The sequence below is a fragment of the Zalophus californianus genome, chromosome 13, assembly GCF_009762305.2.
Source record: "Zalophus californianus isolate mZalCal1 chromosome 13, mZalCal1.pri.v2, whole genome shotgun sequence".
Classification (NCBI taxonomy): domain Eukaryota; kingdom Metazoa; phylum Chordata; class Mammalia; order Carnivora; family Otariidae; genus Zalophus; species Zalophus californianus.
The window spans coordinates 40,003,418-40,075,506 of NC_045607.1; the positions used below are offsets into that span (position 1 = coordinate 40,003,418).

At 35.7% G+C, this 72,089-nt stretch overlaps 1 long non-coding RNA gene across 2 annotated transcripts; it reads right to left on the bottom strand.

The window, feature by feature from the left end:
- Nucleotides 1–6,579: 6,579 nt before the first annotated feature.
- Nucleotides 6,580–52,857, bottom strand: LOC113933989. 2 transcript variants are annotated; one of them, XR_003523555.1, is made up of 6 exons: nucleotides 52,768–52,857; nucleotides 51,587–51,713; nucleotides 10,233–10,352; nucleotides 9,042–9,124; nucleotides 8,030–8,116; nucleotides 6,580–6,711 (listed from the first exon to the last, which is right to left on the bottom strand). It is a non-coding gene; the product is annotated as an uncharacterized LOC113933989 (long non-coding RNA). The 2 variants fall into 2 exon arrangements; XR_003523554.1 differs by having other exon boundaries at nucleotides 52,687–52,814.
- Between the last annotated feature and the right edge of the window lie 19,232 nt (nucleotides 52,858–72,089).

The window sequence follows — 72,089 nt, forward strand, 5'->3', positions numbered from 1 at the left end:
ATGAAATATATCAGTTTTTTTATTTACTTTTACCAGAACATACTTAAAATATACTCATATAACAAAATATATATCACATTGTTCATAATATCTTTGTATCAGAGCCTTATGAAATACCTGTTTACTCTCTAATTTGATAGTAAAGAGCTAACTTTATAAAATATTTGAACAAAGATGGCATTCTTAACCCACCTCTGTGATTTTTTTTTGCTCTCTCAAGTTTCTTTCTTTTTAGTCTTACTGAGGTATAATTGACAAATAAAAGTATGTTTATTCTGTACAAGAGTAATAATTTGATATACATTGTGAAAGGATTGCCAGTTGAATTAATTAATACATACATCATCTCATGTATTTACCTTTTTAAAAATTTTGGTGAGAATACTTGTTATATTCTTAGTAGATTTCAGCGGAACAGTAGACTATTGTAAACTTTAGCCACCTTGTTATAGTTTAGATCCTCAGATCTTATTCATCTTGCAGTTAGAAATTTGTACACTTTCACCAGTTTCTCCCTATTTCTGCCAACTCCCCAGACCCTGGAAGTCACCATTCAATGCTCTATTTTTGTTTTTATTTTTAAAGATTCCACATATAAGTGATACTGCACAATACTTGTCTCTCTCTGGCTTATCTCACTTAGCACAAGGCACTCCAGATTCATCCATGTTGTTTCAAATGGCAGGATTTCCTTCCCTTTTTTAAATGAGTAATGTTCTATTATGTATATATACAGCATTTTCTTTCTACATTCATCTGTAAACAAAGATTTGTGTTGTTTCCATACCTCAGATAGTGTGAATAATGCTGCGATGAATATGGCAGTACAGATACACCTTTAAAATAATGGGGCACCTGGGTGGCTCAGTTGTTAAGCGTCTGCTTTCAGCTCTGGTCATGATCCCAGGGTCCTGGGATCCAGCCCCGCATTAGACTCCCGGCTCGGTGGGGGGCCTGCTTCTCCCTCTCCCGCTGCTTGTGTTCCTGCTCTCACTCTCTCTGTCAAATAAATAAATAAAATCTTAAAAAAAATAAAATAATGATTTTGTGTTCTTTGAATATAGATCCAGAAGTGGGAATGCTGGATCATATGGTAGTTCAATTTTAATTTTTTCAGGAACCACCATATTGTTTTCCATTGTGACTGTACCATATGATATTACTACAGACAGGGTACAAGGCTTCCCTTTTCCTTTTCATCATCACCAGGTATTGTTATGTTTTGTTTTGTTTTCTTTTGTTTTAAATGTTTATTATTGAAGTATAATTAACATACAATGTTATATTAGTTTCAGATGTACAACATTGTGGTTCAACAATTCTATATATTACTCAATGCTCACCACCAGTGTAGTCAACATCTGATCTTTTGCCTTTTTGATAATAGAAATCTTAACAGGTGTGAGGTGGTATCTTAATGTTTTGAATTGCATTTTCTTGATGATAGTGATGTTGAGCACATTTGCAAATACTTGTTAATCATTTGTGTTTCTTCTTTGGAAAAATGTTTATTTAGGTCCTTTGCCCAGTTTTAAAATTTATTGTTTGTTTACAAATGAATTCCTTGCATAATTTGCATATTAACTCCATATTAGGTTTATAATTTGCAAATATTTTCTCCCGTTACCTAGGTTGTCTTCCTATTTTGTTTATGATTTCTTTTGCTGTACAGAAGCTGTAGTTACATTTGTTTATTTTGCTTTTTTGCCTTTGATTTTGGTGTCAAATCCTAAAAATCATTGTCAAGACCAATGTTAAGGAGCTTCCCCCCTCTATATTCTTCTAGGATTTTTATTGTTCCAAGTGTCACATTCAAGTCTTTAATATACTTTAGGTTGATTTTTGTGTATGGTGCATGTTGTGTTTGGTGTCCAGTTTCATGCTTTTGCATGTGGATATCCAGCGATCCTAATACCATTTATTGAAAAAACTCTTTTTTTTCTCCATTTGATAGTCTTGGCTACTTTATGGTAAATTGACTGACCATGTACACATGGATTTAGTTCTTGATTTTCCATTCTGTTCCATTGATCTGTTGGTCTGCTTTTATGCCAATACCATACTGTTTTGATTAAAACTAAGCTTTAAAATATAGTTTGAAACTAAGAAGTTTCTTGTTCTGTTTGGAAAATATTTCTCTTTTCTTTCATTTTTCTTGACTCTCTGTATTGGTTTCTGCACATTAGATAAATCAGCCCCTTCTTCCAGTCTTGGCAGATTGGTCTCCTGGAGGAGATGAACCTTGTCAATCAGATTGGCCTGACCTCCTGGTTGTCTCTCAAACCTTTGTGACTGTACAAGCTTCTGTCTTTGAAGAACAAAAGTGGCTTCCAATAGTTAAAGGTATACTGACTCATCATAGATATAGGATGATTGGAAGCTGGACCCTCAGGCAGCAGCTGGGAAGGTATGCAGTCAATTCTTTTTCAGGGAGAACAGGAGATGGGCATTTTGTTTGCTACCTGTGCACTGTGCCCAGGTGTATAGCCCTGTAGGGCACACTTGTGCCCATTAAAAAACTGCTTTTTTATTTGCTATATTCATGAAATAGGTAACATCCTATGTTGTGTACTACTACAAGAAAGGGGCCCAAACTTTGATGAGTTTAAACAGACAATAGTGCATTTATGAACTCATCGAGAAACAATAATAACACATAACTGTGTACAGTATATAAGCAGATACCTCTTAGTGAGTAATAGATGTCTTGTTTATTTTCATCTAGTTTCTGATAAATCCTGAGCTTCTGATCTATTGCCAAGGCTGACAGGAAGAGGAAACCCATTTATCCATTTGTCCTACTTAGAGCCAGCACTTGCTTTATGAATACAGAAAATCTGTAGAAGGATACATGCCAACCCATCAACATCAGTTATTTCAAGAACATAGGATTGCTTTTTGTATATTTCCAATAAATAAATAAATAAATAAATAAATAAAACTTTGATCTTAAAAAAAGTTAGTAATTTCCCTAGGTGGCCACAGTCTGCTAGGAAGAGATGAAGAAAAACTTTTTCCCTTTGTTTCAGATTATTCTTTATATTACACAGAAAAACTACAGATTCTTTAATCTGCCCCCCACAAAATATATACATCTACATCAAACATATTCCTTCTCAATTTTTCTGGATCTAAAAACTAGACAAGAATCCTGAGCCTTGGACCCAATCATTCAGCTAACAGTTACGTAGCAAGAAAATGTTCTGCATAAGAATAATCAAACTGAAAATATTTATTAGACCTAGATAGATGTCCAGCAGGCCTTAATTTTGGAAAAAAATTAATTGAAGACTAATCAAAGCTCTTCTTATCCCACTCAAGAATCCAAAAATTGTCATATCATAAGGGGATTTTTCTTGCCGCCTGCCAAATTATATATCCACTATAATTTTTTTATCCACTATAATTTTTAATAATTTGTTCAGTATTTGTATATTTATTTGTTAATTCATTCTTCATTTTTCTAAATTTTGATTGAGTGCCTGATAAAGATTAAACATGGGCCCACATGTAAAGGATACAGATATGAGTAGATCTGCCTACTCTCATGCTTCCTGAGGCATGTAACCTAGAGAAAAAATAGGAAATTTTTATCATCCTTGTGGCATTGTGTTTCAGCAAATGCCTTTCGCACTTTTCTTTCCTTGTGATGCCTTTCCCTAGGGTTGACTGAGTTGACAACCAAGTTGAGTGATGCTGTGAGGTTACCACCGTGTTAGGCTAGGCTTCCCATTCTTCAAAAGGCCTTTTAGGGCTCTGTTAGGAGTTCTTTCACCACCTTCCTTTGTGCTGCCCTTTTCTGTACCATGCCCTCACCCCATCCACTGTCTGTCCCTATACTCAAAGGTAGAATGGGTAGGGTGAATACTGTTGAAGGAGTTGTCTGTTTTGAACAAGTTTCTGGTTCAGCAAATTGATATTTGGCAAACTGACTTTCTAAACATTGGTTTTCAGGGAACTTATTTTCAGGGAATTGATTTAAAGCCCAGCCAAATTAATAATTTTCTGGTGCTGATGATAGTTGTTGAGATAGGGAGCAATATCACAGCAAAAGGTCTCTAGTTTCTCTGCCCCTGGATAAACCCTTAGTTATAAGAGCTCTGAATTCACACAAAATTGGGGAGCAGAAAAGATGACCAGGGGTCAGTGGGCCAATAAACCCTGATTGCTTTACTAGTATTCTCTACCTCGCCATGATTTGATAGACAAAAAATTCTAGACTCAGTAATGTTAAAAGACAGATCCCAGAATGGCTGGTTGAGACAGTTTCTTTCCCCATAAGCACCTTCTGCCTTGTATGTCTATGGTTTTGCAAGGTTAACCAGAAGAAGATGGATATCAGGCTGTTAGATCTCAGTAATCTAACAACAAATTACTCAAAAATTGTCAAAAGATTTTCCAGAAACGCTAAAATACACGTGACGGATTTCACCTTAAAGGACAGATAGTTGTTATGTTACTGGGTCGCTCAGTTCTTGTTGCAAATGCACCAAAGCATTGGAGACCCAAGACCAGAACGGGGAGATGGAGTTTATTGAGTAGATAAGTATAGTACATTTTCAAAGGTGAAAGTGTACTGCCGGTATAAGAGTGGCAATGGCATAGGAAGCTCTAGTTTCTTCCTTTTAAGCCTGCTTTCTGCATATGGAAATTTGCTTTGATTGACATCTTTAATTGACAGGTGGTGGTTATACAACATCTTGGCTTCTGCGCATGTGCCTACCCATGATGCATTCTGTTATAATTGTATTTATTTGTGTATTATATATTTATGAGTGTCTAATGAACTTTCGTTGTGACCTTAAAGGTACTTAAGGGCAAGTTGCATCTTTGTATGTGTGCTTGGCGCTTAGAAGTCCCCTTGTGGCTTTTGAGCCAGCTCTGTGGCTAGGCCTTTCCTTGTGTTAGCCCTTAGAGGTGGCTCTGAAGGTGTGGCTGTTAACCCTGGGGGGAGGAGGGGGGGTTCTGAGGGTGTGGCCATCATCTGCGTTATCTCTCCTCCTTCATGCCTAACTAACTGCCTAACAGTGTCATCATGTCTCCACTGTAGTTAGATCATTGTGGATGATATGATGGTGGTGGTAGTGGTGGTGGTGATGCTTGGAATGTTATATGTCAGGCCCTTAACAGACTTGTTAGATTTTGGATTTGATTCCAATTCATGCTGTTGAAAAGCTCCTGTGCTCTACCACCACAGCAGATAGTCTTTTCAGCCATAAGAATCCTTTTTTAATTCCTTTATATAATAGCCAGATAGTTGTAGATTCTGTTTCTCTACCACTATTCCTAAGTACAAATATGAAACAGAAAAAATGAAAAAATAATGACATGTGATTATAAAAGATAAGTTTCTCTACTTTTAAGCAAAATAAATAGAAGTTGACTTCTGAAACATCACATAACAATTGGCTACCAAGTAGAGGAATCTACTAACTTATACAAGGTTCAGACAAGATTCAAAGCAATGAGACAGAATCTCTCCCTTGTCTCCCTAACATGCCCTACTCCCACCTCCCATGCAGAGGTGGGGAAACTTCTTGGGAAATCAACCTGGGTTTCTGGGTGCTACATGTGTCCTGACAGAAAGTGTTTAGAAACAAGGTCCCCTACAACTTACAAAGTTTCCAAAGAAGCCTGATTCCTCCAACTTTTAAAAGCCCCTGTATGAATTTGAGTCCATATTGCCTTTGGCTTCTCAATGGCACTAACTAGTTCAGAGTGGTAGTGGGAATATATTTGTTATTATAACAATAAGAGATCTCGAAGAATAACAGACACCACGGTCCCCATGGTCTTCAGTAAGTCTATTTTCTGCCCCCAAAGGGCAGTCTTGTAGGTCTCAACTAAAGAAAGCACAAACAAGGTAATGAAACAGGACCCAGGCTCTTTAAGATCTAGCTCTGGAAGCTACTTCCTTATCAAATGACGAGGGATGAGACAAAGCAGCATTGCCTCTTCTTGTGATCCTCATTCCCCATCACATTACATTTGCAGACATTCTGAATACAAACAATACCAGGGGAACTTATTAGTAATATATATTTAGAGGGGAAAGAAGAAATCAGGCTTTCGACACTTGATAGAGACTGTGAAGAGTCAATGGTCATATAAAGCCACAAGTCAATTGGTGATAAACAAATGCACGGTAGGTGTTTACATTCTGATAACCTCCGTCCCAACTGTATCCCACTTTCTCCCTATCCAAGGGTAGAACTCTTCTTTAATTCAAATAAAGTTGTAAGTAAGAGGGAGACAAGAAACCATTTCATTGCTTCATCTTAGAACATTTGGCTGAATTTTTCTGAAAAACTATCACAGAAGGAAAACAAAAGAGAGACAGGGATCATAATAATGTGTTACAAAGTGTAGGTTTTGGTTTAGAGTACATTTCCCTCTGTCTCAGGCCTCTGAGTGCCTTTATAATTTCCCATTCTGTTTGAACTTTTTTTCTGTTTACAAGAAGGCAAACCTCAAATAGCTCCAGCCATGTTAAGGGTATTCTCTTATTGACCAGAATGTGGTTCTCTGGACTGCTGATTGTGTAGTCAGTGCCTGGAGTGAGTCCGGGTCATACATAGACCTTCCAACTTCGTCTTTTTTGTTAAAGGGACAAGTTTTATTTATGTTCTGTTTTGTTTTTGAGAGATGTGCAAAATGACATATTGAGTGGTCTCAGACTTTAGGAGTATGCAGTAGATCTTCTATTTAAAGCTGTTTAGAAAGACATAGAATAAAATTTAAGGACATAGAAGTAATTAAAAATAAAAAGTCAAACTGTTAATACTTACAATTAAAAGTTGTGTTTTTTGAAAACTAACAGTAATAGAGTAAGAATTTTTAGGTAGCCATCTAGCTTTATAATTCATAAAAACTTAGAGAATATGAGGGCAAAAACCTCATTCAATACAACACAAAATTAAAACATGTTAAAAAATGTAAATTGTTCAAGACCTATGATGATTATAATAAAACTTTAATATAGGCTCAAAAGAGATCCCAAATAAATGGAAGTGTACTATGTTCTTATATGGGTAATTATTAAATGTAAATTCAATCCAAATGCATTTATAAAATTACAAAAATCCAAACATAATTCTAAAGTTTATAAATGATTATAATCTTATCTGGAAAAATTTTAAAAAGTGAAAATAGCCAGAATCACTCCAAAAAAGAAGAGTAAAAGAAATTTTTCTCATCAAAGTGTCAAATATGTTATAATATTATTTTAACTTAATAAACATGGTTCTGGCTCAAGAATAGTTCAAGTAACCAGTCAATTACATATAAGAATTTTCTATCTGGTAAATGTTGTATTTGAAACCAAAGGAAAAATATTATATAAATATATACATAATTTGTAATGCATGATGTTAATGATAAAGTGAATTAAAAAAAGCCCTCTGTATGTGAGGTACCTAAATGTGCTTTATAAATGATTACATTATCCAGTGAGGAAAATAAAAATAAAAGCAAACCAAACAAAAATCCAAGTGGACATTTATATCACCTATCAAATACTTTCTATCTCTTAGTTTCTATTATATACTTTAGGACTCTGTTAATAACTTAGATGTGATACTTTCTTCATGAAGCTTAGGATCTCTCTTGGGAGTCTGGCAAATATAACTAATTAAGCTTCATGAATAAATAAGCATGGGTGACAGAGTTACAACTGATGACTTGAAACACATTATGGATGTAATTTCTGTTCTCCATTTTATTCAACAAAGAATCTGGATGTATTATGTTAATAATTCTGTGTAATGAACTTACCATAGGTGAAGTGTGTTGTAAAACTTGTTTGTCCAGTAAGGATAATTATTGGTATCTTATAGTATATTCATTCTTATTAAATGACACAGGTATAAAAAAATGCCCATTAGAATACCTTGCAAGGTAGATGTAACAATTAGGCCATTATACCCCCATATTTAAGTTTGGCCAAACAGATAATATTATTACCATTTTTGTGTTCCTGATGTTATTCTTAATTTACAAAAGAGGAAAATGAGTCCTCAAGTTTACATACCTAGTGATGCACAATGCCAGAATCGTAGCTGGTTATTGTAAATGCCAGTCTAGTCTAGTAGTCTAGTACCCTTTTTACTTCAGTAACCTAAATAATTTAAAATGATAGAAGATTTCATCATTACTACAGATTTTAGCTTTACCTTGGTAATATGACATGCTTAAACATGCTTAACATACATCAGGCTCTTAAGTTAAAGGAAAACAGTTTCTTGTTTTTTTATTCTGTTTCTTAAAAAAAAAAAACAACTTAGGACTTTCATGGCTTTTGCTTCATTATTCTTTTGTTGGCATGTAGCCTTTGTTTAATTGTAATTCTCATCTATCTATTTCTTAGTGAAGTGATATAGCTTCCAACATTGTTATGATTTTAGAGTGCTCCTCCCTCTCTGGATATTTGTACTTTCATGTAAATGGAAAACAGCTTTCAATAAAATAAATGTGAATAACACCACACACACAGAGGAATATTGATCTGTTAGTCATTCATCAAAAACCAACATGTCTGGTCGATGACATTTTTGTTATAAGGTCCTTAATAATTTCTAACAAACACACAGAAATAATGTATAATAAAGAACCATGAAGATATATGATTTAATAGGTATTCATTCATTCATTAAACGCATGTACTGAACTCTTGTCGGACATTTTGCTTGAGGATGGGGAGACACAAAAAAACATATGAGAACCCTCTATTATGAAACTCACAAAGAACTGGAGCTCTAAATCTGCCAAGCTGTATTAAAATAACAAAATAGCCATATATCTTATACACATCATAAAAGAAAATTAGAAACAGCTAAATCTTAGTGGCTCTAGTTAAATAATGAAAAACTGTTAATTAGAAAATGATTAATCTCAGTTTGGTGTACATTGACATTAGTCTAGCTTGAATTACAAAATGTTAATCAGACTTTGAGGGATAAAGTCTTGCATTTGCCAAGAGAAAATTACATAGGTATTTTTAGGAGGTACCTAATTTATGCTTAGATACTGACAAACATTTATACCTTAAAGTCAGTTTATGCCATGATCTCCTTGCAGATTGGTGGGTAGGAACCAAGTACATACAGCACCTGATTCAGAGCTAAACCTAGAAGTAAATTGGTTTTCTAAATTACAATTTGATTGGGTTCAAAGTATAAGTTGGAAATATAATAAAACAAATCTAAAACATATTAATACAAGTTTTAAGTTAGGCTTTATGCAGTCAATAGTTGTTAAATTTATCATAGCATTAAACTACTTTTTCCCTTAATTAAACTGATTATTATATAGTCTTAGAACTTACTTTGTACTTTTAATTATTTATTTACAAGTTTACAAATGAAGCAGAATAAATATATTTGGATATAGCTTTCCTTTTCAGTGTTTATGATTTGGATTCCCAAAACACAAGATAATACTACTTTTACATGAATATAGTTATATCAATAAAAAAATGAACTGCCCATGTTACTGGAACTTAAAATAATAATTATAAACTTTTATTTTTGATAGATACTAATGTAGACAAATGAAATACTTAGAATTTTTTTAAAGGGAAATTGTTGATCAAATAATTTTCTCTTAAATTACTGATATGTCCTGTTTTACTTTGTTTTAATTTTGTATGGTTGCTATGCAATGTAGATACCTTCCACTACACACCAACATTTGATTTCCTTGTGCATTATAATATTTTAAAATATTTATGACCAAGTAGATTGATAGAGTTAACATTACTGTAATGGAGGAAAAGATACTAATATCATTTCATCAGTAATTATTTATTTCATTACTCATGATTCTTTGCTTCCCTTGTTGGAAAACCAAACTGACTTAAGCAATAATGGGATATTGCAGCCTTTGAAAACTTAAAACTTTATGTTCAGTTTGACATTTTCATTTGTGTTAAAGCAGAGGTTCAAATAACACCATCAATTGAATCTCTCTATCTCCTGCTTCATAATTCCTCAGAGTGGATTCATTGTCATGTGTGCCTCTCTATCCAATAGCCCTCAGCAACTCCAAATACACAATACTTTTACAGTTAGCTTTTGTGAAGGAAATAAAGATTTTCTGTCTCAGTGATTCCAACCAAATTCTTTTATTAAGTCTCTTATCTGACTTGGGTTAAGCAATTATACCTTAACCAATGAAAGTGGCAGAGGCTTATAAATCTCTGAATGTCTGTTATTGGCCAAGAAATGTCTACTTACTTTTGTTGCTGTGGGGTGGAGTCAATCTCATTCAAAACTCTTGAGTCACAAATGATATTAGGTTATAATTTCAGCTACATTTGATAAATAGATATTCAGCATTAATATATACTGCTCCACCTGTGTTAGGGAAAATATGAAATACTTCATAAATAAGAAAGAAATGAAGGTGTGATAGTGCCGTAAAAGAAAATTTAGACTACCAGGAGAAGAATGATGTCCATTTGACAGGCACAAAACGTCCATTAAACTAACCAATTTTCAATAGACCTAACCGTCTAAATGAATTTTATGGGTAGTAGGACTTTGCAGGGATAGGATAGTGGTGCCCCAGCTTCTCTAGCTTATTTGTGCCAACTCATTTTCTGGATTCAGAGTCCTTTTTCCACCTTTATAATTTTTAACTCAAATTTCTGTGATCATCATGTTTTGTGTCTTTCCCTCCAACTTCCTAATCCTAAATGTGAAAATTGCTGAAATTAGAAATGGAATCAATTATATATAAATGGATGTTAGAAGCACAGAAACAGGGGCAAAGACTGAGATTTTAATACTGTAGAGAGATAAAACAAGGAACTTGGGAGCAGGTCATTGCAAGAAGTACCAGCTGAGATATTGGGTGGTTGTGGGATAGAATAAAAAAACTGCTACCATTTCACAAATTTTCTCATAGTATTTTATGCTCTTTTCTTTATCACTTTTATAGTATTCATTATTAATCTGTCATATCAATATACAACCTTAAAGACATTTTGAAAAGCTCCTTCTTCCCCAACACCACCTTGAAGAAATAAGTTTTAGCATAGCAGAGAGACTAATTCTCTCCCTACTCTCAAGTGTTCTCCATAATAAACTGTCTGGAACTAAATTGTTCCTGTCCTTAAAGACCTAAAAAATGAAAAAAGAACACAATTTTTCTAGATCCCAGGTTATTTTTAGATTTGGTGCATATAAACTCTACCACAAAATAAAGTGAGTTAAATTCTCAAGCTCAACAAAACACCAGGATTATGTCCCATTGCTAGAATTAATAGCAAATGGTATGGACAGGTGATAATTATTCTGATAAATTTCTTGAGCGTTTGTATGCTCCTATTTGTAAAGGGCTATAGATACTTTGCCTTACTGATAATTTTCATGTTTAGCTATATCACAGCAATAGTCTTCATTAGAAGTACACAGATACAACTTCTCTTCCCAGTGAAGAAAGTATGTGTATATATTGGGAAGGGATTAAATGGAATTTTTATTTTTGTCATTTGAATAATCCCTCTATTTTCTTTCTTTTTTTTTTTCCCTGACAGCTAATGCACATACCAGGCAAAAGGTCTGTGTCTCTTAATATATTTAATTAATTCCATAGGATTAAATTGTCCAAATTATTTTCTCCAGAAATCAAGCCCTTAAAACAATAATCAAAAGTAAACGGGGCTTCTGTGTCAGTTAAACTTCAAGAGCTGATATTAAGTGTTTTCCATTTTTACTTGTTTCCATCACTCGCTCTGGACTGACCTACTAAATAAAGGGTAAAGGAAATTATCTAAGTAGCAGCTTAATTTAATGCCTCTTCTCCAAAGCCTCTTTACACTGATAATGGGGTTCTTCTGATCAAATAAAAGTCTCCGTTCAGTTCATGATGTCAACAAGACGAGGCAACATAGATGTTAACTACTCATACTTTAGACAAAATAAGTTAGGGAAATAAGAAGTACATATCCCTATGTGTTAGGCTGGGTTTGTCAGTTGCATACGTAATTCAGTTTTTGAGACAATGAAATAATTCAGACACTACCAAGTTGCTCCTGGAACATTTTCACAAAGAGTTTTTGAATTTGTGCAGTCAGTCCGTCTCTAAAGTCTCAGTTCACTTCACATCCATAACTCCCAAGAATGAAAAATATTCCATAAGCCTATTGGGTTCTTTCTCTGTTCCCTTTCTTTCAAATTTATCTTTTAACAAATTTCTAAATTTTTGCTAGTTTTGTGCATTGTATAGTAATTGATTTCCCTTTTGAATCTCTGCCCACCTCTTTTGTACCACAGAAGTAGGGCATTATTTCTAACCTGTATTTTTAACTGCGATATTTTATGTAGATACAGATATAGACGGAGTTCAGATACAGACCCATGCTGAACAATTTAACAGCTGTTTTAAATCAGCGGTGACAATACTAAATAAACTGAGGACTTCACACATTTTAAGCAATGCTATTAATACAATAGTATTTACATTAAATATGATTATATTATTTTTGGTAATTAGTTTCATAATAAATTCTACTTGAATGTAGAATTTAAGCACCTTTCTCTTAAGATTCAGTCACTGAATTGATTAATTTACAAACCTCTTAGGATAATTTTCATATTTCACTTACATAGTTTTCACCACACAATGTATTTGATGGCAATAAAGATGTTTCCTGTCACTGCCACCTTAAAATAATACATATAATACAGATAATAAAAATAAAAAATAAAAATAAGAATAACTTAGATTCTTCCAGTTTTTATTGTGAACACCTTGTGGAGGAGTTACAATGGTATGACTGTTAAAATTCACTTGGAGATGGCTTTTGTCATAAAATTTCCTAAGTGTCTGCCTTGTTTATTGTGACCATATTTAATTTATCAAAAGTGATGCTGTCAGAATTCAAGGGAGAATGAATCTCCTCAGGCTTAAACATATATATACATATGTATGACTACGATTGAGTGACCTGCAAATTTTATTACGTTTGCCTCCCTTTAAAGATAATATGAAATGTCTTAACTCCTTCTGTTCATTATAACATTGATGAAAGTAAGAGTGAACCTATTCATCACCATGGATTACACAGAATTTATTCTTGGCAGCCTTTCTCCACTGTGAGTTTCAGCTTGGGGTCATCACTTCTCCTACTGTCTTTCAAATAAGTAGTATGGCTCCCAACACTGTGTCTCCTCCAAAAATTAAATAACAACTTATGTTCACTCTTTGAGTTATTTATTTCTCCCATATCAAGGCATAGCAGGAAAAGAAAAATGAACTGGTCTTTGCAAAGGGTATCCATGGTCCAAATACTCTGCTGGTTCTTCCTAAACTTTTCATCATCTAATTGTTATCAGAAAATTTCCGTATAATTTCACCCATTTTCCTTAAGAGAGAAGATCATGGAGAATATCTGACTTCTTTTTTTTTTTTCTTTTCAGTTTAGTACTGTTTCCCTTTAACATTAAAAAGTAAGATTAATTTGGCAGCAAAAAAATCCCCCAAAAAACAAAACCAAAACCACTAGAAAAATATGCACTGTAAAGAAAAAAAAAAAAAAAAAACTGCTCTAGAAAGGTGATAACTCAGACACAGAGAGGAGCATACCCACACACACTGTGAGAGAAGTCTCCAAATGGCTGTGAACAGACAGCATGCTCCAGATGTTTTCTACATCTAAAACACCAGTAAATTAGTAATAATAATAGAATGATCTTTTGTAAAATGGTATATGGATCTATTGTACTAGTAGTAATAATTAAATTCTAGAACAAAGTCTAATAAGAGCTGAAGAGTATTAATTGCAGAACGTAAATCTGATTTCAAAGGCTCAAATACTTATCTTCAGTAACTCTAGAAAAGTATACCTTGTTCCTTCTTTTGTTAAACACTGTTTCAGGCATAGGGGAGAACATATTGATCCAGTTTCCAGAGTAACAGAGAAACTCAGCTGAGCTTGATAGACTTCTAAGATCATGTAGGGTGTTAAGTTAAGCTATGTAACTTATAGAACTTTTGTCTAAAATTTAGTCTATAAAATAATATTCTATTTCCACTTTAATCTTCTTTCAACTTTTAATGAAAAGGAACTTAACCAAGCCTAGATTCAAGATTATCTGAATTTCAATGTGTATTTTTACCACTTAATTTTAATTCTCTCCATATGAAAATGTATTTTACCAAAAGCACAATCATTATCTTCAGAGTGAATATTAATTGTGAATATATTTAGAATTATATCCAATATTAATTTTTGTTCTAATTTAAAAATCATCAATAATATATAATAGTATTCATAAAAACAATCTTGACAGTTACCATTTCTCCCAATCAGATAACATTTCATTTTAAATTCCTTTGACTGTTAGAGGGAACATTATTCCTGTGTAGCAGTCAGCTACAGAATCTGCTCTTGCTCTCTGTTTCCTGCTCCTGTCCTGACAAATTATTGATTTTCTCAGGGCTCAGTTTGGAAATCTGTTACTGATTGTTTCGGGAGCTCATTCCATAATCCTGTGTTGTTTGAGGATTTCTCATTCTGGCTTGTCTATAAATTCAAACTCATTAACTTTACGTCTTCCAAAATGTTTCAAAACTTTTAGACAGCTATTGACATCAGTATTAGGGCTCTCCAGAGAAAACAACAAATTGGTCCCTGATCATCATGGGAAGAAGGGCTTTTGCTACATAATGAGGACGGGAAAAAAAAATATGTTTAGCCCTCACTTAATCGAATGGGACATCTTATTGTTCTCCCATTTCCAGTTTTAACTGTAAATTGGCAAGTGGAGCAACTGTGACCTAATAAGGTCATGGTAATAATGGGCTTAGACCACTCAGCAATGATTTTTGCTTACCCCACTAAGAATAAAAACTAGGCCGTAGAAGTAATAGCTGAGTATGAGGGAAACCTAGACAAAGGAGAAAGATGCTATCAGGATCAACTGGAGCATCAGGGTATATAATTTATTACACTAACTCTTCTCATAATTTTCCCCACAATTATAACCAACCAGAACCTGTAGCTGCTGAGGCCAGATGGGTGAAATTAATATGGCAATAGGGAACTACATTCAAGTAATAATGTACAAATTTTACAACTAGTATAGATTTTGGTTTGGGGATTAGGGAGATTGAAACTGGAAAAACTACCTTATTTTATAAATATGGATGGCTTGAGGAGGGAGAATCTTGATCTTTCTTTCTAAGCTCTCAAATACGTTTAAAAATAAGTATAGATTATAGGGGACCCTGGGTGGCTCAGTCAGTAAAGCCTTTGACCCTTGGTTTTGGCTCAGGTCATGATCTCAGGGTCTTGAGATCAAACCCCACGTTGGGCTCCATGCTCAGTTCACAGTCTACTTGAGATTCTTTCCCCCTCCTTTCCCCTCCCCCTCTGCTCCTCCCCCCACTTGCACACGCTCTCTCTCTTTAAAATAAATAAATTAATAAAATCTTTTAAAAAATAAGTACAGATTTCAGAAAACGTGGATTTATCAATGAAATAGTTCTACAAAAATCAGGAAAAAAGTGTTAATTTAATCTATTTAATAACATTCAATCACATGTTTCAAAGGGCATTTATTTCCATATTATTGAATAGTCAAAAATAACTTTAATAAAGGGGATTAAGACAATATGGCATGAGAAATTATTTTTAGAATATGCCTGGTGAATTTCAAAGAAGAATACAACTGGTAAGATTAAACTTAAAAATTAATGCATTTAAGGACATGAATAAAATACATGGCTATTTCTTTAAGTGGAATAATCCAAATCTCTGGTTATCTAAATTATTAAGGTTATGTAGTACCTGAGACAACTGAAGAGAAGTTAAAAGCATTCCTTTTAGCCCAGTTAGAAATAGAGTGGGCTAAGAGGAATATTTTCCCTGTTATCATAAACCTATATTCTTTGCAAGTTTATAAGAGCTATAGTCAGGCAAAGAGAAACAGTCATTTAGAAGCAGTGGTAGTCATAAGTTACACATTTTTCTCACATTTTTTCAACAACATAATCTGATTTGAGGGCCTGTAAAGGGAAGGCTTGAGAGCATACTGACAGAGAGATTCTATCTTAATACTTTAAATTTAGCCTTTTCAGTCTCCCCAGATTTGGTCTTTTGACAGTCCAGATTTCAGTGTTCAAGAAGGTTTTTCATTTGGTTGGTTAATTGGTTTTTGTTTTGTTTTGTTTATATCAGTGAGCAGGAGGAGGTATAGCTACAAACGTGTTTTAGAAAATCTCTGGGAGTCAAGATAAGTGATTTTGTACTTCTTGGCACAGGAATGGGACTCAAACTTAGGAAGATACAGGAGGCTGCTGTTGTTATATGATTGCTATTTTGTACAATGTCCATCTTTGTTGCTCAAATGGAATTCTTTACTGACGCTATGAATAATGATTTTATTGGAAAAGAATATATCTCCTAGTGGCTATATATAATGGAACAATGGATAAACCACAATTCTACATTTCATTATCTTTCCTATAAGAACTCCAGGATGAGTTATTGAAATGAGAAGATAGAAGGTACGGGAATGCTTTGTTCTAGAAGGATATGATAAATGATTGATTGAATTAAGTGATAAGTAAATGATGTACCAAAGTATCATTAAAATATCGAGGGGCACTTGATGTGATGAGCACTGGGTGTTATATATAAGTGATAAATCACTAAATTCTACTCCTGAAACTAATATTACACTATATGTTAACTAACTAGAATTTAAATAAAAACTTGAAACATAAAGAAAAATGAAGTAAAAAAGATTAAGTTCTGGAATCTAATTTACTTTGGTCTGTCCCTCTGGAATAACCTAAGGCATTTTTTAAAAAATATCTGTGGGGTTGCACTAGTTTATTGAAACAGGTGTTTTAAGAGCAGCTTCTTAGAGGGAGACTCATCATTGCATAGAATTTCATCAAAAATGTTAGAAATAAAAGCATTTTATTAGAGTTAGTCAAAGTTCTTTATGGGTATGACATATTTTTTTTGCTTCAAATAAAGAAATTCTATCTTGATTTCTTCCCAAGTAGCAGAGAGTCACCATATCCCTCCTTACCCTGAAGAAGCTTTGAACAATTTGTTTCTAAAAATTTTCTTTATAAGAAAATGTCAGGAGCTCTTTCTGTTGAGGTGAAAAATAAATATATCCTGTGTAAGTAATTCAGTGATGGAAGCACCTGTAACAATGGAAACTTTTGAATTTTTCTCTTCAGTTATTAATAGCATATACAAACACTGAAATGCATCAACTATAAGAAAGATAATAATATCAGGTTTCTCTTCTTGTTAAGATTTGGAAATTCACCCTAGTCTTATATTTCCTACAGAAAGGCCCCATGCTTCCTCATGATGTACAACCTTCCTTGCTGCACTAAAGATTGACTAGAAGTGTGTTCTTGGCGATATTAGACTCATGGTTAAAAGGAAGAAAAAGTAGAATTCTATGTCCAAATAAGATGCCATTCAAATATAAAAACAAAGTAAAAGCATATGTACTCAAAAAGAAATAATTTTTTTCTCCAAATTGCCTTCCGTGTAAGAAGTGCAAAAATCATTTTATATGAAAATGTGAAGGATTGAACAGGAAAAGTATTATTGAAGGAAAAAATAGAACAAAATCAGAGTATATGATTTTTTTAAGAGACTAAAAGTGTCTTTGTCCTAATCTCTAAATTCATTCACTGATTTATTCATTTAACTAATTTATGTATTTTTTAAGTTTTTATTTAAATTCCCATTAGTTAACATACAGTGTAATATTAGTTTCAGATGTATAATATAGTGATTCAGCACTTCCATATAGCACCCAGTGCTCTTCACATCAAGTTCACTCCTTAATCCCCATCACCTATTTCCCCCATCCTGCACCCACCTCCCCCTGGTAACCATCAGTTTGTTCTCTATAGTTAAGAGTCTGTTCCTTGGTTTGCCATCCTCTCTTTTTTTACCCCTTTGTTCATTTTTTTTGGTTTTTGGTTTCTTAAATTCCACAGGTGAATGAAATCATACAGTATTTATGTTTCTCTCACTGACTTATTTCACTTAGCATAATACTCCCTAGCTCTGTCCTCATCATTGTAAATGGCAAGATTTCATTCTTTTTTATGGCTGAGTAATATTCCACTGTGGGGTGTGTGTGTGTGTGTGTGTGTGTGTGTGTGTGTGTGTGTGTGTGTGTGTACACACTTACTTCTTCCATAATTTGGCTATTGGAGATAATTTGTTATAAACATCTGGTTACCTATAACCCTTTGAATTAGTATTTTTGTATTCTTTGAGTAAATAGCTAGTAGTATAAGTGCTGAATCATAGGGTAGTTCTATTTTTAACTTTTTGAGGAAACTCCATACTGTTTACCACAGTGACTCTACTAGTTGGCATTCCCACCAACAGTGTAAGAGGGTTCCCCTTTCTCCACATCCTCACCAGCACCTGTTGCTTTTCATATTGTTAATTTTTGCCATTCTGACAGGTGTGAGGTGATACCTCATTGTCGTATTGATTTGTATTTCCCTATTGATTGGTGTTGTTGAGCATCTTTTTATGTGTCTGTTGGCCATCTGTATGTCTTTTTTGAAAAATGTCTCTTCACATCTTCTGCCCATTTTTGATTGGATTATTCATTTTTGGATATTTAGTTTTCTATGTTATTTATAGATTTTGGATACTAACCCTTTATCGGATGTCATTTGCAAATATCTTCTCCCATTCCATAGGCTGCCTTTCAGTTTTGTTCATGGTTTCCTTCACTGTGCAGAAACTTTTTATCTTGATGAAGTCCTAATAATTTATTTTTGCTTTTGTTTCCTTGCCTCGGGAAACATATCTAGTAAGAAATTGTTATGGTTGGTGTCAGAGAGGTCACACTGCCTGTGGTTCTCCTCTAGGATTTTTATGGTTTCCTGTCTCTCACATTTGGGTCTTTAATTCATTTTGAATTTATTTTTGTGTATGGTGTAAGAAAGTGGTCCAGTTTCTTCTTTTGCATGTTGCCAACCAGTTTTCCTAATACCATTTGTTGAAGAGACTGTCTTTTTCCCACTGGATATTCTTCCTGTTTTGTTGCAGATTAATTGACCATATAGCTGTGGGTTCATTTCTGGGTTTTCTATGCGGTTCCATTGATCTATGAGTCTATTTTTGTGCCAGTACCATACTGTCTTGATTACTACAGCTTTGTAATATAACTTGAAGTCTGGAATTGTGATGCCTCCAGCTTTGCTTTGCTTTTCTTCTTCAAGGTTGCTTTGGCTCTTTGGGGTATTTTGTGGCTCCATGCAAATTTTAGGATTGTTTGTTCTAGCTCTGTGAAAAATGTGGGTGGTATTTTCATAGGATTGCATTAAATGTGTAAATTACTTTAGATAGTGTGGACATTTTAACAATATTTGTTCTTCCAATCCATGAGCATGGAATATTTTTCCACTTCTATATGATTTAAAGGTTTATTAAAAGCTATAATCATTAAGAGAGTATAATAAGGTTTAAGCATTAAAAACTAGGTCAGTGGACCAGAAACAGATTGTTCACAGATGGACTGAAGTATGTAGCTATTTATTTGAACAAAGTACAAGTCAATTCAGTAAAGGAATAAAAGGGAAAATGACTAGAATGCAGGTTTAAAATGTGTGTATAGTCAATAAGCACATGAAAAAGTTGATAAAATGTATCATCAGGTAAATGCAATAAAAACAAAATAATAATTGGGGTGCCTTGGTGGCTCAGTGGGTTGCGTATGACTCTTGGTTTTGGCTCAGGTCATGATCTCAGAGTCTTGAGATCAGGCCTCAAGTTGGGCTCCCCACTCAGCATGGGGTCTGCTTGTCCCTCTCCCTCAGCTTCTTCCCCCACATTCACATCCCATCTCTCATAAATAAATAAAAAAATCTTTAAAACAAACAAACAACCAAAGGAAAAAAAAACCAAAATAACAATTGCTGGGTGGTAAGGTAGTTGTATTTTTAACTTTCTGAGGAACCTCTATCCTGTTTTCCAGAGTGGCGGGACCAGTTTGCATTCCCACCAGCAACTGCACTAATAGATATTTACCCAAAGGATACAAAAATACTGATTTGAAGAGGCACATTTACCCTGATGTTTATAGCAGCATTATCAATAATAGCCAAATTCTTAAAAGAGCCCAAAAGTCCATTGACCAATGAATGGATAAAGAAGATTAGTGTATATATATGTATATATATACACACACACAATGATATATGCCATCAGAAAAGAATGAAATCTTGCCAATTGCAATGATGTGGATGGACCTAGAGTGTATTATGCTAAATGAAATTTGTCAGAGAAAGACATATACCATATGATTTCACTCATATGTGGAATTTAAGAAACAAAACAGATGAATGTAAGGGAAAAGAAAGAAAAAAAAAGAGGGAGGCAAACCATAAGAGACTCTTAACAATACAGAACAAACTGAGGGTTGATGGAAGGAGGTGGATGGGGGATGGGCTAAATGGGTGATCAGGAGGGCACTTGTGATGAGCACTGGGTGTTATATGTAAGTGATGAATCACTAAATTCTATTCCTGAAACCCATATAACATTCATATGTTAACTAACTAGAATTTAAATAAAAACTTTAAAAAGTAATAAAAATACCAATCTTTTTAAAATAATTTTTTATTGTTATGTTAATCACCATACATTACATCATTAGTTTTTGATGTAGTGTTCCATGATTATTATTTGTGCACAACACCCAGTGCTCCACGCAGAATGTGCCCTCTTTAATGCCCGTCACCAGGCAAACCCATACCCCCACCCCCTCCCCTCTAGAAACCTCAGTTTGTTTTAAAGAGTCCATCGTCTCTAATGGTTCGTCTCCCCCTCTGACTTACTCCCCTTCATTCTTCCCCTCCTTCTATCTTCTTTTTTTCTTAACATATATTGCATTATTTGTTTCAGAAGTACAGATCTGTGATTCATCAGTCTTGTACAATTCACAGCGCTCACCATAGCACACCCTCCTCAACGCCTATCACCCAGCCACCCCATCCCTCCCACCCCCCACCACTCCAGCAATCCTCAGGTTGTTTCCTGAGATTAAGAATTCCTCATATCAGTGAGGTCATATGATACACGTCTTTCTCTGATTGACTTATTTCACTCAGAATAACACCCTCCACTTCCATCCACGTTGTTGCAAATGGCAAGATCTCATTCCTTTTGATGGGTGCATAATATTCCGTTGTGTATCTATACCACCTCTTCTTTATCCATTCATCTGTCGATGGATATCTTGGCCCTTTCCACAGTTTGGCTATTGTGGACATTGCTGCTATAAACATTGGGGTGCACGTACCCCTTCGGATACCTACATTTGTATCTTTGTGGTAAATACCCAGTAGTGCAATTGCTGGATCGTATGGTAGCTCTATTTTCAACTTTTTGAGGAACCTCCATGCTGTTTTCCAGAGCGGCTGCACCAGCTTGCATTCCCACCAACGGTGTAGGAGGGTTCCCCTTTCTCCTCATCCCCGCCAACATCTGTCAATTCCTGACTTGTCAATTTTAGCCATTCTGACTGGTATGAGGTGGTATCTCATTGAGGTTTTGATTTGGATTTCCTTGATGCCAAGCGATGTTGAGCACTTTTTCATGTGTCTGTTGGCCATTTGGATGTCTTCTTCGGAAAAATGTCTGTTCATGTCTTCTGCCCATTTCTTGATTGGATTATTTGTTCTTTGGGTGTTGAGTTTGTTAAGTTCTTCATAGATTTTGGATGCTAGCCCTTTATCTGATATGTCATTTGCAAATATTTTCTCCCATTCTGTCGGTTGTCTTTTGGTTTTGTGGACTGTTTCTTTTGCTGTGCAAAAGCTTTTTATCTTGATGAGGTCTGAATAGTTCATTTTGGCCCTTGCTTCCCTTTCCTTTGGCGATGTTCTAGGAAGAAGTTGCTGCGGCTGAGGTCGAAGAGGTTGCTGCCTGTGTTCTCCTTTAGGATGTTGATGGACTCCTGTCTCACGTTTAGGTCTTTCAACCATTTGGAGTCTATTTTTGTGTGTGGTGTAAGGAAATGGTCCAGTTTCATTCTTCTGCATGTGGCTGTCCAATTTTCCCAACACCGTTTGTTGAAGAGACTGTCTTTTTTCCATTGGACATTCTTTCCTGCTTTGTCAAAGATGAGTTGACCATAGAGTTGAGGGTCCATTTCTGGGCTCTCGATTCTGTTCCATTGATCTATGTGTCTGTTTTTGTGCCAGTACCATACTGTCTTGATGATGACAGCTTTGTAATAGAGCTGGAAGTCCGGAATTGTGACGCCCCCACCTTTGCTTTTCTTTTTCAACATTCCTCTGGCTATTCGGGGTCTCTTTTGGTTCCATACAAATTTGAGGATTATTTGTTCCATTTCTTTGAAAAAAGTGGATGGTATTTTGATGGGGATTGCATTGAATGTGTAGATTGCTCTAGGTAGCATTGACATCTTCACAATGTTGGTTCTTCCAATCCATGAGCATGGAACGTTTTTCCATTTCTTTGTGTCTTCTTCAATTTCTTTCATGAGTATTTTATAGTTTTCTGAGTACAGACCCTTTGCCTATTTGGTTAAATTTATTCCTAGGTATCTTATGGTTTTGGGTGCAATTGTAAATGGGATCGACTCCTTGATTTGTTTCTCTTCTGTCTTGTTGTTGGTATATAGGAATGCCACTGATTTCTGTGCATTGATTTTATATCCTGCTACTTTACTGAATTCCTGTATGAGTTCTAGCAGTTTTGGGGTGGAGTCTTTTGTGTTTTCCACATACAGTATCATGTCATCTGCGAAGAGTGAGAGTTTGACTTCCTCTTTGCTGATTTGGATGCATTTGATTTCTTTTTGTTGTCTAATTGCCGTGGCTAGGACTTCTAATACTATGTTGAATAGCAGTGGTGAGAGTGGACATCCCTGCTGCATTCCTGACCTTAGGGGAAAAGCTCTCAGCCTTTCCCCATTGAGAATGATATTCGCTGTAGGTTTCTCATAGATGGCTTTTATGATATTGAGGTAGGTACCCTCTATCCCTATACTCTGAAGAGTTTTGAACAAGAAAGGATGCTGTACTTTGTCAAATGCTTTTTCTGCATCTATTGAGAGGATCATAGGACTTTTGTTCTTTCTTTTGTTAATGTATTGTATCCCGTTGATTGATATGTGGATGTTGAACCAGCCTTGCAGCCCAGGGATAAATCCCACTTGGTCATGGTGAATAATCCTTTTAATGTACTGTTGGATCCTATTGGCTAGTATTTCGGTGAGAATTTTTGCATCCATGTTCATCAAGGATATTGGTCTGTAATTCTCCTTTTTGATGGGCGCTTTGTCTGGTTTTGGGATCAAGGTAATGGTGGCCTCATAAAATGAGTTCGGAAGTTTTCCTTCCATTTCTATTTTTTGGAACCGTTTCTGGAGAATAGGTATTAATTCTTCTTTAAATGTCTGATAGAATTCTCCTGGGAAGCCATCTGGCCCTGGGCTTTTGTTTGTTGGGAGATTTTTGATGACTGCTTCAATTTCCTTAGTGGTTATAGGTCTGTTCAGGTTTTCTATTTCTTCCTGGTTCAATTTTGGTAGTTGATACATCTCTAGGAATGCACCCATTTCTTCCAGGTTATCTAATTTGCTGGCATAGAGTTGCTCATAATATGTTCTTATAACTGTTTGTATTTCTTTGGTGTTGGTTGTGATCTCTCCTCTTTCATTCATGATTTTGTTGATTTGGGTCCTTTCTCTTTTCTTTTTGATAAGTCTGGCTAGGGGTTTATCAATCTTGTTAATTCTTTCAAAGAACCAGCTCCTAGTTTCGTTGATCTGTTCTACTGTTCTTTTGGTTTCTATTTCATTGATTTCTGCTCTGATCTTTATTATTTCTCTTCTTCTGCTGGGTTTAGGCTTTATTTGCTGTTTTTTCTCTAGCTCCTTTAGGTGTAGAGTTAGGTTGTGTATTTGAGACCTTCCTTGTTTCTTGAGAAAGGCTTGTATTGCCATATACTTTCCTCTCAGGACTGCCTTTGCTGTATCCCAAAGTTTTTGAACAGTTGTGTTTTCATTTTCATTGGTTCCCATGAATTTTTTTAAATTCTTCTTTAACTTCCTGGTTGACCCATTCATTCTTTAGTAGGATGCTCTTTAGCCTCCATGTATTTGAGTTCTTTCCGACTTTCCTCTTGGGACTGAGTTCTAGTTTCAAAGCACTGTGGTCTGAAAATATGCAGGGAATGATCCCAGTCTTTTGGTAGTGGTTGAGACCAGATTTGTGACCTAGGATGTGATCAATTCTGGAGAATGTTCCATGGGCACTAGAGAAGAATGTGTTTTCTATTGCTTTGGGATGGAATGTCCTGAATATATCTGTGAAGTCCATTTGGTCCAGTGTTTCATTTAAAGTCTTTATTTCCTTGTTGATCTTTTGCTTAGATGATATGTCCATTTCAGTTAGGGGGGTGTTAAAGTCCCCCACTATTATTGTATTGTTGTCAATGTGTTTCTTTGCTTTTGTTATTAATTGCCTGCTATAATTGGCTGCTCCCATGTTAGGGACATAGATATTTATAATTGTTAGATCTTCTTGTTGGATAGACCCTTTAAGTAGGATATAGTGTCCTTTTCATCTCTTATGACGGTCTTTGGTTTAAAATCTAATTTGTCTCATATAAGGATTGCCACCCCAGCTTTCTTTTGGTGTCCATTAGCATGGTAAATGGTTTTCCACCCCTTCACTTTCAATCTGGGGGTGTCTTTGGGTCTAAAATGAGTCTCTTGCAGACAGCATATTGATGGGTCTTGTTTTTTAATCCAATCTGATAGCCTGTGTCTTTTGATTGGGGCATTTAGCCCATTTACATTCAGGGTAACTATTGAAAGATATGAATCCTGCACGGTGACTGTTACTGTATATTGTCTGTGTTCCTTTCTGATCTATGTTACTTTTAGGCTCTCTCCTTGCTTAGAGGACCCCTTTCAATATTTCTTGTTGGGCTGGTTTCGTGTTTGCAAATTCCTTTTGTTTTTGTTTGTCCTGGAAGCTTTTTATCTCTCCTTCTATTTTCAATGACAGCCTAGCTGGATATAGTATCCTTGGCTGCATATTTTTCTCGTTTAGTGCTCTGAAGTTATCATGCCAGTCCTTCTGGTGTGCCAGGTCTCTGTGGATAGGTCTGTTGCCAATCTAATGTTTCTACCATTGTAGGTTACATATCTCTTCTCCCAATCTGTTTTCAGGATTTTCTCTTTGTCTCTGAGACTTATAAGTTTTGCTATTAGATGTCGGGGTGTTGACCTATTTTTATTGATTTTGAGAGGGGTTCTCTGTGCCTCCTGGATTTTGATGCTTGTTTCCTTCCCCACCTCAGGGAACTTCTCTGCTATTATTTGCTCCAATATACCTTCTGCCCCCCTCTCTCTTTCTTCCTTTTCTGGGATCCTAATTATTCTAATGTTGTTTCATCTTATCGTATCGCTTATCTCTCGAATTCTGCCCTCGTGATACTGTAGCTGTTTATCTCTCTTTTTCTCAGCCTCTTTATTTTCCATCATTTGGTCTTCTATATCGCTGATTCTCTCTTCTGTCTCTGTCTTATTTATCCTAGCAGTTAGTGCCCCCATTTTTGATTGCACCTCATTTATAGCCTTTTTGATTTCGACTTGGTTAGATTTTAGTTCTTTTATTTCTCCAGAAAGGGTTTCTCTAATAACTTCCACACTTTTTTCAAGACCAGCTAGTATCTTTAAAGTCATGGTTCTGAACTCTAGGTCCAATATCGTACTAATGTCCGTATTGAGTAGGTCCCTGGCAGACGGTACTACCTCTTGTTCTTTTTGTTGAGGTGATTTTTTTTTTGTCTTGTCATTTTGTCCAGAGGAGAAGAGATGAATGAGAGAACAGAATGCTAACAGGTTAACAAAGCAATTTGCAGGTCTCCAGCAAATATACTGTGTACAAATCAGAAAAGACCTGAAACCAGGGGACAAGAAAGGGAAAGAAAGAAGAAAGAGAAAAAAAAAAGGAAAAAGAAAAAGATAAAAACAAACAAAAACAGAATAAAACAAGAAAAAAACAGAATATGATCAAATATGATAAGGTAGTGCATAGATCAGTGCCACACACTAGATATTGGGAGTATTTTGGTCTGTTAGAAGAAAGTGCCTGCTAAAATTTTAAAGGAAGAAAGACTTATATATGTACAAAATAAGGGTTGATACAATGAAGGGATGGAAGATGATTGTAAAGATGAAAATTATAAAAGATTTTATAAAAGGAATTGATAGATAAGAAGTTGTTTTTAAAAAGAAAGAAGATTGAAAAAAAGAAAAAAAAAGGGAGAGAATGTGATCAGGCAGGAGACTAGAACAAAGCCATACACTATGATTTAGGGTATATTTTGATCTGTTAGAAGAAACTGTATCTCACTATTTTAAAGAGAGAAGAACTTATATATATATGCCAAAAATAAGGGTAACTACTATGAAGGGATAAAAATATGACTCTAAAAATGAAAAATAAAAAATGTTTTTTTTTTTTTAAAAAGGGATTGATAAGATGTTGGTTGAAAAAGGGAAAAAGAAAAATTAAAAAAAGACAGTTAAAAAAATTAACTTTAAAAAACTAATGAATTATGGTTAAAAAGCCATGAATTCTATGCACAGTATTCTCCTAGCGCTGGAGTTCTCCCGTTCTCCTTGATCGGTAAACTTGGTCTTGGCTTGCTGGCTGTTCGTGCTGATCTTCTGGGGGAGGGCCCTGTTCCCATGGTTCCCAAATGTCTTTGCTGGAGGCGGAATTGCCCTGCCCTTGTGAGTTCGGGCTAAGCAAGCTGCTTGGGTTTGCTCTCAGGAGCTTTTGTTCCCTGCAAGCTCTCGGTACAGCTTTGGAGGACCAGGGTGAAAATGTGGCCTCCCAATCTCTGCCCAGAGGAGCTGAGAATTCGGGGCCCCGCTCCTCAGTGTGCCCCCAGGGAAAAGCAGTCACTCCTATCTCCCCAGTCTCCGGCCGCATTCCGTGCTCACCCGGCCTGTGACCGAGTGTTTCTATCTCTCGCACCCGACCCCGTGTAGAGTCTCCAAACCCAGCAGATCCCTGCGGTGCACTCCCGCGCCGTTCCTCCTGGGGGAGGAAGGGGAGTCTCCCCGGATCTGCCGCTTGTTGGGTCCCTGCTGGAGGAGCAGTGGCCTGACTGGGCCGCGGATCACAGTTTATGGCAACCCTGAGCTGAGAGCCCGCGCCTCGGCTCCATCTCTGCAGCCGGCTTTCCCGCTCCGATACCTGGGAGCTCCGCCGCACTCAGGCACCCCCGGTCTTTCTGTGACCCCGAGGGTCCTGAGACCAGACTGTCCCATGAGGGTTTTACCCCCTGCTTAGCCACTGCAGCGACGTCCCTCCGCGGAGCCGACTTCTGAAAGGTCCGATTTTGTGCTCCGCGGCTCTATCACTTGCCAGAAGCGGCCGACGGAGTCCCCCTCCCCCGCCGTCTATCCTCCCGAATATTGCCTCGGATTCACCTCTCCGCACGTCCTACCTTCCAGTAAGTGGTCGCTTCTCTGTTCCAAGAGTTGTTGCTACTGTCTTCTTCGATCTCCTGTTGAGTTCGTAGGTGTTCAGAATGGTTTGATCCCTATTCAGCTGAATTCCTGAGACCAGACGAAATCCAGGACTCCTACTCCTCCGCCATCTTGCTCTGCCCCCCAAATAACAATCTTTTAATATACAGATTGGAAGGGCTTAAATAGAAAAAGATTAATAATGTCAAATGTTTTTGTGTGTGGGAAACAGGATACGTTCATTCATTGATGGTGGGTAGTAAAAATGTTACAATCACCTTGGAGAATTAAACAGTTTCCTAGAAAGTTAAATATACACCTGTTTTATGGTTCAGTAATTCAATATCCTGCCACTTATTCAAGATAAATGAAAATATATGTACACATACACATGAGTGTGTATACCCATGTGCGCACACACACACACAGAAACTCATTCAAGAATGTTCTTAAATTTAGATGAGCAAGTATATATAAATTTCTACATTTAAATACAATGAAGAAATAAAAAACACTGAATCAAAGACAAATTAATTTAAAAATCAATATGCAGATCAAAGGAACTCGAACACAAAAATAGTGGATACTGTATGATTCCGCTGGTTATTTATAATAACCAGCCTATGATGAGGTGGTGGTCTCTGGGTAGGTGAATAGAATTGATTGGAAACTGTCAAAAATAGACTCTCTGTGGTGATTATGTTTCTCAATAACTTGTTTTGAGTTGGTTACAACAGTGTATAAAATTTTCAAATTATATTGAACTGAACATTTAAAATATTTGCATTTCACTATATATAAGACATACTTAAACAATAAATTGAGATCTGTACTTCTGAAACAAATAACGCAACATATTTTAAGAAAAAAGAAAAAGAAGAAGATAACAGGAGAGGAAGAAAAGGGGAGTATGTCAGAGGGGGAGAGGAACCATGAGAGATGATGGACTCTGAAAAACAAACTGAGGGTTCTAGAGGGGAGGGGGTAGGGGGATGGGTTAGCCTGGTGATGGGTATTGAGGAGGGCACGTTCTGCATGGAGCACTGGGTGTTATGAACAAACAATGAATCATGGAACACTGCACCAAAAACTAATGATGTAATATATGGTGATTAACATAACAATAAAAAAATTAATAAAAAAAAAGTAAATGGTAAGTCTTGTTAAGGATGAGTAAAACATATACCTTTTTAAATACTGGGAAGGCAAACCATAAGAGATTCTTAACCATAGGGAACAAACTGAGGGTTGCTGGAGGGGACATGTGTGGGGGGATGGGGTAATTGGGTGAAAGGCATTAAGGAGGGCACTTGATGTAATTAGCACTGGGTGTGATATGCAACTGATAAATCACTAAACTCTACCCTGAAACTAATAATATACTGTATATTAACTAACTTGAATTTAAATAAATAAAAAATACCAGTTCATATTATGAAGATGATTATCATCAATGTTATTAAAACAAATCTTTCCAAATTTGATAATATGTTCTTCTTACATAGTTCATCTGAGCTGTTGAAGCAAAGCTCTATCAGTTATTGTAGTTTTGTATTATATGATACTGTATATCATGTGAAACCTCAAACCTAGTATTTTCCCATATGCATCTTATTTATGTCTGTTCTGATATTTATATTTTTATAAAAATAAATTCTGCCCCAGGAAGAATTTATATTAGTTAGCTGGGCTTGAATTTTCAACAGGATATAATGAGAAAAATCAAACAAACACAAAATCAGTAGAAAATTACACTCCCTCACACTCAGCTATGAATTAAGCATCAAATTTTAGTCTACCAGGTATCTGAGCATTGTTCTGTTAGTTAGTATTGTTACCACAGGTCTTTTCTTTTTAGAAATAATTGGGATCATTAAACAGGTGAGTCATGTCTTACAGCCTAGCACTTTAATTAGCTGAGGATCATTAAATTTCCCTTTTCACCCTTCACCATTTTCAGGATACTTTCTCTGACTCTTATCTCTAGATAGAAACTGTTGCTTACCTGCCCTCTCAAAGCACCCCTGTGTGACAATTGAATAAATGAAAATCTTTTGACTAAGTTCTACTTGATGGGTGCTTTATGCTATCAGTTTTGTCTGTTTCAGCTTCTCACTCCTGTCTCTATTCTTGAAATTCTTACCAACATATTGTCTCTTGGAATTTAAGTGTGGAAAATAATTGTGCATTTCTGCTTTCTTGACCTTTAAAGGTAGATCTTTTCATTTCCACGTTTGGCCAGCTTTCTGACTACCTTCAGTAACCAGCTAGATCTTTTTTATTTCTATTTATTTATGGGTTTTATAAAAATACATGCTTAAAATAGATAATCTGATAGCTGTCTTTATATAAAATATGTTTTTAATTCCATATAAAATAATGTTTCATCAAATATTATTTTATCTATTACAAAGAACACCAAATTCCTAATTAGGATTGACTTTTTGGGGGATTTTACTTATGGAATTATATGAAAAGCCTGTTCCATTATTTTCCCTATTTTAGAGACAATACTGAGTTATCAAGTTACTTGTTTATGTAATTTAATATTGTTAAGTCAGTAATATTTGTAAATATTCTGCATGAGGTCCCCAACTATTAGAATACTTTGATTTAGAATGTAGCTATGCATATGTTTAATTTTAATAAAAATAGAATAAATACATTTAAATGGTATAGGTTGTAATTTAGTACAGGGAAATGGTAGGGAATTTTGATGGTTCTTCCATCAGCCTCTTAAGATTAAATTAAATAATGACTTTAGTGTGATATCTACTTTTCAGTAACTTCTACATTCCTGCACTCTTGCATAAATAAAAGGAATGGCTCTATCACTGTAACCAAAAATTCATATGGTCTCCAGCGCTAAAATAGCACAGACACTATTAGAATTGGGTCAGTGAAAAGTTTACTTTGGGGGTGCCTCCGTGGCTCAGTCGCTAAGCGTCTGCCTTCAGCTCAGGTCATGATCCCAGGGTCCTGGGATTGAGCCCCACATCAGGCTCCCTGCTCCGTGGGAAGCCTCCTTCTCCCTCTCCCACTCCCTCTGCTTGTGTTCCCTCTCTCTCTGTGTCTCTCTGTCAAAGAAATAAATATTTTTTTTTTTAAAGAAAAGTTTACTTTGGGGAAAATAAAACAGAAGAATATCACTTTTTTGACTGAAAGTGAAGATGCTGTGCATGTTAGTTTTCTTTGCTTCAAAACGAATTACAACAAATTCAGTGGCTTAAGACAATATACATGTATTTCCTCTCAGTCAGGATGGGTCAGGGATCTGGGCATGACTTGGCTGGATCCTTTGCCTAGATTCTCATAAAGCTATAAGCAATGTCATCCAGGGCTGGATTCTCATCAAGGGCCTGACTGGGGAAGGATCTGCTTCTAAACTTTCTTAGGTTGTTGTCAGAAAATTAATTTCTTTACAGTTGTAGGACTCATGAAAGCTTGCTTCTTCAAAGCTAAGAATGGAGAGAGGGAGACAGAGAGACAGAGAGATTGATTGATTCAGGCAAGATGGTGCTACACTGTTGTGTAATCACATACATATGATTAAGTATATCTCATCACCTTTGCTGTATTCCATTGGTTGGAAACAAATCACAACTCTCATCTACGTTGAAGAGAATTGGATTGCACAAACATGTGAACACCTGGAGATGGATGCATAGGGGCCACTCTAAGATCTATCTGCATCACTGTGATTACTGTATTTGTGTTTAAACAAGCAGGAGAAAGTAATGTCATCAGTGAGGTCCCCAGTTAGCAGGGAATATTGTGAGAGTCTTGACCATCATTTAAAACTTAATGATTTTTGAACCTTGAAAAAGCCTCGTTCAGTGCTAATGAGATTTCTCCATTAATTTGTTTAATATACTTGAGGAACTTTGAGTAGGTCCTCTCCTAAATGAGAAAGCAAACCTGAAACAATGGCCAAAAGATCCATTCTTAAGTGAACCTTCTGGAAATTACTAGGGCTAATAAGTCAAAAACAACAAAAATACCTGCAAGGAGAGTTAAGGGAGAGAGAATCTGTTGAGATGAAAGACGGCCACTGTTGAGCATCTCTATGGCAGGAAGTGAAGCAGTTTTGTTTCAGTTTTTCCAAAAAAGGAAGTAGGCACTGGAGGGGATGTTGCAGTTATATACCTGCTGGAAATCTACAAATATTGAAGTGGTTTCAAAGCTGATGACTTCTCATTTGTTTACCTTGAGAATATCTCTTCTAAAGAATTGGTCCTTGTGCCAAATATAATATGTAGCCAGAATCCAAAAACACTTGAAATAGGAAGAGAGCCATGGTTTTATTAAAGATATTTTCTCTTCCCTAATTTCCTACATTTTTAAAAATTTCAGTTCACTGCCTATGGGAACCAAGTGGATGAAGGATAGAATCAAATATCTTCTTTTTTTGATTTGCTTATTTTACGAGGGCCCTGGGGTCCAGAATGTGAAGCCTCATGTAGGGAACTGTAAAAGAAAAACCATGGAAGCAATTAATCTTTCCCTGGGCTGGTAGGCAGGCTTGTCTAAGGCAAATCAAGCTGTGGCTCATGGCCGAGCCACATTTTAACATTGAAGTAGCTAGGATCAGCAATATCTCATAGCTCTAAAACTGTAATCTTAGCAATATGACATGAGAAGGAGGAAGATATTAAATATACACCATAAATGGATGTAACCAGATTGGGAGAAAAATGGAGATCATGAGTTCTCTCAAGATGAGGCTTTGATAAACTAAAAATTGATTCATTTGGGGCACCTGGGTGGCTCAGTCGTTAAGCATCTGCCTTCGGCTCAGATCATGATCCCGGGGTCGTGGGATCGAGTCCCACATTGGGCTCCCTGCTCAGCGGGGAGCCTGCTTCTCCCTCTCCTGCTCCCCCTGCTTGTGTTCCCTCTCTCACTGTCTCTCTCTGTCAAGTAAATAAATAAAATCTTTAACAAAAAAGAAATTGATTCATTCTTGTTGCTATTTAGTATGTTCATATATTATGCTTCTGTAATATTGTGTTTTAAAAATTTCTCAGCTTTAATTCTGAATACTGAAGATATTGAAAGTTAATACCTATATGTACAAAAGCTCTTAGTTTTTTCAATAATGTCTAAGATTGTAAAGGAGCTCTGAGAACAAAAAAACTGCTGCTTTAAAGAACGAGTTTAGATGACTTATAGAAATTTATTATTGTTCAGTTCTAAGTATTTTATAATTTTATGGTATTTTTGATCCATGGTTTATTTAGTTTTTTTTCCCAAATATATTTAAGTACATATTTTATTATTCATTTACAACTATGGTTATATATAATTCATCATCCATACAGAAACACTCCTGAGTGTATCCTATTATATGTCTCCCCATGGATATGGGATATTGGAAATAAAAAATAGACTGTCTCAGTTTACACCAGTGTCTAAGCTTACCAACGTTTAACAAAGATGCATTATCTTTAGAGATCTGATGAGTATGAGCCTTTCATATTTTTGATATTTGCTTTATGGCTTATGTATTCCATTGGAAAAAATGTTTCAAACATGCTTGAAAAGAACATATATAGTCTGTGTTATAGTTAGTATTCTATACAGTCAGACCAAATGTGTTATTTGTGCTTTTCAAGTATAGTACATCCGAACTATTATTTGTTTGGCTTTTTGTCTGCTTAATTGCTATTTTCTGAGAGAGGTATGCAAATAATTCTGTGAATTTTAACTTTATATTTTATAATTATGTATTTTCCCTCTCTATTTGTAAAAATTCTCTTAACAATGGAGAGGGTAGCTGGGTGGCTCAGTTGTTTAAGCATCTGGCTCGGTTTCGGCTCAGGTCATGATCTCAGGGTTTTGAGATTGAGCCCTGGATTGACCCCTGCTTAAGATTCTCTCTCTCTCCATCTCCTTCTTTATCTTCCCCACCTCTCTCTCTCTCTTAAAACACACACACAAAACAATGGAGAGTAGTTACATAATACTACTATGGATAGGCCAAATTTCTTTTGGTTTCATATTTGCTATGTATATCCTTTTTGATCATTTTTTTCTTTCATTTTGCTGTATATTTATTTTTTTCCAAAATTTGCCTTCTGAACTGTGGCTGGGTCTATAAAAGTTTCCAAGTTGATCTATAGTGATTATTAAAAGCAACTGTAATTTAGCATGTTACAAACCAAGTATATGATCTTCTAAAACTCTGCTTCTTCTTTTGAATGACACGTTTAACTTTCTTCTCAGAAGACAACTGTAATTTATCTCATAGTACACATTCAATTTTCACAATATAGTATTGCCTCTACCTTCAAAATAGATTCAACTACTTCTTATATTACTGCCCTGCTTCAAACTACCATTCTCCTCTGAATTATATCTTTACTTATTTATTAAGCACATCTTTCATTGAAATCTATGCCTATAAAAAACCTACATAAACTTGAATCCATACAGTTTTACCAAAAACAACCGGATCACAAATATTTCACTACCAGCATCCAGAGGGTGTTCTTTTACCCCCCACCCAGTCACTAACCACCCAGAATTAACAGTCTGCACAATAGATTAATTTCATCTGTTTACAAAATTTATAAAATTGGAATATAAATTACATATTCATTTAAGTCTCACTTCTGTTCTTCAACATAACATTTGTGAGATTCATATGTTGTTGTGGTGGGCCATAGTCTCTTTCTCTTTATTGCTCTAGAGTAATCAAATGTATAGATTATACCACAATTAACTGATTTTACTATTCATGGACAAGTGGATTGTTCTAGTTTTAATCAAATTAAGCTGCTACGAACATTTTAACCATGAAGTTTCGTACACCTATGAATGCATTTCTATTGAATATATACCTAGGAGTGGAACTGCTCCATAATAAAGTTAATTTGTGTGTTGGGACCCACAAATGGAGGCCACCCTAGTGGCCCAGCCCACATCACAAATCTAAACCTAAGTCAGCCTACACTTACAGGAAACACCTGGCTCACAGGGAAACCTAACATCCACCAATCACAATCCTCCCACTCAGCTCTAGCTGGTTTGCCTTACTCTAGAAAATAGGACCTGCTCCCCTTAAAAGGAGACCTCCAGCCTCCTAGCCAATCATTCCATTTCTGTGTTGCCCCTGCTAATGCTCTTTAAAACTTGCTTTTGCCCCAGGTCCCCCAGGAAGAGTGCTCCGCAACTTGTGAGGTACTGTATCCCCCTAATCCTTGGATTATTTTTCCTTGAAATTGTTTTAGTTTTGTCATTTGGCAGTTTTGGTGATGAGTTGGGAAGACAGCTGCTGAAGATTCTGGGGATGGCTCCCAGACGCAGGTGAAAATACCCACTGAGGCCTTTGGTTCTCTGCCTCTCGGGCTGCTCTCCAGGATCTCTGCTAAGCTTCCTTCAGATTGAGTTCTGCTTATTTTGCCTTCTGAGCTCTTTGAGTTTGTTTGTCCCAATCTTTCAGGATGGAAAATTGGGGTGTGAGAGACTCCAGATTTCTCACAGTGGGACTTAGAGGCCAAAATATTTGGGTTTGTGGCTGACTCATCTATGAGGTAAGCACCTTTGGGAAGTTCTGACAGGTCTCAGAAACTGCACAGGTGGCCAGAAACAGTAAGTCTGGTTGAATGAAGAAGGATTATTTTAACAAGGGGGGGGGAAGGTACCTCTCAATCTAAAGAAAGCAACATGATAGTCATTATGGGATTCACAAAGCCTCCAAGTAAGTCCACAGCATAAACCACTGGGGTACTTGGGGAAATCAATTAAGATAAGAAATTCCGACTTTTTTGACGAATGACATATCAAAAATCTAACTAGGCACAAGTCAGACTATTAAAAGCCATTAGGGCATCTGCCAGTATAAATAAACTTCATGAAAGGAATAATAGATCTTTTGCTAGTGGGAATCTTAAAAGCCAAAGCCACGAAATTGGTGGGCATGTGTCTAGCACTTAAAAGCTCTTAGAGTACTTGCCATCTACCTTAAAATTCCTGTGCTAGGATAAGTTGGTCAAGGAATGGGTTAGATTGATACTAGGTCACCAGTCAACCTCAAGAAAATGTCTATGCAATGAGGTACATTGTCAAATCCCCAATCCAGCAGCACATACTTCCTGGGTATTAATCTGTCTCTGAGATACCCGAGGCTTAGCCGAAGATAGGAGATACTCAAGTTTCAAAGAGTTAAGTATGCCACCTTTCAGCACACTTACTTATTTTACGTTAAGAACTGAGGTCCTGGAAGCTGTCCATATGTACAAAAATGGCAAAATCTTACAAAGACATTAAGGCATGTTTTTAGAGTTACCAATGTTAAATGTAATGCAGATACAACTAGTACTCTACCTAGATTTACTGAAAGTCAAATAAAAACAGGTTATGGAATTTGTCAGCAAGGGAGATAACTTTTGATGATTAAGCTATTTAATGTCTCATGCAATTTTCATGAGTAACTTAAACATAATTGTTAAGAACAAGTAAACAGATTTAAGTTTATATATGAACTTTTTCAACAATAATTGTATTTTATGATATGTCTACTTAAAAAGAGTTTCCAAAATCTTTTTGGTAACTTGAAACCTAAAGCTATAATGAGATAGTTGAATGATGGGTATCTATTGACTATGTAGATCATTTCTAACTAAGATAAAATACTGAAACATCAATTACTGAACATGGGTTTATCTGCTTTTGGCTTACTTTTACAGGAGAACTAAAGCTAATTGGGCCTATTAGTAAACATACTTTGTGCCACACTGAAAAATTTACTATGAGGAACAAAATACTTCTGGGAATTAGGAAAACATTTATAAAAATTTGCCAATTCACAGAATGCTGGTATAAAATTCTCAATTTATTTTGTAGTTTTTACTAGGAATTAAGGATTCTAAGGGTTAAGAATTTTAATAAATAAGTAATTAAAACTATTTAGAAATAATAGGACTGTAAAGAAACAATTGGGTAAAGAAGAGTAGTTAAGGGAAGCCGAATCACCATTTGTTCCAGAATGAGAAAGAGAAAAACATAAAAATCTGAATGAATACAAAAAACTGTGGAAGGATTGTGGAAAAAGAATCTTGAGAAAGTAATTTAATGTGTAGTTAAACTGGCTAAGATTTGAATGGATTTATTTGATTTTTTAATGAGTTTTAATATCAAAGGTAGAGTGGTACACAGGTTTTTTTCTCTGTTAAAAGGATAGTCTTCTTGAATTACTACTTTGCTTTTAATGAGAGATTATGAAAGTTTTTTTTTTTTTAACTTTTTGGGCAATCTACCTGGAAAACAAAAATTCGGGGACTTAACGATTTACTGTTCTTCATGTTGTTTTTGTCAGGTTTTTGATTGCTTAAGAAAACCCAGTCTTCTCAATATTAAAAGAGCTATGTCCACAACTATGTAATCTTCTGTATTTGCCTTTAAAATCTTCTATTGTAACTTTAGTTAAATAGGGGGGGAGAAAAGGATGTCTTAAAACAGTTTGAATTTTTTTGGAACATGTTTACCACTGGTGATCCGTGAAATGGTGTTTTGAATAGAACAGCTATTAATAAGTATTTGTTGCATAAAAACAGTGACCAATTATAGAATGCAATGGGACACTACTAAGGGTATATATGCTATAAAAATTTAGAGATAAAATCCACATAGATTTCTATCCAAAACTCATTTGTCAACTTCCAATAACTTAACTACATACCTCACTTAATCTGCCATACCAGGGGAAATAAAAATATATTTCATCTATATATCCTGCCTATGGTAGAAACAATTTAAAATGGACTATACGGAGAGAATAATTCCTGATTTGACTGATGTTAAAAGACCTAAAACGTATTTCACTCTCAAGATGCATTGACCATCCTCTCAGATTCCTCTTTAGTGGAAAATAAAAACTTCTAGAGAGGATAAAAACCTCACATTCCTTGATGAGACATGCATATATACCTACATATGAAATGTGAGACATATGAAAAAATGAGTTGTGAGAAAAATGAAAACTATATATGTAGTATATATTTATATATATTATGTATATGCCCACATGTGTGTGCGTGTGTGCATGCGCACACACACACACAAACACAACTTTGGACTCCAAAAGTGTAATGGCAGAAATGAATGAAATTAGGGTGCCTGCGTGGCTCAGTTGGTTAAGGGACTGCCTCCGGCTCAGGTCATGATCCGGGAGTCCCGGGATCCAGTCCCGCATTCGGGCTCCCTGCTCAGCAGGGAGTCCGCTTCTCCCTCTGACCCTCCCCCCTCTCATGTGCTCTCTTTCATTCTCTCTCTTTCAAATAAATAAATAAAATCTTTAAAAAAAGGAAATGAATGAAATTAGGTAATGAAATCGGCATCTTTCTGGATTAGACCAATTCTGAATTGGCGACCCTTCTGAGGTACAAGAACCATTTCTTGAATACTGCCTTATCCTCAATAAATTGTCTTGTTCGCAAAAATTAACTGATCATGTATATGCAGGTCTAATTCTAGAATTCATAATGTCCTATTGCTATGTTTCCCTACCCTAACATGAATATCACACTTTATTGACCTCTGTACCTCTTTTGTAAGGCTTAAATCAGACAATGGGCATCTTCCATCCTTTTTCTGTTCTCTTTTTTTATGTATCTCTTCGTTCTTGCTGGGGATTAATTTTATGAATCTTTAACAATTAACTTTGAATTTGTTAATTTTCATTATTTGCCTTCTTTGTCATTGATTTCTCTTCAATTTAATATGTCACTTCTCCTACTTATTTTGGGTTTAATTTCCTGTTCCTTTTTTAGCATCTTACTGTCAAAGGTTGAAAGGTTAGAATTACATTACATTTAGTTTGGAAGAGCTTTATTCTACTTCTAACCATACCTGGATATCTGGCTTTGATATGGTCAGGATAAGGATCAACTAACCATCTAACAAATAAGCTTAAATATTCTGGTAAAGTCTAAAGCTTTCCTGTTGCAAGTCTAAAACTTTCCGGGTCAGTTTTTTGATGATGACTTTCACCTGGTCTGTTTTGTCAGTTTGGCTTGACTGTATAACCAGAGAGGCAGAGAAAGACCCTGCTGGAAAAGTGTGTGCTAAGCTCTTCCAAAACGGGTATTTATCCACAAATTAAGACAGTTTAAACATAAGATGAAATGCCTCATATATGAATAATAATTTGAGTGCCTGTTTTTCTGAATATTGCTCTGACATGATCACTAGAAATATAGATGTTCTCTCTTGTAATTTCCACTTTCTTCATTGTGATTCTTTTCATTTAAATGAAAAATGATTTTTATAATATCTTGCATACATTTTATTTTTTGGAAAAAAAATCTGGGTTTGACCATCCTAGCAATATCTGGAAATGCATATTTTCCTGTAGGTTTCTTATCTTAAAAATTTTGCAGGATTTAAATATGCTCACATTTGATCCTAAACATTTTTCAAGAGTAAAAATTTCTATAAATGAATTTAATAATTATTTTTAAATTTATTATAAACCAATCTCCTGTTTGTAAAATATGCCAATTCCAAATCTGGATTATTTTGTTTTGTTTTTACCCCAGAAAACTATTGTGTTAATAGTAAAATCAGTATGACTTAATTAGGATGCTGAAGAATTGTACAAGTTGAAAATATTTTACGTATTCTTAACACAGGATAAGGATACTCCAAGCTTTCATTAAAGTATATTTTTGTTCTGTTCCTTTGGTAGGTCTGTGGGCTTAAGGAAGTTAATGAAGACAGGCTACCACTGTATTTCATCTTCAAAACTTTTAGATTTGCTCTTCTCTCTGAGTCTCATGAACAGGTAAGACAATGAGCAACCTTTCATTCTAATCTCAGAGAAGAAATAGATGCTGTTTCCAAAGTCTACTTCACATACAGTCCTTTGAAGTCTTTGCAAGCACCCTTAAAAGTACCTGACCTTCAGATCAAAAGATTAAAGGAAAAAAAAAAATAAAAGCAAAGAAGCTCCCTTTTTTTCCCTCTTCATATTCTGTGGAAATGATATTGCTTGTTTGAGGCCAAAATGTGTCTTCTTTTTTCCTCCTGTCTTTCTTTTCTTTGATTTTTTTTTTTTTTTTATTTTGTACAGATCGATTGAGGAACTATTTATATACGTGACCGCCTCTTTGCCATGGCCATGCTTTATGCTAGGGATACAAAAGTGCATAAAGCATGATTATTAATTTAACTTTTCAAGGGTATGGTGATTACTGTTTGAGAGATTATATGTAGTCGTGGTTAAATACATAGTCACGTTATAAGACAGGACCAAGAATCTAAGTTTGATCTCAAATTTATTAACTTATTACCTGTGGTACTTTAAGCATTTATATTTTAAAGCATCAGTTTTCTCTATTTTAAAAGAAGATAATACTTTCGCTGAAAGATTATGCTAACAGTTGGATCATGTAATGAAGAAGAATTAGAGGAAGTGTTTGGAGAATGCTTGGCACATAGTAAGTGGTTGGTAAGAGGAAGAGATTTAAATATCCTGTACTTCATCATTGTTATCATCAGCACCATCATTAATTTCTCAATATTCTAGTACACAGCAGTCTGTCTGTAATAATTATTTTGGAATTGGGCTCCGTATTGGATGTGAGATATATTTGTCACTAATAGTAAACAGTTTGATTACCTTAGCTGAAAATGTTATGGGTAGATACACATCTGGTTAGATCAATTTAATATTTTCAAAAGCAATAAAGATAATATTCACATAGTAGAAAGTGACTATCATTTTTGGCTTCTCTTTTTACATTTGGTCTGTGATAACTTTCAAGACTTCTGTTTCCCTTTTTGCCTTTCTATTTCTCAGATTCGGGTATTTTCCTACTTGTTAAGAAGTTAAAGCTGAGGGATACTAGGAGAATATTTTAAATGAATATCAAAAATCTCTGACCTGAAAAGCCCTAAGTCAGAAGGTCCCATCTACTGTATTAGTATATGTTCTGTCTTCACCCTTAAAATAAATAGCACTATCCTCAGGTCAATTAGAGTCTATTTATGAAGAAACACAGAGGCAGTGAATACATACATGGAATGGTACCAACTCTGTTTGCTATTGAAGGAACTGACGGTCTTTCTTAATCTTTTTTCTTTTTTCTTTTTTTTCAAATTTAAGGTTGGGTCATATTGTTGCTATTTGGAGCTTTTATGTAAAATAAGGCTTCCAACATTCCTGCCAGCTTTCCTTAAGGCATTTTAATTAATATTTTTATTTATTTTTTTATTATTAAGTGATGCTAATCACCATACATTACATCATTAGTTTTTTTAATAATTTTTATTGTTATGTTAATCACCATACATTACATCATTAGTTTTTGATGTAGTGTTCCATGATTCATCATTTGTGCATAACACCCAGTGCCCCACGCAGAACGTGCCCTCTTTAATACCCATCACCGGGCTAACCCATCTCCCCAACCCCCTCCCCTCTAGAACCCTCAGTTTGTTTTTCAGAGTCTATCGTCTCTCATGGTTCTTCTCCCCTCTGATTTCCCCTCCTTCATTCTTCCCTTTCTGCTGCTGCTGCTGCTGCTTTTTTTTTTTTTTAACATAAAATATACTATTTGTTTCACAGGTACAGGTCTGTGATTCAATACTCTTGCACTTTCACAGCGCTCACCATAGCACATACCTTCCCCAATGTCTGTCAGCCAGCCACCCCATCCCTCCCACCCCCCACCACTCCAGCAACCCTCAGTTTTGTTTCCTGAGATTAAGAATTCCTCATATCAGTGAGGTGACATGATACTTGTCTTTCTCTGCTTGACTTATTTCGCCGAGCATAACAATCTACAGTCCCATCCACGTCGTTGCAAATGGCAAGATTTCATTCCTTTGATGGCTGCATAATATTCCATTGTGTATATATACCACTTCTTCTTAATCCATTCATCTGTCGATGGACATCTTGGCTCTTTCCACAGTTTGGCTATTGTGCACATTGCTGCTATAAACATTGGGGTGCATGTACCCCTTCGGATCCCTATTTGTATCTTTGCAGTAAATACCCAGTAGTGCAATTGCTGGATCGTATGGTTAGCTCTATTTTCAGCTTTTTGAGGAACCTCCATCCTGTTTTCCAGAGGGGTTGCACCAGCTTGCATTCCCACCAACAGTGTAGGAGGGTTCCCCTTTCTCCACATCCTCGCCAACATCTGTCATTTCCTGACTTGTCAATTTTAGCCATTCTGACTGGTGTGAGGTGATATCTCATTGGGATTTTGATTTGGATTTCCCTGATGCCGAGCGATGTTGAGCACTTTTTCATGTGTCTTTTGGCCATTTGGATGTCTTCTTTGGAAAAAAGTCTGTTCATGTCTTCTGCCCAGTTCTTGATTGGATCATTTGTTCTTTGGGTGTTGAGTTTAAGAAGTTCTTTATAGATTTTGGATACTAGCCCTTTCTCTGATATGTCATTTGCAAATATCTTCTCCCATTCTGTCGGTTGTCTTTTGGTTTTGTGGACTGTTTCTTTTGCTGTGCAAAAGCTTTTTATCTTGATGAGGTCCGAATAGTTCACTTTTGCCCTTGCTTCCCTTGCCTTTGGTGATGTTTCTAGGAAGAAGTTGATGTAGCTGAGGTCGAAGAGGTTGCTGCCTGTGTTCTCCTTTAGGATTTTGATGGACTCCTGTCTCACGTTTAGGTCTTTCAACCATTCGGAGTCTATTTTTGTGTGTGGTGTAAGGAAATGGTCCAGTTCCATTTATCTTCATGTGGCTGTCCAATTTTCCCAACACCATTTGTTGAAGAGACTTTTTGCCATTGGACACTCTTCCCTGCTTTGTTGAAGAGTAGTTGAGCATAGAGTTGAGGGTCCATTTCTGGGCTCCCTATTCTGTTCCATTGATCTATGTGTCTGTTTTTGTGCCAGTACCACACTGTCTTGATGATGACAGCTTTGTAATAGACCTTGAAGTCCGGAATTGTGATGCCGCCAGCTTTGCTTTTCTTTTTCAACATTCCTCTGGCTATTTGGGGTCTTTTCTGGTTCCATACAAATTTTAGGATTATTTGTTCCATTTCTTTGAAAAAAGTGGGTGGTATTTTGATGGGGATTGCATTGAATGTGTAGACTGCTCTAGGTAGCATTGACATCTTCACGATATTTGTCCTTCCAATCCATGAGCATGGAATGTTTTTCCATTTCTTTGTGTCTTCCTCAATTTCTTCATGAGTGTTTTATAGTTTTCTGAGTACAGATCCTTTGCCTCTTTGGTTAAATTTATTCCTAGGTATCTTATGGTTTGGGGTGCAATTGTAAATGGAATCGACTCCTTAATTTCTTTTTCTTCTGTCTTGTTGTTGGTGTATAGGAATGCCACTGACTTCTGTGCATTGATTTTATATCCTGCTACTTTACTGAATTCCTGTATGAGTTCTAGCAGTTTTGAGGTGGAGTCTCTTGGTTTTCCACATAAAGTATCATATCATTTGCAAACAGTGAGAGATTGACTACTTCTTTGCCGATTCGGATGCCTTTGATTTCTTTTTGTTGTCTGATTGCTGTGGCTTGGACTTCTAATACTATGTTGAATAGCAGTGGTGAGAGTGGACATCCCTGCCGTGTTCCTGACCTTAGGGGGGAAGCTCTCAGTTTTTCCCCATTGAGAATGATATTCGCTGTGGGTTTTTCATAGATGGCTTTTATGATATTGAGGTATGTACCCTCTATCCCTATACTCTGAAGAGTTTTGATCAAGAAAGGATGTTGTACTTTGTCAAATGCTTTTTCTGCATCTATTGACAGGATCATATGGTTCTTGTTCTTGCTTTTATTAATGTATTGTATCACGTTGATTGATTTGTGGATGTTGAACCAACCTTGCAGCCCAGGGATAAATCCCACTTGGTCGTGGTGAATAATCCTTTTAATGGACTGTTGGATGCTATTGGCTAGTATTTTGGTGAGAATTTTTGCATCCATGTCCATCGAGGCTATTGGTCTGTAATTCTCCTTTTTGATGGGGTCTTTGTCTGGTTTGGGGGTCAAGGTAATGGTGGCCTCATAAAACGAGTTTGGAAGTTTTCCTTCCATTTCTATTTCTCTGGAACCATTTCAGGAGAATAGGTATTAATTCTTCTTTAAATGTTTGGTAGAATTCCCCTGGGAAGCCATCTGGCCCTGGGCTTTGTTGGGAGATTTTTGATGACTACTTCCAATTCCTTAGTGGTTATAGGTCTGTTCAGGTTTTCTATTTCTTCCTGGTTCAGTTTTGGTAGTTGATACATCTTTAGGAATGCACCCATTTCTTCCAGGTTATCTAATTTGCTGGCATATTGTTGCTCATAATATGTTCTTATAATTGTTTGTATTTCTTTGGTGTTGGTTGTGATCTCTCTTCTTTAATTCATGATTTTGTTGATTTGGGTCATTTCTCTTTTCTTTTTGATCAGTCTGGCCAGGGGTTTATCCATCTTGTTAATTCTTTCAAAGAACCAGTTCCTAGTTTCGTAAATCTGTTCCACTGTTCTTTTGTTTTCTATTTCATTGATTTCTGCTCTGATCTTTATTTCTCTTCTCCTATTGGGTTTAGGCTTTATTTGCTGTTCTTTCTCCAGCTCCTGTATGTATAGGGTTAGGTTGTGTATTTGAGATCTTTCTTGCTTCTTGAGAAAGGGTTGTGTAGCTATATACTTTCTTCTTAGGACTGCCTTTGCTGTATCCCAAAGATTTTGAACAGTCGTGTTTTCATTTTCATTTATTTCCATAAATTTTTTAAATTCTTTAATTTCCTGGTTGGGCCATTCATTCTTTAGTAGGATGCTCTTTAGCTCCATGTATTTGAGCTCTTTCCGACTTTCCTCTTGTGATTGAGTTCTAGTTTCAAAGCACTGTGGTCTGAAAATATGCATTGAATGATCCCACACTTTTGGTACCAGTTGAGACCTGATTTGTGACTTAGGATGTGATCTCTTCTGGAGAATGTTCCATGGGTACTAGAGAAGAATGTGTATTCTGTTGCTTTGGAATGAAATGTTCTGAATATATCTGTGAAGTCCATTTGGTCCAGTGTGTCATTTAAAGTCTTATTTCCTTGTTGACCTTTTGCTTAGATGATCTGTCCATTTCAGTCAGGGGGGTGTTAAAGGCCCCCTCTATTTTATTGTTGTCGATGTGTTTCTTTGCTTTTGTTATTGCCTTATATAATTGGCTGCTCCCATGTTAGGGGCATTGATATTTACAATTGTTAGATCTTCTTGTTGGATAGACCCTTTAAGTAGGATATAGTGTCCTTCTTCATCTCTTATTACAGTCTTTGTTTTAAAATCTAATTTGTCTGATATAAGGATTGTCACCCCAGCTTTCTTTTGGTGTCCATTAGCATGGTAAATGGTTTTCCACCCCCTCACTTTCAATCTGGGGGTGTCTTTGGGTCTAAAATGAGTCTCTTGCAGACAGCATATGGATGGGTCTTGTTTTTTAATCCAATCTGATAGCCTGTGTCTTTTGATTGGGGCATTGAGCCCATTTACATTCAGGGTAACTATTGAAAGGTACGAATTTAGTGCCATTGTATTGCCTGTAAGGTGACTGTTACTGTACATTGTCTGTTCCTTTCTCTTCTCCCGAGCTGCTTTAGGATTTTCTCTTTGTCTCTGAGACTCGTACATTTTACTATTAGATGTCTGGGTGTTGACCTATTTTTATTGATTTTGAGAGGGGTTCTCTGTGCCTCCTGGATTTTGATGCCTGTTTCCTTCCCCAAATTAGGGAAGTTCTCTGCATAATTTGCTCCAGTATACCTTCTGCCTCTCCCTCTTTCTCTCTCTCTCTCTCTCTCTCTGTCTCTCTCTGTCTCTCGCTGTCCCTCCCCCTCTCTCCCTCTCTCCCTCTCTCCCTCTCTCCCTCTCTCCCTCTCTCCCTCTCTCCCTCTCTCCCTCTCTCCCTCTCTCCCTCCCTCCCTCCCTCCCTCCCTCCCTCCCTCCCTCCTTCCCTTCCTCCCTCCCTCTCTCCCCCTCTTTCTTTTTCCCCTGGGATCCCAATTATTCTAATGTTGTTTTGTCTTATGGTATTGCTTATCTCTCGACTTCTGCCCTCGTGATCCTGTTTCCTTCCCCAAATTAGGGAAGTTCTCTGCATAATTTGCTCCAGTATACCTTCTGCCTCTCTCTCTCTCTCTCTCTCTCTCTCTCTCTCTCTCTCTCTCTCCCCCTCTCCCCCTCTCTCCCTCTCTCCCTCTCTCCCTCCCTCCCTCCTTCCCTTCCTCCCTCCCTCTCTCCCCCTCTTCCTTTTTCCCCTGGGATCCCAATTATTCTAATGTTGTTTTGTCTTATGGTATTGCTTATCTCTCGACTTCTGCCCTTGTGATCCAGTAGTTGTTTATCTCTCTTTTTCTCAGCTTCTTTATTGGCCATCATTTGGTCTTCTATATCACTAATTCTCTCTTCTGCTTCATTTATCCTAGCAGTTAGAGCCTCCATTTTTTATTTCACCCTATTAATAGCCTTTTTGATTTTGACTTGGTTAGATTTTAGTTCTTTTATTTCTCTTGAAAGGGTTTCTCTAATAACTTCCATGCTTTTTTTAAGTATCTTTAAAATCATCATTCTGAACTCTAGGTCTGACCTCGAACTAATGTCCGTATTAATCAGGTCCCTGGCAGTCGGTACTGCCTCTTGTTCTTTTTGCTGAGGTGTTTTTTTTTCCATCTTGTCGTTTTGTCCAGAGGAGAATAGATGAATGAGAGAACAAAATGCTAACAGAGTAACAATGTCCCCAGAAAATATACACTAAACAAATCAGAAAAGACCTGAAACCGGGGGAAAAGAAAGTGAAGGAAAAAAGAAAGGAGGAAAAAAAAAAAAAGAAAAAGCTAAAAACAAAGAAACAAACAAACAAAAAACAGAATATGATCAAATATGATCAGGCTGGTGCATAGTTCAGTGCCACACACTAGATTTTGGGTGTATTTTGGTCTGTCAGAAGAAAGTGCCTCCCAAAATTTTAAAGAAAGAAAACTTATATATGTATAAAAAAAGGGTTAATACGTTGAAGGGATGGAATATGAATATAAAGATGAAAATTATAAAAGATATTATAAAAGGAATTGATAAGTTGGTTGAAAAAATAAAGAAGAGGATTTAAAAAAAATGGGAGAGAATGTGATCAGGCGGGGGACTAGAACAAAGCCATACACTAGAGATTTAGGGTATATTTTGATCTCTTAGATGAAACTGTTAATCAAATTTTTAAAAAGAACAATTTATATATATATATACCAAAAATAAGGGTAACTACTATGAAGGGATAGAATATGGCTCTAAAAATGAAAAATAAAAAAATAGTTTTTAAAAAAGGGATTGATAAGATATTGGTTGAAAAGGGAAAAAGGAAAAAAAAAAGTTAAAAAAAATTAACTCTGAAAGACTAAAGAATCATGGTGAAAAAGCCATGGATTCTATGTGTAGTATTCCCCTAGCGCTGGAGTTCTGCTGTTCTCATTGATCGGTAAACTTGGTCTTGGCTTGCTGGCTGTTCTTGCTGATCTTCTCAGGGAGGGGCCTGTTGCCGTGGTTCCCAAATATCTTTGCCGGAGGCAGAATTGCCCCGCCCTTGTGGGTTCTGGGCTAAGTAATCTCCTAGGATTTGCTCTCAGGAGCTTTTGTTCCCTGCAAGCTTACCATACAGCTTTGGAGGACAAGAGTGAAAATGGAGGCCTCCCACTCTCCACCCCAGAGGAGCTGAGAACTTGGGGCCCCACTCCTCATCGTGCCCCCAGAGAAAAGCAATCAATCACTCCCGTCTCCCGGTCTCTGGCCGCACTCCATGCTCACCCGGCTTGTTACCGAGCATTTCTATCTACACTGTGTGGAGTCTCCAAACCCAGAAGATCCCTGTGGTGTGCTCCTGCGCTGCTCCTCCTGGGGGAGGAAGGGGAGTCCTCCTGGATCTGCCGCTTGTTGGGTCCCTGCTGGAGGAGCAGTGGCCCGTCTGTGCCACAGATCACAGTTTATGGCAACCCCGAGCTGTGAGCCTGCTCCTCAGCTCCACCTCTGCAGCCAGTTTCCCTGCTCCAATACCTGGGAGCTCTGCTGCACTCAGGCACCCCTGGTCTTTCTGTGACCCCGAGGGTCCTGAGACCACACTGTCCCAGAGAGGGTTCCATCCCCCACTTAGCCACTGGAGCAATGTCCCTCAGCTGAGCCGACTTCTAAAAGTTCTGATTTTGTGCTCAGCTGTTCTATCACTTGCCAGAAGTGGCCGACGGAGGCCCCCTCCCCCACCATCTATCCTCCTTAATATCGCCTGGATTCACTTCCCCACACGTCCTGCTTTCCAGAAAGTGGTCGGTTTTCTGTTCAGAGAGTTGTTGCTATTCTTCTCTTCGATCTCCTGTTGAGTTCATAGGTGTTCAGAATGGTTTGATCCCTATTCAGCTGAATTCCTGGGACCAGACGAAATCCAGGTCTCCTACTTTTCTGCCATCTTGCTCCTCCCCCTTAATTAATATTTTTAAAAAGTGATAAATTTTACACAAATTTCAGAAATTTTCTGTGATGTAGTTTACATATTATAAAATGCTCAAATCCCATCTGTATCATTTAATCAAATTTGATGACTAAATATTAAGACACAGAATATGTCTATTACCCTATGAAGTTTCCATGTATGCCTTTCTGGTCAAGCCAGACAAGACGCCTACCAATGAGATACCCTTTATGTAGGGGCACCTGGGTGGCTCAGTCACTAGGCGTCTGCCTTTGCCTAGGTCATGATCCCAGGGATCCTGGGATTGACCCCACATCCAGCTCCCTGCTCCACTGGAAGCCTGCTTCTCCCTCTCCTACTCCCCCTGCTTGTGTTCCCTCTCTTGCTGTGTCTCGCTCTGTCAAATAAATAAATAAAATCTTTAAAAAAAAAGAATCCCTTGATCTAATTTCTAATACCATTGTTTAGTTTTGCCTTTTCTATAATTTCATATAAGTGGAATTATGTAGTATATACCCTTACTCCTAGCTTCATTCATTCTTTATAATATTTGTGAGATTATTGATATGGTTAGATCTATCAGTAACCCATTCTTTCAAGTTCTGAGTAGTATTCTCCTGTATTAATGTATTATAATTTGCTTATACATTTACTTTATGGTAGAAGTCTGAATTATTTCCAGTCTTTGGCTTTTATGAATAAACCTATAATGAACATTCCTTAAAAGGATTCTTGTAGACCTAGTTTTTCATTCTTTTGGATAAATGTCTAGGAGTGGAATTATGTAGCCTCTTAAAATGGAAATTACATACAATATATATGACATATTTTGTGCTCCCATCAGCCTTGTATGAAAATCCTGGTTGCACCACATCTTCTACAGTGTTATTAATGTTTCCATTTCTCCATTTTAGTGTGTATCTCCTGTGCCTCACTGTGGTTAACTTTGGGTTTCTATGATGACTAATGAGGTTGAGTTTCAACTACTAAGGTAGGTAGAGCTCTAATCTTCCACATCCTTATAGATTTTTTTCTGCTTTTTCTTTTTATTAAGAGGTATGATAATGTGTTCAATAATTGAGAGATTTGTGCCTACTTCCCTTTAGCTTTGTTAATTTTTTTCTCCTATACTCAGAAAATTTATTTTTAGGGTAAATAAACATTTAGTATGATGTTTTCTTATCTAACTGTCTACTCCTTTACTGGAAAATAACTCTTAAATTCCCCATATGAGTGAAATGATACAGTATTTGTCTTTCTCTGACTTATTTTGCTTAGCATAATACATTCTAGCTCCATTTACATTGTTTGGGAAAGGAAAAAAAAGAGAGGGAGGCAAATCGAAGAGACTATTAAGGATGAGAACAAACTGAGGGTTCATGGAGAGAGGTGGGTGGGGATGGGCTAAATGGATGATGGGTGTTAAGGAGGGCACTTGTGATGAGCGCAGGGTGTTACATTTAAGTGATGAATCATTAAATTCTACTCCTGAAACTAATATTACACTGTGTATTAACTAAAATGTAAATAAAAACTTGATATATTAAAAAAAAGGACTCTTTTATCTATGGTAATACTCTATCTTGATTTTTATTTTGTCTGATATTAGTAAGTCACATTGGCTTTCTCCTGCTTAGTTTGTGTGGTAAATTTTTCCCAGCCTTTTACTTTCAAATTACTGTGTCTTAATGTTTAAATTTATGTCTTGTAAACACATAGTTCTTCGTGCTTTTTATGTATTATGATGCTTTACCTGTTAATTGGGATCTTTGATTAATTTAATTTAGTTATTGATATATTTGGATTTTAAATTTTGATATTTGATTTCCATATTTTCCATATTCTCTTGTTTCCTCTGTTTTTAATTTTCTATGTTATTTTTTGCTAAATCACTTATAGCATTTCCTTTCATCTTCTCTAATGAATTTTTATCTGTTCTTCTTTGTCTTATTTTTTATTGGTTTCTTCAGGCATTACAAAATTAATTTTAAAGTTATCCCAGTCTGCATCCAAAGCTACTGTACTAACAAATCTAAGGACTTCATAATAATGGATTTCCAATTTATGGACTTCATGACAATCTATTTAGTGTACTGTACTTTACGTTCTTATTTTCATATATATTTGTTGTAGAAAAGCTATAAAATTGGGGCACCTGGGTGGCTCATTCAGTTAAGCATCTGCCTTCGATTCAGGTAATGATCCCGGGGTCCTGGGATCGAGCGCCAAGTCAGGTTCCCTGCTCAGCAGGGAGTCTGCTTCTCCCTCTCTCTCTGCAGCTCCCCCTGCTTGTGCGCGCTCTCTCTCTCTCTCTCTCTCTCTCTGTGTCAAATAAGTAAATAAAATCTTTTAAAAAAAGCTATAAAATTTATTTTATTCTTCATACTTAAACAGATTTATTTATTTGAGGGGGGACGGATGGAGGGAGGAGGAGAGAGAATCTCAAGCGGACTCCCCGTTGAGTGGAATCTCTCATGACACAGGGCTCAATCTCATGATGCTGAGATCATGACTTGAGCCAAAATCAAGAATTGGACACTTAACTGACTGAGCCACCCAGGTGACCCTTATTCTTCATACTTTAATTTTTTCTTTTTTTTTTTTTTTTGAGCGAGAGAGATTGAGAGAGAGAGCATACAAGAGCACACGAGTTGGGGGGAGGGGGAGAGGGAGAAATAGAGAATCTCAAGCATGCTCCACATTCAGCACAGAGACAGACTTAGGGCTTGATCTCAGGACCTTGAGATCATGACCTTAGCCAAGATCATGACCTGAGCAGAAATCAAGAGCCAGTTACTTAACCGACTGAGGCACCCAGATGCCCTTCTTTAAACAGCTTATAGTGTCAAAAGAAACTAATGTTATCCTTTGAATTTTAGTTCACTGGGTTGCTTTGTGACTGTAAGTGTATGATGGGCTCAAAAACAAAATTTTGTAGATTATCTACTTTGATCTTACTGTTAGGTTGGAAGCAACATTTTCTTACAAGCCAAATTTATCAAAGATGTATTTAATGGCTGGACTTTTTTTTAAGGATATATGTGTTTTTCATCCTGTGTGCTGAGGATAAATATATAAGAGTCAGACAGAATCCTATCCTTAAAAAATATATGTGTATATTTTCTCATGTTAGAGGTAGAAGTAATAAATAATAAATAATAAAATAAAGAAATAAATGAGGAATTGGAATAATAATGACTTTTCAAGGCCTTGGGAATGGGCATAGTGCTTTTAAAAACAATACAGCAGTTAGATTTTTTTTTTTACCTATTGAACATTATTAGATTTATGATAGTACATGTTGCTTAACAAAACATTTCCGTATACATACGTTATCTTACTTTACTTTTTTTTACTTCACTCTTCTCCAGAAATAGCATTTTTAACTTTGTTAGTGCTTCAGTGTTTTCATGATGGGTTCCTATACATTAGCTCAGTTGATTCTCCAAAAGTTTTGAGGAGCCAGACTGAAAGTTACTTGGTAGAATAAATAAAAGATTTTTAAGTAAAAGAGGATTGGATCAGATTTGATAATTTTTTTAGATGGCAAAAGGACCACAAGGGTTACATAAGTAAGAGAACAATATCTAATCTGCAAAGTATATCATACTCTTGAAAAGATACCGACCTTTTATGGAAGAAAAGAACTTCAGTCAGTGAGTAGAAATCCTTCCTAAATATTAAACCTCAGTCTTTTTCTGCAAAGTATTCATTGTTCTGAATAGTGGCTTGAATTTCTTCTTTAGTTCTTCACTCTAATAAGTGAAAAAAAAAAAACCTATTAAATATCTACGTGAAATAAAATTGTTGGAAATATGGTTGAAACTGGCATTACAATACTTTATGGACAAATTAAAAGTAGAGTTAAAACATGAGTATAGAATAATCATGGTAAAACTCTTTTGCCACTGATTATGCTCAAACAAAATACAAAATTGTTTATAAGAAAATGTCCTAATATGTGATACCATATTATTAAATGTCATTAACTACCTCAGAGATTTCTGTGGGGATTGTATGCTGCTGAGATTGATATTACTAAAATCTCCGAAGTGTTTAGTTTAAGAAGCCTGGGCTTTTGGTGTTAAGATGTTTAGATGGGAGAGGGGCTGAAATTACTTGAAAACCTTAACAAAGAAAGATACTTTGTATCTTTGGCCATGTTCCTATAATGAATGTAAAAGTGGACTTTTCCACCCCAGCATGGCAATTTGGGGCTTTGAATCCTGTTTTGTTAGCTATCAAGATTATTATTTTATTCATCTTTCTGGTAGGTTATTGGATATTCTTGGCCTCCATTTACTTATTGGGCCATACATCTGTCTACAGACGCTATTATAACTTTGATTAAAACAACAACAACAAAACAATAACATAATCACACACAAAAACCATTCAGTTCAATACTTTAGTAAATTGTCTTATAGCTGTCTTCCTGTAATAGTATTAATATGATATTAGCGTCTCAATTGAATTCATGTTAGAGTCATTTCTTAGATGTCTAGATGTAAGATAACAAGGAAGAGAAAAACTGGGAAAGAGGCAAGAACATGGTGGAAATGGTTTCCTAGCTATTAAAGAACATATTTGTTAACATTAATAAAACTTATACTTTCATCTACTTTATAGCAGATAGAAGTCAACTGTCTTCTGTTCTTCATATCTAATAATATGTATTTTATATCTAATAATGTGTTGTTTGGGTGATGGGAAATATCCACGTCTTACCCAACTGATAAAGGTGTAGATCTTCTATGTGTTGAGAGCTCTTAAGAGACTGTTACCCTGCTTACACTGTACAGTATTTACCTGAATTTGACAATGGCCAATTAACAGAGGAGTTAAGTAACTTTCAGAGGTCCTACGACAAGGCAGTAAGCATGACAAATTCCACTATTCACCATCACATTCAACTATACCCCGTTGCTAAGTAACTGACCTTCCTGCATTCCAAGTGGCAAATTGAATTTATCTCATAAATTTAACTGCCTAGTCAGTCTCTCCCTCTGCCCTTACTCTCCAATTGGGAAAAAAGGATCAGGTCAGATCAGAGAATGTCTTGGGATGGCAAAAGATCGTGAGAGTCATGTAGGTGAGAGGCAGACAAGATCTGCTCTATGATCAAAGAATAATATATACATCCCATCCTTGGGGAAGAAGCCAACCTCTTCAGGGAAGGAAGAAAATTAAGGAAACAGAGACTAACCTATTGCTGAGAACTGATGCTTGAATAATTGAAAGATGGAAATTGTGTCATTAGTCTGCATAATTAAAGCCTCTTATCGGAAATCCATGATCTCAAAGTCCTCAGAATAGTTTCTTTATAGGTTTAGTACCTATGGCTGATTTGGTGGCAAAATCTGAATGGACCTTATTCTATTTAGACATGTATTTAATCCATTTAATGTTCATATTTTGCTACAGAAATATTTAAGTGATTGATTTTGTGTTGCTGCTAATCCCACTCTGTGGTGTTACATAATATATGGCATATATTCTTTTTTAAAATATAAAACAGTCCAAATTCTAAAAAAGACTATATGTCCCTAGATTTTGGTGTTTGATTTTTGTTTGTACATTGTTGTATTTTCTAATGATTGTGTGTCCCTGTAACACACACAAAAAATCAGAAGTACTTATGATTCTGGAGTTGGGAGATTTATCAAATAAAAATACAAGACTTACAATTAAATTTGAATTTCAGATAATGTACTTTTTTCTCTTTTTAGGATAAGCCTATCCTGTGCAATACTTGATGCATACTTGTAGTGAAAAAATGTTTGTTGTTTATCTGAAATTCAAATTTAATTGTTGCCTTATATGGGAAACCTCAACTTAGAGTATAAAGATAGAATTATCCTTAATATATAATATTTCTTTTCTTACTAATGTTTACTCATTAGTACATCCCTCAAAAATATTTTAATTTCTCCATATTTCATAATTTGTACTTCTAAAACAATTGCTGACTGTGTTTTGTCAAAGGATTCATTTACTTCAGATCTATCTATCCCTACCAAAGATTCAAAAATTCTAATTTATTTCTTGACCCTACCTGGGAAGGGTCACTGGTACAGTGTCAAGAATTTTATCATGTCTTATAAGAAATGGTTGTGAGGTTGGTACAAAATTTATTTTTAATTAAAATTATAGACTTATTAAAGGGATAATATTTGGATTTTGACATGGACTTTTAAAATTATATTTTACTGACAACGAACTAACACAAAAACATTAAGTTATTTAAGAATTAATAAGACTAGTAAAATAGATCAATTAGATCAATGCAAATCTTGATAAAATTCTATTGCTTCAACCACACACTTGGCATTTTTATCACATGGCCTTTATTCTTTTTAACTAGCTTGTCAACTCTTTAAAGGCATGGATGTTTTACATTATCTTTTTTTCATTAACCAGGTACTTATATTTTTAATCATTTTCAAGTTAATGACTTGTTACACATATAAACAGCAATTTGTGACAGACTAAAATGTCACCACTCATTGGACTGATTTATCCAACTTTACAAGGAAGAGATTGGTATTGAAAGCTATGTGTGACTGATGTAAGAAACTTACTCCACACATAAAACAGAAACATTAGACTTTGTTCTCTTCTTTCCTATCTGGCACTTTATACAGTCAGGCCGGAACTCTGGATTTATATTTTATTCCTATTTAGGGAGATGCATTTTGCCATAATTCTCAGAAGCATTGCTTCAAGGTTATCACTGATAAAATTTCAGAGATATAATTTCATTTACTTATGTAAGAGAACATCATTCTTGTTTTAAATTAATCTACATTTTAAGAACAAAGATCATTGAAGGCCAAATTTCCTATTTTTCAGGCAAAGATACCCATTTCAAAAATTTGTCCACAGTTCACAACTCATAAAGAAATTTGAAGTGTTTTATAGGTGACTATATTTTGAAAGAAATAATATAAGACCTAGTGTTTTCAAGATCAAAATGGTTTTATTATTCTGTAATTCACACATATGATGTTTTTGATAGGAATTTAAACTGGGTTTTCATTTTAAAAATATACAGGAATGCAATTAAAAATAATGACAATGATATAAGAACTTTTAAAACTTAAATGAGTGTTTGGCATGCTTAAGTTAACCAGCAGTTATTCCAAGCTCTCATCCTAGAACTAGAAAATTAATCAAGCACAATTGCATTAACTACCACTATCTTTGAATTAAAAAAAAAAATGAATTGTCTAAATTCAACTTGGCGGGCGCCTGGGTGGCTCAGTTGGTTAAGCGACTGCCTTTGGCTCAGGTCATGATCCTGGAGCCCCGGGATCGAGTCCCACATCGGGCTCCCTGCTTGGGAGTCTGCCTCTCCCTCTGACCCTCCCTCCTCTTATGTGCTCTCTCTCTCTCTCTCTCTCATTCTTTCTCTCAAATAAATAAATAAAATCTTTAAAAAAATAAAAATAAATAAATTCAACTTGGCATACTCAATACCAAGCCACAAATCTTAGGAGTAATACCAGCTAAATACTTAAAATGTGCTGAAAGAATTCTAGGTTTTGTTATTTGTTTTGTAAAAGTCTCCATGTTTTGCTGAAAGCAGTAGTTGCTATTCTTCCAAAGGATTGGAATTTTGTATCTCAAACTTTTAAAAATATTATTTACTGATGTTTCAGTATTTTATCACCCTACTTCCTATCTCTTTCCCTTGAACACTAAATCATCATATATTCATACCCACTGTGATTGCCCTTCGTGTTTTATCAGAACTGGGAAAAACCCAATTATTCTGTATTTTTAGGGAAGTGTCTCTAGGAATAGACTACACCTTCCAAAATGGTATTTGTATATCTAGAGGGACAACACTTGAATTCTGTTCACGGTTCACTTAGATTAAACTGTGGACTTGACACTGCCTACCTCACCTACATTTTACAGGGATTAGGTGAGTTACAATTAAAACATAAAAAAAAAAGTACTTTAACATAAAGTGAAGTTAAAATATGAGACAATCACAATTATTTAGATCCGTAACTGTAAGGATCCTTTGTTTTGTATGCTTATTATAGAATTTAACTCAGAATCTGCAGGAGGTACTGTTAGCTGTCAACAAAACCCATTCTCCCGTTTTTGTGCGGCATGCAGCTAGACAACATTTTCCAGCCTCTTTTGCTCTTGGGTATGGCTATCTGCCTGAATGTTAAGTAATGAAATGACAGTGGAAAGAATGTGTGCCCCGAGGCTTGTCACATTGAAGCTTCTCATGTTTGGGCTTTCATACTTTTTCTTTTTTGAATGACTTCATATAGAAAATGACGAGGCTTTTGAGGATGATGTAGCCACAAGGTGAATGAACTCTTGGTGCCCAAATGGGGAAAGTTTGTCAGTGACAAACTGATTCTCTGCTCAAGTCCTGGGAAAATGAAAGTTTCAGTCTATTTATATCCAAAGCATAGTTGCCTATAACTGATCAGGCCTTATTTTTTTAAATGGTTTCCCATGTCTGTAACCAGGGCTAAAAGGAGGGGGGTATTACTTTTGTACCATTATAGATATCAGAGAAATTATGATAAAATTTTTACCTGAAATGTCACTAAAGTTTGGCGGGGTTTCAAAGTTGTACCATCTATGGTTAACTATTGATCAAACTCTGCATAGATAGGGAAACTTTGCAAATGTCTATAAGGACAAGAAACAATAAGGTCTGTGTATAGTTGATATATTATAGTTTTTTGCTAGGAATATTAACACTCTCACTAAATTACATCTGTCCTGCCAATTGAGCTTGATTATGTCGCAACTGATGAGGTTAATCATTAATATGAACGGTTAGCAGAGTAAAGGATACCTTGACTAGATGACATACTTAAACTGCTTTTCATTTTTAATTTTTAAAGCAGTCCTTGTTTTTCCAGTTTTAAGTAGTTAAAAATGGCATTACAGAACACTTTGCCAAAATATAAGAAAAGACAGTTTAAGCAAATACAATACTATGTGTTAGATGTAGTTGCAGAAACTCCTTGACAATACCCAAACAACATTAACAATGTCTTGAACTTTATAAATCCTGTATATGTTACTATAAACCTGTGAATATCTGGCAGATTTTTGGTGCTGCACTGTGTGTCCTTGTGCATCCTCCTGTGTGTCTCTGGTCTCCCTCCTGCGTGTAATACACACATGCACCCACTCATATCAGAAGAGTACTTTCTGCCCAATTTCTCCTCATCATTTTTTACATGAATGGGAATTTCCCTGACTGTATATAGCTGAACATCTTTGTGGAAAATATGATTACTTGCATTGAGTTATTTTCAAAAAAAAAATTCCTTTAGGCCTTTGTAAGTTCTTTCTTGTTCCACATGTTGGCTTTCAATGCTTTAAACTGAAAAAAAAAAAAAGCTCAGTATGATTGTTGTCAGATATAGTCCACAAAATATAGGAAAAAGAATTATCCTATCTATACCATACATTATTTATTAGTAACTCCAAAGTATACCATTCCCAGTCTACTGGACTATTCTCTACTGCTTCCCCCCAGTCATAGCGAAACCCACCAGGTTTCTCTTTTAGAGGCAGCAGCTCTGAGATTTCTTATCCAAATGCTCTCTAAGATAAAATTTTGCCTAAATAATTTGGAATAATTTATAGTTGAAAATGACACAGTTTTTCTGATGAACAGCAGGAAGACCTACACCTTTAATAATATCTTCAATACTACTTTTCACAGGAAAGTGAACTGTTCTTCTGATAGAAAACTGTTTTCTGATAGAAAAGTTCTATCATGAGATAGAACTAAAGCTTTTGTTCATTTACTGTCATTTAGAATATCTAAATTATATTTTCATAAGTCATGTACCTTAGCATTCAAATGATGTCTTTAAAAATGTAAATGATAGTATATTTATTAAACAATGTGGGGATGAAATTTGGCTAACAAACCTTTCATTATACCCATTATGGTGCTGGCCTGTTCAAAATTACTTAGAGATGCACTTTGGTTCTTTGTGCTATAGAGTAAGGATTATAAACTCTACACCTTGAAACCAGATTTTCAGTAAGATTCCTGGGAGTATTTGACATCTGTGTCCGCAGATAGGCTGAATTCCATAAATAGCTACATTTTACCTTAAAATTGTCTCATCTGAAGTATCCAAAATAGTCTGCTTATCTGAAATAACAATGAAATTTAGAACCAACATTCCACACATAAAAGAGAACATTAATCTTTATTCAAGTGTTAAGGTAAAACACCAAAAATTAAAATCCAGATCATATTTCCTGTCCTCCCCTAACATGTATGGAGAGAATTATGAGTGAGCTCTGTCCCTTCAGCTGTGACCAGGTGCAAATATAATAAGAAACAACTCTCTAAGTAGCCTAAGAGTTGTAAAAGAGTTCTTTAGGATAGCTTCCATTATTTTGCTCAGTGATTTTTATATAGAGAATAGAGAGACTGGAGATACATTTTCCTGAGAGATAAGTACCAGGAAAAAAAAAAAAAGTTAATACCTTCTGGTGAACAAGGTTCTTTTTCTTTTTCACTGAAAATTGAGAGCTGTATAATTGATTAAGTTTCCCTTTCAGTGTATGATGCTGGAAAATTGTAGCTTGTGCTGGAAGCTAGAGTTTTTTCCTCCTTCTTTACTACATTAAGTGGTATTTTGTTCCTCCTCCTTTACTACATTACTTCTTTACTATTTTTTAATTGAAATATAATTAGTGTACAACATTATATTTCAGGTATACAATATAGGGAATCGACAATGGTGTACCTTATACAGTGCTCACTGTGCTTAAGTATGGTTCCCATCTGTAACCACACAGTGTTATCACAGTACTATCAGTATATTCCCAGTGCTGTATTTTTCATCCCTGTGACCTATTTAAGTGGAGGTATTATTTTGATCTGGGTAAATTAATTCTTGGTCTTCTCTCATCGTGGTTTTATTATAATCTCCCTGAAATTAATATTAAGATAGAAGCACAAAATAAATATAAATAAAAACGTGCATTTGTAGATGTGAATGTATGTGTGTGTATTATTGTATATATTTCATTTAAAAATATTTGAACTATTTTTTACTTTTACAAAGCAATTTACATATTTTCTTTATTTATACATTTTTAATTAAACCTATTTCTTTGGTTCAAAGTAAGTTAATGGCAGGTACTAAAAATCTGGATGAAGAAGAGTGCGACCAGAGTTTGTAGAAAAAAAAGAATGATAAAGAGATTTTAACAATTTGATTCATCACTAGCTTTGCTGAATCCCCAGAGGAAAGGAAACCCATCGGAGTAGGTATTTGATAATAGCACTGCTCTCTCTCAGTTCTATGACATTAGAAACTTTGGAGCTACATTGTAACAAGATGAAAACTGCTCAGATTTTTGCCATCTTCCATAAAAGGTTAACTCTATCATTTTGAGAAATGTTAACAAAATAACATCCATTTTGCTTACTCCCAGCTTTTGGGAAAAGGTCAGCTTTCCTAGAAATATTATTTCTTATTTAGCACCCAGTTTTCCTTTTTAATGATCCTATTATAAACATTTCCATTTAATTAGAAGAAGAGGATGATTAAACTTATAATAGAGACCTAAAATGAAGCAAACACACACTATCCCCAACACACATGCACATGTGTGTACACACACACACATTTTGGGCATGATACTTTCATTTTAAATATGGGTATATTACAATAATTTGCATTAATATGGGAGTTGGGAAGTAAAAAATGTTATATTGCCAATGCACAATTACAAGGTAGTAAAAAAGTCTTCATGGTCCTTTTACAAACAGATGAGCAGCAAAGAGTAATAAAAGGAAAATTTAGAATATTTGGAATAGTATTGGTAATTCAGATTCTGATTTTCAATTTCACTATACCACATTATATTTAAATGTACTGAAGAAACATTTCCAAAGATGAGAGAATGAACAGTAAAATAACATAATCTACACTTATTTATATAATTTATTATATATGGGTAAAGGGTGGCTTATAGGATTATTTGTGTTGAACAGTTAGGTGGATCCTGGAATTCTCTAAGGTTTGTGCTTTTAAAGCCTTAGGAAGGGATTTTATCCACTTCAGAGGCAAATTTTGAGTTTTCAGACAGTGTTTTTGCAACAAATTTTTGGTAAGGGGACTTTTGTTGATAAATATTTAAAGGTAAAGCTAATATGTTTTGAAGTTGTTGTTTCTTTTGTTTGTTTGTTTGTTTTTTGCTTTGTTCTCTTCTATGCTGAATGCTTTGCTGTAGTTACTAGAGAGCTTTATGTGTTTTCCTTTATTTTTCAGTTACAGACTAGACATAGCTGAACCCCTAAGGGACAGATGAGTATGTCCAAGTAGCCTCATTCTAGCGAAATTACACTGCTCCTTTTATATTTTACGTGGTATGTTAATGCATATCCTCTGAGCATTGCACGTTCAGTTCAGAGATCCTCAGTTGGAAGCATGGAATGGTGGGGTTGGGAAGGGGCACAGAAAAAAGAAATCTCAGAATCAGTTTGGTACTTATGCTTTAAAATCCATTGGCGAGGGCTTGAGACATGCTAAATCTGAATCTCCAGGTTTGTGGATAAATAATGAGACTGGATTAAGATGTAGGAGGTTATTGTTGTGGTCTACAATAGAGCTTGGCGAATTTTTCTCTCAAGGGCCACATAGCAAATATTCTAGTCTGTGAGGGATACATGGTTTCTGTTGCAGCTCCTTAACTCTGCTATCATAGCACAAAAACATCCATAGCGCATAAATGAATGAGTAGTGTGGCCATGTTTCTTGAAATCCTCTCTTACGCTTCCTGTCTCCAGCTGACAGTGTCTCATAATGTGGTAGGGGTTTCATCAAAATGGTGTGGATTGAAAAGAAAATGGTAGAGATTGAATTGGGGACAATGGAATTGCAATGAATCAGAATACAAAATACAGAAATAAGCTACTTGAATCAATTTGCTTTTCAAATACAGAAATGGAAGCCCAAAAAGTGAGTTGTTTGTGTTCAAATGCTGTGTGTAAAAACCTATTTACGACAAAGGATGTTTCATTTCTGCCCTGTAAGTTTTATTCTTCATGGAACTATTTCAAGATTTCACTGGATGAGATGCTTGATTTCTTGAAAGGATTTGACCCATTTGTTAAAATGATGCTTCCATTTTTTTTTTACATATCTACATATTCTAAATGTGTCTGAGAACACCAGATATTGAGAGAAATGAATTTGAAATTAAATGTAAAGAGCTATGCCTAATTGAAAAAGACATGGTAAAGGAAATGCTAAATTTTACTATTTCAATAAACTCTTTAGTAATTACACTAAAAAAGCAAATGTTGAAAAACTACGTGTGTGTGTGTGTGTGTGTGTGTTTCAACTACTGTTGGTGCTCATCTAACAAACATATTGCATGTATTATATTATAGGTCTTACGTCGAGTACCAGGGTTATAATACTAAGCAAAAGGGGTACAGGTCTTTGTTCTCATAGAGTTAATAGTCTATTGGTAGAGAAAAATAATAGAAATTACTTTTTATTTAGTGCTTATGATATGCAAGGCACTTTGATAAGTACTTACGTGCATTTTTATCTGGTATTGATAACAACATGAGTTTTTAATTTATAATAACGAGCATCAACTAATTTAAAGCACACAATAAGGAGTGTGTGCATCCACACATATGAATATAGGCTTTATAAGGTGATATATGAATATATATAGGGTTTATGCATAATATTTTGAAGTTTGTAATATGCATACTATTTTATGTGCTTTTTAAAAAATTTTTTATTGTTACGTTAATCGCCATACATTACGTCATTAGTTTTTGATGTAGTGTTCCATGATTAATTGTTCCTGTATAACACCCAGTGCTCCATTCAATACGTGCCCTCTTTAATACCCATCACCAGGCTAAACCATCCTCCCACCCCCCTCCCCTCTAGAACCCTCAGTTTGTTTTTCAGAGTCCATCGTCTCTCATGGTTTGTCTCCCCCTCCGATTTCCCCCTCTTCATTCTTCCCCTCCTGCTGTCTTCTTTTTTTTCTCAACATATGTTGCATTATTTGTTTCAGAGATACAGATCTGTGATTCAACAGTCTTGCACAATTCACAGCGCTCACCATAGCACATACCCTCCCCAATGTCTTTTTAATTTATAAAATAAAGCATTTGAATCATGAAAAACAAAATAGAAAAAGTTTCTTTCTATTTATATATTTATCAGATCGTATTTCTTTCTGCCTGGCTAAGGAACATCTTGTTGTCTTATGGCTTTAGAAGTGCAGAGACATGTTTGACTTTAATTTAGATATTCGTGTGTCTCCAGGGCAAGAAAATGCTAGAGTCCTTTACCCCAAAGGAACAAATTGGATGAAGAATTATTGCCATTGGTTGGACCAGGCAGCAGACCATTGGCAGTGGTCCAAGAATCTGTAAAAATGTTCAGATGGAACCCATTGTTAGGGAATCTTCTAGGTGTAAGATGACTGCTGGAAATCCAGCCATTTTTTCTAATTTTTGGGTACTGTGTTTGATCAGGGACATCCTGGTAAGGAGATGGGTGGCAGCAGCTCTGCTGAGAGGTTTCATCATGTGTGGTGGTGCCATTACCACTCACAAAGTAAACAGGTTCCTTTTTCTGTACACGTAATCTTAAGGTGTTCCCTACATGGGTGATGAGTGTGGGAGAGGAGTGAACTTCAACAGTTTCATTATAACTGGCAAGAAACTGAGGACGAGGGAAATCATTTTCCACTGTAGGTGAGATAGTTATACCAGAAGTCCCAAATTCTAGTCTATCCTATAGGTAACACTATCTTTTTAATAAGGAGGGCTTGATGGCTTTGCCTAAAGTGCAGGTGATGCCTCCATGACCCCAGGCATAACGGACAGCAAGATATGGAATGTCATAGGCTTAGGGTATGTAATAGCCTCTGTCTCCACGAGAACCCACTGTGCAGCTAGTAATTGGTGTTCTAATGGTGTGTAGTGCAGAGCCAAGAAGGACACCTTTTGTACTAGAAATTCTTAGTTGGTCCAGAGACCCCAGCACACATAAAAGGAGACTGCTATAGCTTCTGCAAGGAAGGAGTTCTTGGGGTCATGAACATACATACAGTCTGTTGCATTGCAGTTTGGGCAGATTTTAGAGTCTTTTGTTATAGTGGTGGCATTCTAACTGGGCCGATTTAGGAATATCCACATAAGTGGGTTTAAGTATAATGTATAAATGAGCAGTGCATTGCCTCCAGAACACAAAATGGCCTGCATTAAGTTGGGCTTATATTAGTATTGTGGGTACTGAGGGGGTCAAGAATTGTTTCTTGATAGTGTCATGATGTAACAGACCTTGACTGACCAAATAACACACACATATTTATTAAGTTGGTGGGGCCTTTTATTTTGTGTGGCGCCATAGCTTATGGTCTTTTTTTTTTTTTTCCTGTGTGAGTAACTGCCTTTTTATGTACTAAGTATGTAAAATGCATCTTATGAGATTATGCCTTCAGAGACTTCCAAATCGGTATCATCATATTTAGGGGCCTTCCCCACAGACATTTTTAGTTTACTGAGTTTATAGATTGGGTTTGAATTAACCCCTTGTCATTTGTAGAGCCCTGCTATTCAATGAAACCCAGACCCTTTGTCAGTATGTTTCCCAGTTATTTGCTAGAATGATAGCGTTCTCTGTCCCTTTCAGAGTGGTGGACGTGGAACTTCTGTGGCCCACTGTTTGGAATCTATGCCTTGGGAGGACCATGGTGGTTTTGCTCAATAACTCTGAGGATCAGGTTCTATTTTGGGGAAGGAGGCATAGGCAGCAACAAAGGCTTTTTGTAGGCTCCTAGTGAACTATTTGATTTTAGGAGTACGGACATCAGCAAGCCACATTAACTGTTTTTTCACACTTGAGCAACAACCCAATAGGTTCACATATTGCACGGTTATCCTTTTTTTTTTTTCTTGAGCACTCTGTAGAATAGGGTCTTATGCCTGCCTGAGATACACAACAATTTCTTGGGCTAAGAGTCGTTCCCATGCCTTATGCTAAAATTGTCACCTATGGCTTATGCTAAAATTGAGACATAAAATTCAATCCAATATGCTTAGTAGACCTATGCCAGTACATATGCCCAGAGCCCCTTCAAGGAGACCCCTAATACCATATTCCTTTCCTTAAATACCAATTACTGAAACTTCCAACTTAAGTTGGTTAAATCTATAAAAGAAAGTTTGTGGGCTTTGCAAATGCAGCACAAAGTGGACCAAGACTAGCTTGTAGGAGCTGAATGAAACCTCCAGATGACATCCAGCAAGGAAATTGGGCTAGGGGGTGTCTGTCTTATAGCTATACAGAACTCAAATCTATCAACAAACAACCTGAATGAAATCGGAAGTATACTCTTCCCCAGATACCTTGTAAAGTAACCTAGCCAAGATCTTGATTTCCACCTTGTGAAATACTAAGGAGAGAAGTCAGTCATGCCTACTTGTACTTCTGACCTATAGAACTGTAATAATTGGAAGGTGTTCTAAGTTGATCGGGTTTTGGTAATTTGTTCCAGTGATAGAAAATGAATACAAGCTGCATATACGTTTTGGGTGTGGCTTTTTAACATAAACATGTGCGTTTTTTTGTAAATACTTAGCAGTAGTATTGCTAGATTATTATGTTTACTATGTTTAACTTCATTAGATAATGCCAGTGAAAATGTTTCCCAAAACGATTGTATCGTTTTATGTTTCCATTGAAATGTGAAAATAAGATCTTCAGTTGTTCCACATCCTTGATAAAACTTTCTTTTTTATCTTTATAGTTTTAGTTATTCTGGGTATTAGGCAAAATTATCTTATTCTGACTTTAATTTGAATTTCCCCAATGACTAATAAAGTTGAACATCTTTTCATGTGATTACTGTCAGTATATTCTTTTGTAAATATATATTGAAAATATTTTGTCAATTTTAGTTGTATGTCTTTCTTCAATTGAGTTATTTGAGTTATTTATATTTTTATATATTCTAGAAAATAGTTTGTGGTCAGACATATGACCAGCATCCAGCTTACATTTTCATTTGCTTAATGATGCCTTTGAAGAACAAAAGTTTTAATTTTTAACTTATTTCTATTTTTTTGTGTGTGCCCTCTCTCTAAAATTGTGTCCCCATCTATTTCTTGAAGATATTATTTGATAAGAATTTCTAATATTCATTTTGTAGACATATTGTCATACCCCTTTTATTTCAAATGGTTCCATATTCCACAAGGTCACATTTTTAAATAAAATCATGCTTAGTGTATAAGGTGTTGTCATTTAACATCTTTAAGTGATCAGTATATTATTTCAATTAGTTATTTTCATATTTCTAATTCAATGTGACCTTTTAAAAATAGAAAATTACTACTGAGGTAATATTCTTCGAATCTCATTAAAGTAAACTCAGATTGGCTTGCACAAAAAACAAAACAAACAAAAAAAACCCCACAATTTTCAAGAAGTCTGTAACATATCCCGTAAAGGAATACAAGATAATCTCAGTTTTCCTTGTGATCAGCAACCCTATTTCCATACAATGTTGAATAATGAAAGTTAAGAAATTCTTAGCTTCACTTTTATCCTTCCCATTCACCTCTAACCACGGTTGTTACTGATTTTATGGCCTCAACCTCCCCCCAAAAAAGTTGTAACTGCCACCATGAAAGGGAATAAAGACGATCATTTGAGATTTACCCACGTGAATTCACCTAAGCGAGGTTATCATCTTACGTGTCGGATTCAGGAGCTTATATTCACGACCATTGGGTTTTTTGACTTAAACTCCAACTATACCTCTTTAAAACTTTTCAGCCTGAATTGGATAATCAGTATTGTCTTGGCCATTTTGGATAGGGGAAGCCAAAGAGCTGTGCTGCAGACTAATTTACCCTTGCCTAAGAGACCCTAACTACTCTACCATGTTTGTAATTGTTTTCACTGCAGTTAATTCATGGCATTAATTCACTGTAATTGTCCTCCATTTCTTGTCTTCCTCTTTTTCTGCCTTCTCTAGGTTTAACTGAGCAATTTATATGGTTCTGTTTCCTCCCCTCAATTGGCATCTCAATTATACATTTTAATTAGTTCACTCTAGCTTGTCTAAATCCGGTTCTAGTGGAGCAGTCACATTTATTGTGTGTATGTGCTTCATCGGCCCATCTGTTTTGCTGTCGTTTTTTGATAGCATGTCCCATCTTGACTAACTTCCCTTGCTCCTTGAAGTGTATCCATCCTTCACCTTTTGCCCATAAAACCCATAAATTCTTGCGGTATTTGCTTGTTTGTATATTTGTGTTTGTCTGCTTGTTTCTTCTTCTTCAGTTTGAACTATTGCTTCCTTTTCTCTGCATACCAGTAGCCTGTCAAGCTGGAAATTTCTTATACAGTAAATCTACCTCACTTTCAGATTACCCATTTGCTTTAGATCTTTGGAGTTAGATACATACTTTTGCTGACACCATATTAGTATCTATAGCAGAATTCTCTGGGCCACCCCCAGGATCTTAGCCAAGTGGAGCTTGTGGTCACTCCACCCACTCATAGAGGGTGGGGTAATACAGTGACCATTTTACACAGTTAAACTTGATAGTCTTGATGGAACTGATTTCAAAAAAAAAAGGCAAATTTAAGTGAAAGTATGTTTGTAGTTTCTTCTAGTATGTGAACAGCACCATAATAGTGCACAAACATAAATGTCTTAGGAAATGAGTAAAAAAGATCACCCTGAAGAAAATTGTGATATATTCTGGAAAAAAAAAAGATATTTGCATGAGATGTGAAAGCTCTAGCTATATTCAACCAGAAGAAATGTAGGGATGATATTAGTTAGAAAAAATTAAGGTATCAATGCATTGCAATTCTAATCAGCATGGCTGCACCTCCCCCCATGCTGGATGAGATCCTATGCATGGAAATTAGGAGGACAGTGAAGGAAATTGGAAGAACATTTTATGCTTATTTTTTTCCCAAGAAAGAAACAAAAAGAAACTCCTTTTTTAAAAAATCTCAACTGATGAACAGTTGATTTTTTGCTTGCTTTGACTTCAGTAGATTTACGGATAACTAATGTGACCTCAGTGAATGTGTTCATAGTTTGTATTACCTAGATTGGGATAACAGACTTATGTGAAATTGAACATTAACCTTGCCTTGAGAAATGGAAATCCTAGTAACTCTGTGGAACTGATTGTTTTGGAAAAACAAACATCACTATGGTTCATCCCATCATAGGGCATAAAGTGATGGATCTTGATTGGTTGTGAATGAACACATATATGTAACCCCAGAAGACTTGTGTAGAGTCAAAAGAGTTTGAACAACTTTTTTTATTATTCTAAGTATTGACAGATAGCTCCTAATTCATGTTGACAGGTGCCTTGGTATGGCTAAAGACTTTACTTCCCATATGACCCAGCTTCACGGGGTCTTTTGTATGCCTCCTCCTCAGACATCACTGCGGAAAAATCAATGACCTGCCACAAATAAGAGCCAATAGAGATATTTAATGAGTGCCCATGGACCAAAGGTGGGCAGAGGAGACACAAATTTATAAGGCTAGAGGCTCATTAACTATATTTTTTTAGTAACTTAGCAGATCTGATTCAGCACATCTGAGCTAGCTCAAAAAGTAGAGGTTGATAACAATCATTGGGTTCTAAAGTCTGGCCTGTTTTAATAAGGCCAGTTCCCAGATTAGGAAATTTGCATTGCTACATAGATATTCTGTGTTAGGTTGATGTTAATGGCCCCAATTTTTTCATTCTTCCCTATATAGGTACACTTAGCCAGATAAATGTACAGAGTCCTGCTTCTCTGACTTTGAACTGAGTCCTATGGCTCCCTTTGTTCAAAGGAATCATTGTAAATGTGATACCATTAGAAGCTTTTTCACATGTCAATTTTCTCTTCTTGAACTTTTCCATCTCTAATAAAAGATGATTTCCAAACTAGGCTACTGGGAGAAAAGAAATGCATGGCCTAATTACCTGTTTTTCCCAAATGATAACCAGCTAAGTCCCAGGCACGTAAGTGATCCCAAACATGACCAGAAAATTTACCTGGCCAAACCTAGGTAAATTGTCTACTTGGAGCTTTATGAGCTAAATTAAAGGCTATCATTTTAAGCCACTGAGATTGAAGATTTCTCAAGAAACATTATGTGCAGAGTGTAATGTGTACAATTATAGTGTTGACCACTGAGCATACAGGTTATCTAAACTTAAAGTGTGAGACACTGAGAACTATGGGTATTGCAGTGCTTTATACTACTCCTCTGCTTTTAAGGTTTTTCCCTAGAAAGTTTTATTTATATCTGTACCCTTGTGGCATACCCCTCTACTTGAGGTGTATTCATAGCCTTTCATTTGACAGCATTTGATTATTTATGTGTGTACTAGGGAGGAATAAATGTAATCAATGAAATTTATAGAAAATAGAAACTTAAGACAATGACAAAGAATTCTAGGAACAATAAATCTTAGATTCTCCTATAATCTCACCACCTAAAGAAAATTTGTCATTTTATTGTTTCATCCTTGCTATTTTATGAAGACATAAAGATAAAAAGTTTTACTTTTATTAATCTTTGTTTAAAATTTTTCTAATTTAAGAAATTTGTATAAGTTTGCATCATTTATCATGTATGGATATATCATGCTTTATTGAGGTCATTTATATAATTTAATTTACTTACATAATTTAATTCATATAAATAAAAGAAACTGCCTTATTATTAATCTGCTTTACCCATATTATAGGTTGGAAGTAATTTGTTCCTAGTGGACCTAACTGGGTTGGTTATTGTGTTGAACCTCAGGGGATGAATGAATTCAGTGGGTTTACTCAAAGCAACCAGTATTGACTTCAAGTTGAAATAATTGAGAAGCATTTAGGGTCAGTATGATAGAGTCAAGAATGGTCCTCAAGCCCAAAAGACTTCAAAGACCAAGTCTGAACATTAGGATACAAAGGGAGTAGTAAGGCTGGGTTAAAATGAAGAGTATTATATTAAAGGCTCCATCCACCTAATTAGCGACCTCTCTATCATGGCATTGATCAGAATTAGGTCTCAAATATGTGTATACTCACCAGAGAAAACACCATATGCTAGAGTTCTCCCTTCTCCCTGTGAAATTTGTATAAAATTAAACTAGGCTACTTTCCATTTCTATCTTGGTGACTGTCCAGTTGACAGATTTAACCTAAAATTGTGATGACTGATTATAGAATTAACAATCAAATAGGTACTCCAGGATATATGACTTGAACTAAAAGAATTAATGTCTACTTATGGAGTTTCCTGGTTAAAGAAAGCAGATACGAGATAAATCAACCCGTAAACACCTACTGGCACTTAAGACTAGTTTTTCCACTTGGATGCAGAATATTTTGATTGACATTATAGTCAATTCAGTCACAAAATAGCTGTCAGCTGCTTTATGTTCCTGCTCATTCATGTAACCATTTCCCTGTGGCATTTATAGCAAATAGAATTCTTGAACATTTAGGTCCTTATAATCACTGAGAAGATTACAATTGGATTTTGGTAATCCGTGGTTAACAAAAACCATTACAAACCATTTAAGATACACTTCACTTATTTCTTGTGCATTAAAATTCCCCCTTTCCTTCTGTATTTTCCTTTAAAATGGATTGAAAGAAAAGCTAATGGCATATTTCTGATAGTTTACCTCTATTGACATTACAAATCTAGCTGTCCAGTCTGATAGCAAACCTCCTTAGCATGAATGATTCAAGGACTTGCTTGGAACTGTAATAAATTGTGGCAAGAATTTAAAATACTAGCCTAAAATCTTTGTTTCTCCAGATGAGTAGGGACATTTTAAAAGAGGAAAATTAACATGCTGAAATCTGAGGCTAAACATAAAGGGTAAGGATAGCCCATAATATTTTGAGAAAGAACAAGGTCAGCTATGTGAATTAACAAGGTAGAGATTTATGATGAAACCTTAAACGTGGCAGGCAAATAGACTACCTGGAATCTATGATGGTCAAAGGCAGCACTAGTAGGCACTGATTCAAGACTGAAGGTCCTAGTAACTGAATTATTGAATCTAAATCAATTCTGAAAATACCAATGCGTCATACTCTGAAATTATTTTTCTAAAGTTATTGGGAGCTAGTTTCTCTCTGCTCTGTTAAAATTTAAGCATAGCTTCCAAAAAAAGAAAATGAAGAATGTATTTCAAGCTTAATCCCTTACCTAAGACATATTTGGACAATTAAAGACAATTGAAACTAAACACAATTAATTTACATTATAATATTCCATGGTATTGCAGAGTGGTAAAAGATTGTTGAACTACGCTCGACTGTTTTAATTAGAAATATTTGTAAATTAGCTAACAAAGAAGTATTAAAACTAATGAATGCTGGAATATAGTAATAATACAGTATTCAGTTAGTAACCTAGAGAATAGGAAAATGAAATGATTTATAAATGTTTTTTTAAGTTTCAAGACACAGAAAATGGCTGTCATGCTCAAATTATCAGCACTCTCCATATCTACCGGAAGATGGGGCAAGTGATTACTATCAAACAGATTAGATTAGTAAAATGTAACAGTGTAAAATTTCAGTGAAGCTAGAATTGAGACCCTGAGACTAATTTCTAAACTAGGCCTATTCAGTAATTTTAAAATCTCCCTAACAGCATACTTATTATATTATTGCGATGGATACCTCAGTAGCTGGTAAAACATGATTTATGGGTGTGTCTGTGAGGGTGTTTCCAGAAGAAATTAGAATCTGAATCTGTAGACTGAGTAAAGATTGCCCTCACCAAGTGAGTGGGCGTCATCCAATCTTTTGAAGTCTTGAAGAGAACAATAGATGGAGGAAGGGGGAATTTGCTTTCTGTTTGAACTGGGACACCATCTTCTTCTGCCTGCAGACTTGGCAGTCCTAGTTTTCAGGCCTTCAGATTCCGTCTGGGGTTTATACTATTGGCTCCCCTGGTTTTCAGGCCTTCAGGATTTCACTGTAACTACAACCCCAGCTTCCTGGGTCTCCAGCTTGCAGATAGTAGTAGTTCAGTGGGACTTATCCTCCCTAATTTCCAATTATCCATAATTTCATGAGCCAACTCCTCAAAATAAATCTCTCTCTACAAACGTATATAGGTATGTATGTAACTGTGTATCTATATCTACAATCTATATATCTATGTATATATTACCCATCTATAGTATGTATGTATGTATGTATCTATTTATCTATCTATCTTACTGGTTTTATCCTCTGGAGAACCCTAATATAATCACTTCTAATTTGTGCATCATATTATGCCCAATCATCACCCTAAGTGACAATTTCTTCAGCCTCTTGTTTCTAATTTAATTATAGCTTCATAAATGAAAACTTAATCTTATTGGTAACCCCACCATCATCCAAATCCAATCAGTTATATGACCTGGGGATTTGCTCTCATGAGACAAAAACATACTGAAATCTTTGCTGTTTGTAATCACATTTTATTGATTACAAAGCACTCATGTCTTCAATATTTGGAGCTTCACAGTTGCTTCACTAAAATTTAAAGCTGCCTTTCAAAGAGAGTGCCACTTTTCTCATCTCTCACAGAAGCTGGAGAACTGACCTTTCTCACTTTTCTACATTAACAGTTTAAGAGAAGGCTCTGCTTAATTCTTGGGTCCCAACCCTCTTCCTCCTTTTCCCTTACCAGTGTTTCTATTGGGAAATATTTATGGTCATTTTATTGAATTTTGTGAATATTATGTATCAAAGACTTTTTTTCACCCTTTATTTGCAAAAAATTAAAATTTTGTTGGATTTTGTTCTGTTTAAAATAATTTTGCTCTTTTTTAAAGTGTTAACACATATCATTTGAAATGTTTAAGTCCTAATATTTATTTATTTATATTTTCCATTAATTCTAAGCCTAAAAATCCTTCCCCAAAGATTACATTTTTTCTACTCCTTACCAAAGATATATAATGACACCTACCGCTTTTACATTGTTTAAGGATTTCCTAACATCAAGCAAATTACTTGAACATAGTAAATGCTAAATAAAAATCTTTGGTTTAGATTTATTTTTTTAAAGATTTTATTTATTTA